Source organism: Ostrea edulis, chromosome 1, assembly GCF_947568905.1.
Source record: "Ostrea edulis chromosome 1, xbOstEdul1.1, whole genome shotgun sequence".
In the NCBI taxonomy this organism is placed as follows: Eukaryota; Metazoa; Mollusca; class Bivalvia; order Ostreida; family Ostreidae; genus Ostrea; species Ostrea edulis.
Window position 1 is genome coordinate 7957495 of NC_079164.1, and position 72089 is coordinate 8029583.

General features: G+C 35.7%; 2 protein-coding genes across 4 annotated transcripts; both read left to right on the plus strand.

Moving 5' to 3' along the window:
* The first annotated feature begins 18763 nt into the window (after positions 1 to 18763).
* Positions 18764 to 27706, plus strand: LOC130046602 (uncharacterized). Of its 3 annotated transcripts, none has more exons than XM_056152566.1 (6): positions 18764 to 18873; positions 25078 to 25124; positions 25288 to 25434; positions 25694 to 25799; positions 25949 to 26007; positions 26138 to 27706. In XM_056152566.1, exons 1-6 carry the CDS (start codon positions 18788 to 18790, stop codon positions 27181 to 27183), a joined length of 1491 nt encoding a protein of 496 aa, XP_056008541.1. In that variant the 5' UTR covers positions 18764 to 18787; the 3' UTR covers positions 27184 to 27706. The 3 variants fall into 3 exon arrangements, with proteins under 3 accessions (XP_056008541.1, XP_056008540.1, XP_056008542.1); XM_056152565.1 differs by lacking the exon at positions 18764 to 18873 and adding an exon at positions 24760 to 24866; XM_056152567.1 differs by lacking the exon at positions 18764 to 18873 and having other exon boundaries at positions 24874 to 25124; positions 25290 to 25434.
* A 7944-nt stretch (positions 27707 to 35650) lies between these two features.
* Positions 35651 to 37971, plus strand: LOC130051185 (uncharacterized). Its single transcript, XM_056152571.1, has 5 exons — positions 35651 to 35889; positions 35993 to 36133; positions 36410 to 36512; positions 36616 to 36674; positions 36887 to 37971. The coding sequence occupies exons 3-5, from the start codon at positions 36493 to 36495 to the stop codon at positions 37552 to 37554; spliced, it is 747 nt and encodes a 248-aa protein (XP_056008546.1). The 5' UTR covers positions 35651 to 35889; positions 35993 to 36133; positions 36410 to 36492; the 3' UTR covers positions 37555 to 37971.
* Positions 37972 to 72089: the final 34118 nt, after the last annotated feature.

Genomic DNA, 72089 nt, shown 5'->3' on the forward strand with positions numbered 1-72089 from the left:
TCAGTTTGTACTTTGGGTATTGTCGTTTTCCTGCTTGTCTTGATGTCTTGGTAAGAAGTTATATGATTATCTTCGTTTTCCTTCCTTAATGTAGGACGAGGAAAGATATATTTACACCAAATTGTGAAATAAACAAGTATCATATTTTATGAAGGTTGTCAAAGAGGAGTACTTCAAGTCAAAATTATCAGCAGAACAACATCCGTTCAGGTATGATATATCAAAACATCAATACATTGAAATATTTTTACTTCCAATAAGATTTTAGTGGGAACGCGGTGAAGACGTCGAGAAAATCGTCTGAATTAAATTATGTCAATACACTTGTTATATAGAGTATTATTCTTCACAGAAAACGAAGAGGAACATACTTATGTGATTCATAGAAACTCACCATCCAGTGAAAATAACGACGTAAGACCACACCAACCTACCAATTCAAACTACTATACTGATATACGATTCTCCAGGATGGAACCAGATTATTGTAATACGAGGTTCACTAAGAATGGCATCGAACCTGAAACCCTCTCTGTCAGTACCATTCCGTCACACGGTGTTGAAAACGGTCGTCATGAAAACAATGAGGACGACATTGACGAAAGTGGATTTGAATATTGATCCAGATTTGCTGCACGAACTGTATGGTCCCTGAGGAATTATACATTTTAATAAGTCATAACATTTGAGAACAGTTTATTCGTCAACAATGACAGAGCAATATTCCGATAAAAACGAAACACAGAGTTACAACAGTCTCGTTTAAAGCCAGCATTTTCGTAAATGTTATGGTCATTAAAACGATCTAATCCAACAACAGAACCTGGCATTGTACCAAATGCTGTCTGGCAGGTTCATACCAATATGTAATTTTCGAGTTGTCACATAGTTATTTCCCTTTGTTTGAATCTTCCGCACGGAGAGACGCAAAATGTATTTTCACTATATATTGCTGAAAGATTGATTACCAGAGTCTATTTAAACACCCGAACTGAAAGGAAACTCAAATTGAGTAAATTCAAGAGTATTTGAGAATAGAATAGTGCAAAAGAAAATCGAAATCAATCATCTGGTTTTTTTTTTTTTTATGAAGAAAGGAATGATAATGACATATTTAAATCAACGGCCTAACTCAAACAATTTCTTCTTCATATGGTCAGTTTATGTAAATCATCGGCTAATATCAACAAAATACAGTGTTATAATTTTTGTTGTAATTTACATAAACAGACTGTATGCATACACCCTGTGCCCACCACAGCGTTTAACAGAATACTGAATGTATATTGTACCTCCACCATAGAAGCGCTGATATATCAGAAATTGTATATTGTTAGGGGTCACGGTAGGTGTAACCAGTCGAAAGGGGATTCTTACTTCTCTTAGGCACCTGATCCCACCTCTGGTGTCAAGGGTTGCGTGTTTGCCCAACTCTCTATTTTGTATTCTGTAAAGGAGAAATTATATTGATCGCTGTTCGTTATCTTCACTTTTTCAAATAACAACTGCAATGACTAATGAATAGAAACACCCACAAGAAGAACATTCAGATGAAAGTCTTATTAGACAAAGTTTTATTGATGAAACAATAGATGAGTACATGTAGATATATTAACTAAACACGAACCATGGACATTGCAAAAACGACACATTTCAAAATAATTATCATATGAAACCAAACTAAACAAGTCTTCAACATGGAAAAGGTAATTGTAGGTAATTGTATTTGTATAATACTTCTGTTTCTACATCTATATATGGTTTGAGGTTTGAACTGGTTTGAACTCCTTCGAAACATATTTTGTTATTCTTTACAAATAAAGGACATTATCATTATTTTCACTATAGTCAACAAAATATTTTGGCTACACAATCTTATAATGTGGTGAGAAGCAAAAGGTATACAGGTAAATCTAAATTAAACAGCCTAAATCAAGGGGAGGACTACCATCGGTTTAATAAGAAACTGATGGTAGATTTCCGTTGAAGCCAGAATAGAATACAATCAAGATAAACAAAAGAGTTCGTTGAACAAATTGATCCTTGTGTCGGATGCATGAAAGGTGAAGATAACGAACAGTGATCAATCTCATAACTCCTATATGCAATACAAAATAGATAGTTGGGCAAACACTGACCCCTGGACAAACCAGAGGTGAGATCAGGTGCCTAGGAGGAGTAAGCATCCCCTGTCGACGGTCACACCCGCCGTGAGTCCCACATCCCGATAAGACCACATAATTTGCGAAATGTTGACTTTAATTGAGACTGTTGAAACTCCTGTACCATCAACTTGTTTGTCAGTAGCTTGCCTCGTTTTTAAAACTGGCTATACACAGAACAAGCTCTTGCATATCGAATCAGTTGAGATATAAACACCATATACAGGTGATAATGGAGTATTGCTACATAGATATGGGAAGTTGACGATGGAGAAACTGAAATCATCCCGTTTGCCTTACAGTTGAGTTGTCAGGTTGCTGTTAATGTCTATTTTCATTAAAATATCTAAGTATGAGGCAGAAGTGGGCGAATCTGTGGTGTTTTTTATTTCGAGCTCACGGGAACAACTGTCCATTCTGTGAGGAAAGAATTGATCGAGACCCGTAGTTCTTTCTCTTACAGAATGGACAGTTTGAGGCTTATATCCTATTTAAAACATTGCGTCTTTTGTTTTAAGAATGGAGAGTCTCAGGTAAACCCATTGAGAATGATAATTATGAATAAAGCTATTTTTGAATAGTTTGAAAATATAACCAGTCCTCCGTATGTCTTTTTCTTCTGTTCACTTATTGGACAGTGTCAGGTAAGTAGTCTTGTACTGCAGGTTATATATTCATTCACTATGTAGTACTGAGCCATATCAACATGCCCTCTGATGGGAAACGCACTTTAATTGTCCAATCAAAATTTAAGGATGTTGATGAAAGTACTGCAAATATTATCATAATGAGTGTTATATTCTGGATATGGAGGGTGAGATAGTTATCGAGCCAAAGTTTGATCTGAAAAGCATTGTGGGTTTTATTTCTCGAATATTTGGATGAGGACATAATTAACGCCAGCGAAAAGAACACAATACACTCATCCAGTGATATGAAATTATTCATGAAAGCAAAAATAATAATTCAGAATTACGATATGCTAATAAAGAAAACATAAAAAGGCGTTGTGAAGAAGTTTCGGAATGTACCTCTGAATCCAGCGAACTTCAAATACAGTATGGCTTTTAAAAGAGACAAAAATTTGAAAGACATTCTGGTACATCCGAAACACAATAGCCTATGTTTTAGAAAACAAAATTTATGCAAGCCGTGTGGTGCTAAAACGTGTACTTTATGTCAATATGTCATTAAAACCAATCAATTTGAGGACTGCAACGGTAACAAATACCATATCAAAAATAATATCAATTGTAAATCCAGCAATGTAGTTTATGGAGTGTTTTGCCAAAAATGCAACAACATCGTATATGTGGGAGAAACTGGAGTAACTTTATACTAAAGGCATGTTTTTAATTTGCCATTTATTAGACAAGAAACTGATGACCCTGTTGCCATTCATTTCTATTCGGATTCTCATAGTATTGATGATTATTCTATAATTGGAATTGACAAACTTTACAAACATGACATTTATCGTCGCTTTAGAGAAAAATTATGGAAGAAAAAGTTGAATACTTATGTACCACACGGAATAAACAAAGGGGAACATTTTGTCTTAATAATTAATGTTTTGTATGCAAAGAACGATTTATAACAGTATTGATGTATTTACGATTAACTACCTACTATAATATTTCATGCTTGTGTTCACTTACGCCAGAAGTTGACTACTTTGTGAACAAACTTTTCTAAAATTCTGTTACTTACCAAATATTTGATTGTACGCATAGTCATATTTTAGGTCGGGTGAGTATTGTTCATTTTATTATTAGACTCTTACTTACCTTTCTCAAATGTTTTTCGCGCAATATCAACTTTGACGTTGCTTTTCAATTTTGTAATACTTACTGTGACGTCATTGTACTTTCGTGTATGTAGTCTTGCGTTACGATGATATGAGAGATAAACACGACTGAAGATATATACATGTGTGTGTGTGTGTGTGTGTGTGTGTGTGTGTGTGTGTGTGTGAAGCACTAAAATCCAACAACACTCAACATCCAAAGTGTCGGATGTAAGGCGAAGATAACGAACAGTGATCAATCTCATGACTCTTAAAAGCAATACAAAATAGATAGTTGGGCATTTAATAGTAGAAATGATGTCAAATTAAAAGGAAATAAAAAGCACTAAAATTACCCAATGACAAGAACAACAGTGACTTGTAAAATTTTCGGGATTACCTGTCCCTTCTTCAGGACTATATAATATTTACATAGAAAAGTAAGGAAACTAACACTACAACTAAACTACAAAACCTTATAACAAGCAAAACGTCTACATATCAATGTTTTCGAGTGCAATGTGTGGCGATAGAAAAGTATGTTCCCATCGAGCGTCAATACTAAACTTAACTAATCAGTCCTACGCTGGATCAAGTCAAAAACAAAACAAATGGTTCTTTGGGGCTAGCACTCTTCCACTGTCTTTCATGTTTCATCTAATCCGTTGATATATCACATTTGAAGTCCCCATAAAACAATTTCATGCTTTGATAACGTTGTATTCTTTATACATGTAGTATTAGTCATATTATTATCAGAATAACATATATTGTATAGTTTGATATTGATCATTCTGTTGTTTCTATGGATATTAATTCAGCTTTCACTGGGCTATTATAGCCACGAAGTTCAATTCAAATTCACATGGAATCTGGACAAATTTGAATGACTACATATAGAGAAGTATGTCCGTCATCGATCTTTGCGCGGAAGCGGACGTGCTCGCAATTTCGGTCTGTTTACCGCGTACAGACATTGGACATATTTCCCGACATGTATTCATTAATCAATACAGTAATTGAGGCTGTTTTCTCTGTTGTATGATGAATTACATCCGCTTGCTAATATTAGTACTAGAGTGAGATCTTGTGAAAGGAGGAAATTTCCCAGTATTTGTAAAATTAATTCTTAATTTGGTTTTAGTTAATTTAGGAAATTTCCCAGTATTTGTAAAATTAATTCTTAATTTGCTTTTAGTGTAATTTAGTTAATTTAGAAATTCATTTCAAAATTAAGGATTATCTCCCTCATGCATAGCTCTTATCCTTGGACGAATTTGGCTCCACTTGTTTGGCACGCTGTTTTTGGCTATACATGTATTTAGATCTAAAACTTCATAGTTATTTCGGATTTCAAACATTTCGGTTGAGCATCACTGAAGAGACATTATTTGTCGAAATGCGCATCTGGTGCATCAAAATTGGTACCGTATAAGTTTTACATTAATACATGTGGGTGTGTCAATCATATTGCATAATACATTGTTATGTTCTTATCCACCGCCGATTATCTATTAAATGATATTTAAACACTTGCATCTAGGGATGACTAGCATGCGTTTGTACATCAAACCTTGACTAATACTCTTCACCCACGAACTGATCAATTTTCTAAAATTAAAAAGGGTATTTTCATGTTCATTCATGAACAAACACACAGACTCATATTAGATACAGGGAAGGGGACTGTTGCACGTTAAAGCAGTGAAACTTCAGATGGGCTCCAAATTAACACAGTTAAACTACCTGTTCTAAACGAGTTCATCATAACCCTTAGAAATCCTTTAGCCTCATAAAGCAGGCTTTCCATATCCAACACATTTGACACCCCCCACAAAAAATAATTCACGTGATTATACACACCAGGAACATAATTTGGCAGACAAGTAGCAATCAACATTATAGTCTGCCTGTGTTTATATTAGTTCTACTATTCTTGGCCGGTTATACCACTGAATTGATATTCACTATATGACCATAATTTGGATCAAATTGGTGTGTCTTAATTCTGAACCCTTTGTAACCCTTGGTCCACGGTTCATTAGTAAAAGAAAACGGTGGAAATTTAATATGGTTGTATCATTTTATTTATGTAGAGGCGTAACGAATCATGGAAGAGAGAAAATAATTCCTGGTACTTTCTTTTTATTTTGGGACTTTCCGTAAGAGGTAGGCACTCCAATATTTGTGAGGTGTAAATTCAGGTATTGTGTTTGAAATTTTTACGAATAAAAAACATCAAAAAAGGCTCTAAATATTGTTTTGAGTTTTTGTTGTGGGTGATTTGGCTTTTGACCAACTGATTTTACACGCGTTTGACTTCAATGTAAACAAACTCTCACGCCTTGCTGGATGAGTAGGCATTTTTTGGTATGACTATGCTCATTACAAACAGTACTATATGTACATGACGTGAAAATAAAACTTCTGAGAAGTTTACTTTAAGGAAGCAAGGTCAGGTCAAATGTGAGTAATTTTGTTAAGAACAGAATGTGATGGGACTCTTTCCCGTTGCTCAAAGACGGCTACGCAGTCATTGACATCGTTGATATAGAAGACCAAGTACAAATGATGTCATGTTTGACTCACTTTTGCCTTACACCAACAATTAGGTCCACATCATATTCACACAAAACTCTGTTCTGTTCCTTTGATAATTTTACATACATTATTTTAAGAAGCCACATCTAGTCTATACTTGGATTTTTCAACACCTGAATATGGACTTAACCCTATGATTATGGATATCGCCAATCACAGGCTCTTTAAACCACCACGGGTCACGGATGATATTCCTTCCAAATCATGTCGCCAGTTCCATAAGCTCAATTTTACAAACAAAGGACTAGATGCCGTAAACATAACCAACATTCTTCGTCATAAAAGAGTTCAGTCGTGTATTGAAACTTATTTCAAGTTCAAGTCTCCACATAGTATTTTCTACAAATATATTTTTACTATTGCATTCAAACTTTTTAATAATAAACAAACTTTGCAGTGCCTAGATTTAGACCATCTTATACTCAATCCACCTACGTGTTCATGTGCTTCATCTACGTTCAACTATAGTCCAGCTAGACATATCATTACTGGTGATGTTGATATAGTTGAAAATGAGAACCTCCAATCACTTATTCTAAATGGTCCTAAATACAGAGAACCACGGTCTTTCAATTGGCGAGAAACCGTCATTACTATTATGAATTCTGTCGAGAAATATGCCAGACGATGGACTGAATATGAAAAGGAACATGATACATTGTCAGAATGGGTTAAAAGCATCAGAGGAATATCAAAATCCCGCATTAGACATATTAAAACAAAATACGTACCATCTATCCTTTTGTGTTTACTAAACCGGAAGTGATAAAAGAATTAGGTAGGTTACATGAGGAATATGTTTTGGTTCTAGCTGACAAAGCTTGTAACAACATTGTTTTTGTTTGTAAGGCTCATTATTACAATTGTATTTTAAACGAACTTGGCATTAATTTCACATTTGATAATCGTACTTTTACTCCAACTGCCCTTTCAAAAGATGAAATTCTTCAAAACCATGCTTCAATTTTAGACACATTTAATATCCCAGTCAATGGGTCGAATGAATATGACTTACCGTACCTATACTGGATTCCTAAACTACATAAAAACCCTTACAAACAAAGATACATTGCTGGATCCAGTAAGTGCTCTACCAAGCCCCTATCTTTGCTCCTCACGAAAATATTAATAGCTGTGAAGGAGAAACTTCAAACGTACTGTACGACTATATATGCCAGAAATGGTGTTTATCAATTGTAAAGAATTTTTAGTAACGTTGAAATCGCAGAATTTTTCCCAAATCAATAACATTAAAACCTATGATTTTCAACACTATACACAACCATTCCTCACGATAAATTAAAGACTAGGCTTTTTGACATCATAGACAGTTGCTTCTTCAACAAAAACGGGAAACGAAAATATTCATATCTAGTGATCAGTCATTCAAAAACTTACTTTGTTAAACATCACTCTGATTCTACGCACGAGTACTTTAAAGTTGAAATAAAAAATATGCTAGAGTTCCTCATTGACAATATCTTCGTGGCCTTTGGTGATCAGGTCTTCCAACAGTCTGTTGGAATTCCCATGGGCACGAATTGTGCTCCTTTGTTAGCTGACCTGTTTCTATATTCATATGAAACTGAATTTATTCAAAAACTTCTAGCAAAAAAAAAATTCTCGCTGTAGCCTTCAATTCGACATTTAGATATATCGATGACGTTTTGTTTATTAACAATAATAGCTTTCATTCATATGTCGATTTGATATATCCCTGTGAGCTCGAAATAAAGGACACCACAGAGTCGTCCACTTCTGCTTCATACTTAGATATTTTATTGAAAGTAGACATTAACGGCAAAATGACAACTCAACTGTATGACAAACAGGATGATTTCAGTTTCTCCATCGTCAACTTCCCACATTTATGTAGCAAAATTCCATTATCACCTGCATATGGTGTTTATATATCTCAACTGATTCGATATGCAAGAGCTTGTTCTGCGTATAGTCAGTTTTTAAATCGCGGTAAGCTACTGACAAACAAATTGATGGTAGAGGGATTTCAACAGTCTCGATTGAAGTCAGCATTTCGCAAATTCTATGGTCGTTATTACGATCTAGTTCGTCAATACAACCTCGCATTGGGTCAAATGCTGTCTGACGTGTTTCATACCGAATGTTAAGCCGTTCTTGGTACACTGATTTTGACTGCGGATAACTCTGTTTACCTGATCAGGATATTGAGCTCACGGCGGGTGTGACCGGTCAACAGGGGATGCTTACTTCTCCTAGGCACCTGATCCCACTTCTGGTGTGTCCAGGGGTCCGTGTTTGCCCAACTATCTATTTTGTATTGCTTATAGGAGTTATGCAATTGATCACTGTTCGTTATCTTCACCTTGCATCATTAACATTATGGACAGTAGCTTCGTCAACATAAATGAAACAGGGAAATATTTGTATCCAGTGATCAGCCATCAAAAACTTACATTGTTGAAAATCCACTCTGATTCCACCTATAAGTACTCTGAAGTTGAAATAAAAAATGAGCTGGAATTCCTCGTTGACAATATAATTGTAGTCTTTGGTGATCAAATCTTCCAACAATCTGTTGGAATTCCCATAAGCACGAATTGTGTTCCTTTCTTAGCTAACCTGTTTTTATATTCTTATGAAGCAGGCTTTTTTTCCAAAATCTTGTACATGGGAAGAAAAATATCTTGATGGGGCCTTCAATTTGACATTAAGATCTGTAGACGACGTTTTATCTATTAACAATAATATTGCAAATAAATATTAAAGTTTGGCTAAGAACTCAACTTTGTGGAAGACGGGATGATTTCAGATTCTCTATCGTCAACATCCCATATTTATATAGCAATATTCAATTACATGTATCACCTGCAGATGGTGTTTATATCTCTCAAACGATTAGATACGCAAAAGATTGTTCTGCGTATGACCAGTTTTTGGTAAATTGAAGCAGGATGCTGACAAATAAGTTGATGTATGAGGAATTTCAACAGTCAATTATAAAGTCAGCATTTCGAAAATTTGGTTGTGGGTTGCTCTGTTTACCTTATCAAGATATAGGACACAAGGCGATTGTGACAGGTCGATACGGGATGCTTACTCTTTCTAAGCACATCATCCCCCTCTTATATATCCAGGGGTCCCTATTTGTCCTACTCTCTATTTTGTATTCTTTAAAGGATTAATGAGATTGATCATGTTTCGTTATCTTTTCCATCCTATTGTTCTTATTAACATTTTAATATATAATCATTATAAGATCATACTTTGCATAAAATTAGTTATTTTTATTATCATACCATATTTCTTCTTTTGAATTCCTTTAGTTTGATGCTTAAGTAGCTCAGATATTGCAGATCTGATTACATGATTTGAAAATAAAATTAAAATGTATAATCATGGTTCTTTAAGATAATTCAAGAGTAACGCTTAGAATTTCTAGCTTTGAATATCACTTATTTTATTCAGAAAATTAAGAACTCGGACTTAAGATATAGTTTTGTCTGTTCGATTACATATATTACGCACTCAAGGACTAGTTCCTGTTAACCGGTCACACCCCTGCCGTGGGTATTCTATCTCGATCAGGTAGATGGTTGTTTGTTTGACGTCTTCTCGAGAATATTTCACTCACATTGAAACTTCGCCAGCTGTTAGTGAAATTCATGTACCACAAAGATAAACATATGCTTATCGCTCAGGACCGTAGTATTGAGGGTTATTTAACGTGACAACGCCTTTTGCGACAGGTGGCGTCCGTTTTTAAGCAATATCCAAAAGACCCATGATTCTCTTTTCTATATGCCGAACTTTTCGTGAAGGAGCAATCACTACCTATGTTTACGTCTTTCATGCAGCCATGGCATGAGCTGTATTCGAAAGGTAGGTCAATTTCTAAGGTGAAATTGAGAAGGTCAAAACGTTTAGTACTAATAGAAAGGGGAAATATGTGTGAAATATGAAATCGTTATCACTAACCAACCACACGTTATGGCCCAAGTGATAGATATTTCAAAAGTATGTTAAACTGCTAGGTCAAGGTAATGAAATTAAGAATTCGATACTTTCAAGAAATGTCTTTTCAAATGGAATACAATTTGTGATGTATGGAAGCTATACCAATAATATTTCAAAAGATATAACCTAGGTTAAAGTCTTTTCAAAGTAAGTCAAACTCCAAGGTGGAGGTTGAAAAGTCAAATATTGAACAAAAAAGAAAGCTGAAATATTTTGAAAACACCGTGGAAACCGGTGTATATGCAGAAACGTGCAGAGTAAGCAAAATCAGTGGCGGATCCTGCAGTTTATTGTGTATGAGTATAACCCCTCACAACACAATCTAACACGTATATCAAATTAGTGGCGGACCCCCACCCTGACGTTTTTTCTGCATGAATATAACCCTCACAACACAATCTAACTCGTATATCAGATCCTCACCCTGAGGTTTATTGTACATGGATATAGCCCCTCACAACACAATCTAACTCGTATATCAGATCCTCACCCTGAGGTTTATTGTACATGGATATAGCCCCTCACAACACAATCTAACTCGTATATCAGATCCTCACCCTGAGGTTTATTGTACATGGATATAGCCCTCACAACACAATCTAACTCGTATATCACATCCTCACCCTGAGGTTTATTGTACATGGATATAGCCCCTCACAACACAATCTAACTCGTATATCAGATCCTCACCCTGAGGTTTATTGTACATGGATATAGCCCTCACAACACAATCTAACTCGTATATCAGATCCTCACCCTGAGGTTTATTGTACATGGATATAGCCCCTCACAACACAATCTAACTCGTATATCAGATCCTCACCCTGAGGTTTATTGTACATGGATATAGCCCCTCACAACACAATCTAACTCGTATATCAGATCCTCATCCTGAGGTTTATTGTACATGGATATAGCCCCTCACAACACAATCTAACTCGTATATCAGATCCTCACCCTGAGGTTTACTGTACATGTATATAGCCCCTCACAACACAATCTAACTCGTATATCATATATTTTAGTCCCATTGGTTGAAACCAGTCAAACAAAAAAACCAAGTAACACTCCTCTTCCTAAATATTGTTAGGACAATTACTTTTAGTTTTCGCTGTACTACGTATCGTGAGGAACTTTTATCATTCATAGCTGGAAAGAGACAGCCTTACGCCAAATATTATGCTGAAGGACTTTGTGAGTCTGAAACTTTGTTAATTCAATTTCACGGATTTATTTTTCGCGGTAATTCTTTTATATCACTTTCCAGAGACTATAAAGTATATTTTTGTTTTCATAACTGTATCCATAAGATGTACATTGAACGCAAATCACATTTATTTCGGTAGATCAGTTAAAAGTGTATATTTTCAGTATAGTAGCTATAATATACAGGTGTATCTTGAAAAAGTGAAAAGTAGAAACTTTATAGATATCTATGTCCAGTTCCACACAATATAGTTAAGTTTAACTGGCAGTCAATGTCTAGTTAACGTTATATACAATATGAGTTTATGGCAAGTTAACTGTCAGTTAAGGGGGTATGATTGTGACGTTTTTGAAGTCACTGCGCAACTCGAACTAACGTACCTAGGTTGTGACATATAATGATTATGATTTTGACTAAAGTCATATTTTGGAAATACAAAAGCATAAATCATAACAGTTGGGGCCTTATTTTGATTAGATAGTTTTGTATGAATGCCGTTATGACGTGTTTTTAGCAAATATGAGGTAACGACATGCGTGATTTTCGACGCCATGTTTACGTTGACAACAGAGTTTGACAGATGTCGTGTTACCGCATGTTATATATTTCTAAACCTGTGCATTCTGTTCAAAATAGATTCAAAATAGAAATAAAAGACGGAGTCGCAACACGTCGAACAGAATATCTGCACAATTTCAAAATTACATATAGCCAAATTGAACGACAATAAACTTTGGGCTAAAAACTTCTGCAAAATTTGTATCATGCCAGAGTAATAATAAATATTTTGTATTATATTCCGCGATTTCGTAAATAATGAAAATAATTGAAAAATATATTTACCCGATGACTAAACATTTTGTCGGCACATAGGTACATGTACATGTGGTACCGCTTACATATATACCTGTACATGTATATCCTGTCTGCGTCTTGTGAATTAGTTAATACAATTCAGTGGTTCATCTATGTCACATGTAACCTCATGTACTATAATAACTAGAGATATACAAAGTAGGCTACGAATTATTTAGGACTGATTTCTATTATGAGATTGATCACTGTCCGTTATCTTCACCTTACATTGGTTCATCTATGTTACATGTAACCTCATGTACCATAATAAGTAGAGATATACAAAGTAGGTTACGAATTATTTAGCACTGATTTCTGCATATGCATTGCGGAATTTAATTACCGATTGATTTACTCATCAGGGGAAATGAAGTGCAATTGAGGTGTGCATGCATACATTTTTTTGCAAAAATGATTGAAATGTATGTAAGTTTAATTGTTCATTTGAATCAAAATTATATTTGTTAGAAGTTTGGATTTGAAATTAGATCGGCCGACACGTGTCGAAACACCTATGTCATAAAACGGAGGAAATGCGGAATAGGCAAAATCAAAACTTAAATTATTATACTGTAGATGCTCTCATCGAATACTGAGTGTATGCTTTAAATCTAAAATAGAACATGTATTTTACCCCATCTAATTTTCGTTTGCAGATCCGGAGGGGGGGGGGGGGTGGCTTGACTTGAACGAGTGTTCTAGACTGCCTCTCCTCTACTTTGAAACGGGCATATTTGTTACCCAAATTCCATATTCAAATAGACTCATACCCACCCCCTCCCCAACCTACGTCGAAAGAAAACCAAACCAAGCATTTAATTATAATTCTTGTATAAATTTTTAAAATGATGAAGTAGGGGATCTACAGAAGAAGCACTACCCCCCACTCCCACCCCACCCCTATCCCCTCCTAGGCACCTGATCCCACCTCTGGTAAGTCCAGGGATCTGTGTTTGTCCAACTCTTTATTTTGTATTCCTTATCGGAGTTATGAGATTGTTCACTATTCGTTTTCTTCAACTTTCATTAATAGTCTTATGAAAATGTTTAGTGCGCCCATATTTTTACGCCCCCTCCCTTTTCAAAACATTAATAGGTTTCCCCAGAGTATCAGTTGAAACTTTAGAATAGTTAGAATCAATAGCAATCAAATAATTTACACATACATCTAAAACAATATTTGCAGTTTAGAGGGGAACATACATGTAATGTACATCTGCGCTGCGTAATTTCTTTACGTGAGTATCTAGTTGAATCATTAATGATCTAATTAGTATGTGTCCATCATCCGTTGATTCATGTCAATTCTATTAGTATTTTTCGGAGTTTACACTTTTACTATAATGAATTACACTGATTCAATTACAACCAATGGCACAAGGCTATCTTGCATTATTAAGTACTAAGGCGCAAAATACGGTATCAATATCGGATGTCAGATTGTTACTTGCATGAATTATTTTTTCAAAGCAAAATAAGGCTGTGTTCAAAACAATTCGAGCCAAACATTTGATTATCGTGGTTAAAGATTCTCTAAAGTATGAAAGTTTTAATGAGATCAGAACATTTAGGTTGGTCAGTGATATGATTTTATATGGGGTTTGTTTTTTGTTTTGGTTTGGTTTGGCTTTATACCTTTATGCATTCTTTATATGAAATTTCAAAATGCAAAACAAAACAAAAACAAAAGACAGAGGAAATACAGACTGTTTTCTTTCCAAATTGAAGTCGTTTTCATACCAACTAAAATACTTTCCGAAATTAACCACTTTTAAGAGCATAATATCTAACCATTGTGTTGATGTTTTTAAAAAATGTGTTTTAGAGAAAGAAAAAAAAAATCAGTCCAATTTATTTGTAGCAATTTTCAATTATCTCAGATGACCTTCAGTTCATCATATCTTTTTATCCAATTCATTGACATGCCAATATATTTGGTTAATCCAGTAGGTATGGATGCCATCTTTAAATCATAATAAAATATTTAAAATCTAATTACATTCCGTAAATGTTTTTTAACAATTTCCTAGAAAACTCGATCCTCAAAAATATATTTTTTAGAGGTGCTGGGGAAATTCGGACTGTATTTTGGGTAATTTGTTTTTCAGTTACGTGGAAAATGTTTTTTACATCGTAGTGTCTGCACATAGACTGTTTGTATGATGGTCATTAAATATAATCATATTGCAACCTGTTTGTTTGCTGTACATATTTTTGGATCTACAACTGCTGAATTTTGGTCTTTTGTGTTTTTTCAACATTGTTAGATTCAGGGGTTGTTTCAATGGAAACGAACTCATTTACATATATAAAAATTGTCATTTTTCAAACAGGAGAGACATCCTTTCTATGATAAAATGATTTTCAGAAGAATCTAATTACTTGCATCTCAGCATCATATCCCCTTAAAGTTAAATAACCTCTGTGCAACTAGGTCCTGCTGGTTACATGTAGGCTGATTAATTTCAGAAAACAAATTTAAGATACTAGTTAAACGACGTCTTTTCCTTTGTGTCGTGAGAAATTTCAGAGACAGTTGTTAATTACTGTTGCAACATTTACTAACTACGTTGATTGCAAAATTATCACTTTATTAAGTTAAGCCCAATTCACCCACATCAAACTAAATTATATTCTCATCTAACATCAATCTCGAGTACCTTGCAGCATTCAACAATACCAAATCAATTAAATATATGTTTGAACTAAAATAGAAATTAAAGAACATTTTCGAATTAAAGTATGTGAGAAGAGTTTGATAGAATAATATCAAACAATCCTGACTTCAGAGGAACTGGGAGATATTTACATGTGTGATAAAACGCAAATGCAAGGTGAAGATAACGAACAGTGATCAATTTCATAACTCCTTCAAGCAATACAAAATAGATAGATGGGCAAACACGGACCCCTGGACACACCAGAGGTGGGATCAGGTGCCGAGGAGGAGTAAGCATCCCCTGTTGACCGGTCACACCCGCCGTAAGCCCCATATCCTGATTAGGTATACGGAGTTATCCGCAGTCAAAATCAGTGTGCCAAGAACGGCTTAACAATCGGTATGAAACACGTCAGACAGCATTTGACCCAATCCGAGGTTGTATTGACGAACTAGATCGTTATAATGACCATAGAATTTGCGAAATGCTGACTTCAATCGAGACTGTTGAAATCCCTGTACCATCAACTTGTTTGTCAGTAGCTTACTGCGATTTAAAAACTGACTATACCCAGCACAAGCTCTTGCATATCGAATCAGTTGAGATATATAAACACCATATGCAGGTGATAATGGAATATTGCTACATAAATGTGGGAAGTTGACGATGGAGAAGCTGAAATCATCCCGTTTGTCATACAGTTGAGTTGTCAGTTCGCCGTTAATGTCTACTTTCAATAAAATATCTAAGTATGAAGCAGAAGTGGACGACTCTGTGGTGTCCTTTTTTTCGACCTCACAGGGATATATCAAATCGACATATGAATGAAAGCTATCATTGTTTATAGACAAAACGTCATCGATATATCTAAAAGTCGAATTGAGGGTCACCGCGAGAGATTTTTTCTTCTCACGTAGAAGTTTTTGAATAAATTCTGCTTCATATGAATATAAAAACAGGTCAGCTAACAAAGGAGCACAATTCGTGCCCATGGGAATTCCAACAGACTGTTGGAAGACCTTATCACCAAAGACCACGAAGATATTGTCAATGAGGAACTCTAGCATATTTTTTATTTCAACTTCAGAGTACTTGTGCGTGGAATCATAGCGGTGTTTAACAAAGTAAGTTTTTGAATGACTGATCACTAGATATGAATATTTCCGTTTTCCGTTTTTGTTGAAGAAGCAACTGTCTATGATGTCAAAAAGTCTAGTCTTTAATTTATCGTGAGGAATGGTGTGTATAGTGTTGAAAAGTCATAGGTTTTAATGTTATTGATTTGGGAAAAATTCTGTGATTTCAAGTTTACTAAAAGTTCTTTACTTTTTTAGAATCCACATTTGATTAACACCACTTTTGGCATATGTAGTTGCACAGTAAGTTTGAAGTTTCTCCTTCACAGCTGTTAACATTTTCGTGAGGAGCAAAGATAGGGGCTTGGTAGAGCACTTACTGGATCCAGCAATGTATCTTTGTTTGTAAGGGTTTTTATGTAGTTTAGGAATCCAGTATAGGTACGGTAAGTCATATTCATTCGACCCATTGACTGGAATATTAAATGTGTCTAAAACTGAAGCATGGTTTTGAAGAGTTTTGTCTTTTGAAAGGGCAGTTGGAGTATAAGTAGGATTACCAAAAGTGGAATTAATGCCAAGTTCGTTTAAAATACAGTTGTAATAATGAGCCTTACAAACAAAGACAATGTTGTTACTAGCTTTGTCAGCTGGAACCAAAACATATTTTTCTCATGTAACCTATCTAATTCTTTTATCACTTCTGGTTTACTAAACACAGAAGGATAGATGGTACGTACTTTTGTTTTTATGTGTCTAATGTGGGATTTTAATATCCCTCTTATGCTTTTAACCCATTCTGAAAATGTATCAAGTTCTTCTTTTTCTTATTTAGCCCATCGTCTGGCATAATCTTCGACAGAACTCATAATAGAGATGAAGTTCTGTCGCCAATTAAAAGACCGAGGTTCTCTGTATCTAGGACCTTTAAGAATAAGTGATTTGAGGTCCTCATTTTCAACTATATCAACATCACCAATAATGACATGTCCAGCTGGACTGTAGTTAAAAGAAGATGAAGAACAAGAACATGTTGGTGGATTACGTATAAGATGGTCTATATCTAAGCACTGCAAAGTTTGTTTATAATTAAAAAGTTTGGATGCAATAGTAGAAGTATAGCTGTAGGAAATACAGGGTGTAGACTTGAACTTGAAATAAGTTGGAATACACGACTGAACCATTTTATGACGTAGAATGTTGCTTATGTTGACGGCATCTATTCCTTTGTTTGTAAATTTGAGCTAAAGGAACTGACGGCATGATTTGGAAGGAATATCATCCATGGTCCGTGCTGGTTTATAGAGCCTGTGGTAGGCAACATCCATAATCATAGAGTTCAGTCTATATTCAGGTGTTGAAAAATCCAAGTATAGACTAGCCATAACTTCTTCAAATAACGTATGTAAAACCCTCAATGGAATAGAGTAAAGTTTTGTACGAATATGATGTGGACCCAATTGTCTGTTGACGTGAGGCAAAAGTGAATAAAATGTGACATCATTTATACTTGATCTTTTATATGAACGATGTCCGTGACTGCGTTTTCGTCTTTGGGTATTGGGAAAGAGTCCCATCACATTAACGTTATTTCTTTGTGGACTAGTCAAATTTCCCACATCATATACATTATCATTGCATCCATATGAAAATGCAGTGCCTAGGGTCCTGATCCAGTGATCTTCTCGTTGTCTACGAAAAGGGCTGCTTAATGTAGGATTGTTTGTGTGATGGTAATTTTTTTTCTAAAATCCTTACCCTCATGGACAAGATGGAGTGGTCCGGTGCATTAAAATGTTTGTAAAGAAGTTGGTTACCACCATTATCAATTTGAAATCTGTGCCCCGATATTCTTTTATTACGTGAACCCTTGGTTTCTCCCACATAAGTTAAGCCACACAGGTTACACTCAATGGCGTAGACAACGTTAGAAGATTTACAAGTCAGATTATCAAACGTTTTTGTACAGAAACTACGTCCAGTTTGATTACTACTAAATTAATTTTTATTGATCAGTATATTACAAGTTTTTCAATGTTTTGCAGAACATTTTGATTTTGAACACATGAGGTCTTAAAAGGAATTATTAAATATATCTCCTAAAGGAACATAACAGTCTTTAATTTGGGTATAAGAATTTTGGTTTCTGTACCAAAGCTGACAATCTGACGATTGTACATACGACAAATCTTTGATATCTCGAAGGATAATACAAACAATTTATTTCCGTAAAACAACAAATGTAGATTTCATTTCTGGAATTCCCATAACTATTTCCCTAATCTATGAGTAAAGGAAATATTTTGGATGGAACCAATTCAGCCTACATGTAAGTACATTGTAGAAATCTACTTTTGTAACTTCAAACACGGACGTCCCTAATGAAAGTTTTTTGTCAATATATATATATATATATCACCACTCAATATACATAACACGTGACAATGGTGCACGCAGAGAGACAGATCTTATTTCATCTGATTCCCTTTGTACTCTCTACAAACGTAAACAACAAGGAATGTGATGATGGGTATGTTTAATGTTTATTTCCATAGCTGTGCTTCAGACTTTTTGTTTTTGCCTGGTGTGAGAGAAGAAAGAGAAACATTTCAGTTAATATGACGTCACAATATAGCTGTTTACTTTCACAGCTTTACATTTCCTGAATAAAAGTCGTGTTGCAAGATGTTAATGGGCTTCCCTCGTCTCAACGGCTACACCGTACACCATATCTTATTACTCGGCTAACTGAGATCAGTGAAATGTGAACATAATGAACAATAATCAGTCTCATAACGGCGATAAAGAATACAAAACAGAAAGGTGGGCAAACCCGGACCCCTGGGCACATTAGAGGTGGGAGCATGTGTCTAAATTGGCATATTCTTCGTCAGTTTCATTAGTTTTCAGTTCTGGCAAATTTTTATTGGCCATGAGTGACTTATTTCTGAAATAGTATTATTTTTTTATCTCGAATTTCATAGGACCTGTTTAATTTCAATCAAACGGGAATATAATACAATGAATCTGGTTATAAAGTTTTAAACATTGTGAATTCTTGAAAAAATGATCAAATGTTAATACAATACTTCTTCGTGATACGTAGAATTGATAAGGTACAAAAATATAATGACGGTGTAAAGCTGGATGGCTTGATTAATATGCCTAACTCGTCGTACGTATGATTTAATGAAGTATATGTATCCAAAAGAACACTGATATAGTTTATGGTAAATCATACAGATTTAAGAGAAATTGAACAAGACGATCACAAATACAGTCAAGAAATTTATCAATTATATAATTATATTACTACATAAAAACCGTTACAAACAAAGATACATTCCTGGATCCTGTAAGTCCTCTACCAAGCCACCAGATGTGCTCCTCACAAAAATATTAACAGCTGTGAAGGAGAAACTTCAAACTTACTGTGCGCCTACATCTGCCAAAAGTGGTGTTAATTAAATGTGGATTGTGAAAAATTCCAAAGAACTTGTGGTAAACCTGAAATCGCAAAACTTTTTCGAAATCAATAACATCAAAACCTATGACTTTTCATCACTATACACGATCATTCCTCACGATAAATTGACGACTAGTCTTTTTGACATCACAGATAGTTTCTTCTTCAACAAAAATGGAGAAAGGAAACATTCATATTTAGTGATTGGTCATTTAAAAACTTTCTTTGTTAAACACCACTCTGATCCACGCACAAATACTCTGAAATTGAAGTACAAAAATATGCTAGACTTCCTCATTGACGATATCTTCGTGGTGTTGGGTGATCAGGTCTTCCAACAGTCTGTTGGAATTCCCATGGGCATCAATTGTGCTCCTTTGTTAGCTGACCTGTTACATTCCTATGAATGCCCATCTGGTGCGTCAAAATTGGTACTGTATGTTTTACATTATGACCCCTGGGTCGAGGCCTCTGCTGGTGGACTGATAGTTCTCGAGGGTCTCTATACCCCAGTAGCTAAGTACTTCGTTAATAGCCTGAAAATACGGATGTTTTCTTAATTGCTGGAATAAAATTTAGAAATTCATTTGAAAAGTAAGGATTATCTCCCTCATGCATAGCTCTTGTCCTTGGACGAATATGGCTCAAGTTTTTTTTTTCTTGTTGTTGTTGTTGTTTTTTTGGTGGGTTTTTTTTTTTTGCCACCCTAGTGTTCCTTTTAGCTCTTACATGTTTATTTTTATTTCGAATTTCCAAACATTCGGATTGAGCATCACTGAGGAGACATTATGTGTCGAAATGCGCATCTGGTGCATTAAAATTGGTACGGTGTACGTTCTACATTACAACCACTGAGTGGAGGGCTCTGCTGGTGGAGTGTTAGTTTCTAAGGGTATCTACAGCCCAGTAGCTAAGTACTTCGCCACTAACTTAAAAATACAGATGCTTATTTAAGTGCGGGGATAAAATTTAGAAATTCATTTCAAAATTAAGGATTATCTTCCTCATGCATAGCTTTTATCCTTGGACGAATTTGACCTCAGTTTTGTTTTTTTTTGGGGGGGGGGGGACTCTAGTGTTTCTTTTAGTTCTTACAAGTTTATTGTTACTTCGAATTTCCAAACTTTTGCATCACCGAAAAGACATTATTTGTTGCAATGCGCATCTCGTGCATCAAAATTGGTACCGTATAAGTTTTTCATTACGACCCCTAGCTCGAGGCCTCTGCTGGTGGACTGTTAGTCCCCGATGGTCTCTACAGCCCAGTAGCTTAGTACTTCGTTACTAACTTGAAAATACAGATGTTTATTAATTGCTGGGATAAAATTTAGAAATTCATTTGAAAATTAAGGATGATCTCCCTCATGTATAGCTTTTATCCTTGAACGAATTTGGCTCCATTTGGGAGGGGGGGGGGGCACTCTAGTTTTCCGTTTAGCTCTTACAAGTTAATCGTTATTTCGAATTTCCAAACTCTCGGCTTGAGCATCACTGAAGAGAAATGCGCATTTGGTGCATCAAAATTGGTACCGTATAAGTTTTACATTACGACCCCTGGGTCGCAACCTCTGCTGGTGGACTGTTAGTTCCTGATTGTCTATACAGCCAGTAGCTAAGTACATAATGTATTTCGTTACTAGCTTGAAAATATCGATGTTTATTTAATTGCTGGGATAAAATTTAGAAATTCATTTCAAAATAAGGATTATCTCCCTCATGTATAGCTCTTATCCTTGAACGAATGTGGCTCCAGTTTATTTTTTAATGACACTCTAGTTTTTTTTTTTTTTTTTTTTTTTTTTTTTTTTTTAGCTCTTACAAGTTTATCGTTATTTCGAATTTCCAAACTCTCGGCTTGAGCATCACTGAAGAGAAATGCGCATCTGATGAATCAAAATTGGTACCATGTAAGCAGAATTTATTATTAAAAAAACTCCTACATAAGAATAAAAAATCCCTTGCTTTGTCCTTCTATTCGAACTTTAGAGATATCGACGACGCTTTGTCTATTAACAGTAATAATTTTCATTCATATCTCATTTTGATATATCCTTGTGAGCTCAAAATAAAATACACCAAAGAGTCGTCCACTTCTGCTTCAACTCAACTTGATGACAAACATCCCGTGATGAGTTCACCTTTTCCATCATCAGCTTCCCATATTTATGTAGCAATATATCATTATCACTTGCATATGGTGTTTATATCTCTCAACTAATTCGATACCCACGACCTTGTTCTGCGTATAGACAGTTTTTAAATCAAAGCAAGTTACTGACAAACAAGTTGATGGTACAGGGGTTTCAACAGACTCGATTGAAGTCAGCATTTCGCAAATTCTATGGTCGTTATAACGATCTAGTTCGTCAATACAACCTCGCATTGGGTCAAATGCTCTCTGACGTGTTTCACACCGATTGTAGGCCGTTCTTGGCGCACTGATTTTGACTACGGATAGCTCCGATTACCTAATCAGGATATAAGACTCACGGCGATTGTCACCGGTGGACAGGGAATGCTTTCTACTCCTAGACACCTGATCTCACCTCTAGTGTGTCCAGGGGTCCGTGTTAGCCCTACTATCTATTCTGTAGTGCTTATAGGAGTTCTGAGATTGATCACTGATTGTTTTCACCTTTCTTATAAAGATCACATTGGAATTAAGTTATTTCAGGCTTTTATGGGTTATCCTTAGATTATTATATCCGCATATGTCATGTCATTCATACAGTCACTTATTCTTTAACTGTGATAAATGCATAGTGTTCTAGATCATGCAAGGTTTCAATTTGTTATCTTAATTTTATAATCATGTCATTCTGTGATGATTTATAACTGAAGAAAATGAAATTAAAAAAGAAATAGGATGCACAATATCTAAATTAAGATATTTAACCCACAAAAATGAAACCCCAAAAATTATATACAAGTACTTACATGAAAAGGCGAAGATAATGAACAGTGATGACTCTCATATTTCCTATATAGAATATGAAATTTGGACCGAAGCAAGCACGGACCCCTAGATATACAAAAGGTTGTATCGGGTATCTAGGAGGAGGCAGCATCCACTATCGACCGGTCACACCTTCCGTGAACACTATATATTTATAAGGTAAACGAAGTAATCCACACAGAAGCAAGCTAAATGTCATTAATTTATTGCATTGCGCCACATTTAGTCACCTTTTACAAGTAAGGGATATTGATAACCTATTCTAACCCGGATTCTCATGAGGTCTCCCCACGAGGAATATACATGTAAGGTATGAAATACCTATTGCAAACAATATAATCTGGGTTAAAGTTTGTGAAAAGTAGGTCAGTTTCGAAAGTGAAATTCAAAAGTTCAAAACGTTTGGTACTAATAGAAAGGGGAAATAAGTGTGAAATACGAAATCCTTATCACTAACCAATCACACGTTATGGCGCAAATTAAAGGTTTTTTCTCAAAAGTATGTCAAACTACAAGGTCAAGATAATGAGATTAAGAATTCAATAACTAAAGAAATGTCTTTCCAAAATAGAATACAATTTGTGATATAGGAAAGCTATACCAATAATCTTTTAAAAGATATGACCTAGATTAAAGTTTTTCAAAAGTAGGTCAAACTACAAGGTGAAGGTATCAAAGTTAAATATTGAATAAAAAAAGGAAGCTGCATTATTCTGAAAATACCATGGAAACCGGGTAATATGCAGAAACGTGCAGAGTAAGCAAAATTAGTGGTGGATCCCCACCCTGAATATAACCCTTCAAAACACAATCTAACACGGAAATCAAATTAGCGGCGGGTCCTGACGTTTATTGAGTATGAATATAACCCATCGCAACACAATCTTACACGTGGATTAAGTACTTTAATCTCATCAGTTGAAAACAATCAAACAACGGTAACCAAGTAGCACGTCACTTTCAAATATTGGTTACATATTGTTAGGAGAATTATTTTTATTTTTTGTTGTACTTCGTCTCCATTCTTCATTGCTGGAAAGAAACGGTTTTACGCCAAATATTATGCTGAAGGGGGATGTGAGTGTGAAACTTTATTGATTCAATTTCATGGGTTTCTTTTTCGAGGCAATTCTTTCATATCACTTTCAAGAGACTCTAAAGCGCAAATCATATTTATTTTGGTGGCCCAGGTAAAAGTGTTTATTTTCAGTATACATGTAGTAGATATAATATGCATGCAAATGTAGCAGAAAAATGAAAAGTAAAAACCTCATAGATATCTGGGTCCAGTTGCACAAAATATAGTTAAATTTAACTGACAGTTAATGCCTAGTTAACGTTATGTACATATATGAGTTTATGGCAAGTTAAAGTTAAATAACCTCTGTGCAACTGGGTCCTGGTGGTTACATGTAGGCTTATTAATTTCAGGAAACAAATTTGATATACTAGTTAAACGACGCCTTTTCCTTTGTGTCGTGAGAAATTTCAGAGACAGTTGTTACTTACTGTTGCCACCTTTACTAACTACATGTACTTTGGTTGCAAAATTAACACTTTATTAAGTTAAGCCCAATTCACCCACATCAAACTAAATTCTATTCTCATCTAACGTCAATCGTAAGTACCTTGCAACATTCGACAAATCCAAAATCAATGAAGTATATGTTTGAACTCAAATAGAAATTAAAGAACATTTTCGAATTCAAGTATGTGAGAGGAGTTTGATAGAAAAATATCAGACAATCCTGACTTCAGTGGAATTGGAAGATATTTACATGTGTGATAAAATGCAAATACAAACAATCTATTTCTGTAAAACAACAAATGGTAGATTTCATTTCTGGAAATCCCACTACTATTTCCCTAATTTATGAGTAAAGGATATATTTTGGATTGTACTAATTCGACCTACATGTAAGTGGCATTATAGAAATGTACTTTTGCAACTTCAAACACGGACGTCTTTTTTTGTCAATATATATATCACCACTCAAAATACATAACACGTGACAATGTTGGCCGCAGAAAGACATATCTTATTTCATCTGATTATCTTTGTACTCTCTACAACCGTAGACAGCGAGGAATGTAATGATGGGTATGTTTAATGTTTATTTCCATAGTTGTGTTTTATTGTAAAAGTTAATTCTAAGCATAGGTAGTGAAATTATAAGTATTGTTGTGATACTGCATATGTTGTTTTAATCTATAATCAAAATTATATCTTAGATTCACTAGCATACACAACACGATAAAATTGCTCTAACATTCTATTCTAATTAGATTTATGTTGGTTTTGAATATTTCAGCAGATGCTGTCTGAACTTCTACAAACATCAAGATGGATCCTGCTTTGGTAAACTTATTTTCTCATTGTCTGTCTGATTGTATATCATTTGTGGATTTTCCTCTTTGTATATCATCATTATCATCAAAGGTCGACTGAATAAAATGTGATTAAATATTGTCATATCTTACATCCCTCCTTACTTAATCATTTACAATATCTATCTCTATAGAGTGCCCGCTTGGTACACACGGAGTTAACTGTAGCGGAACATGTGTCCGTGGGTTCTATGGTAGATTTTGTCAATCAAAATGTGAATGTCCCAGTGATGAATGCGACAACAAATATGGCTGTCTAAAGGAAGAAGACACAGGGAATGGTATGCTTACTTAAAGTATAACATTTGTCCATGAATGTGTTTGCAGACCTGATCTTTTTTTTAATTTGAAGTATTAAAATCAACCATAGGAAAACATACTGTAGAAGTATTGACATTGTAACGGTACTTCCGGTAAATACAAAAAATTGCAAAACCTAAAAATAATCAAATAAACTCTGAAGTGCTTAATGTAAAACATTGCATAGCAAATTAATAATAATGTCTGATTTTTGTGTACGAGATACTTTTTCACCTCCAGCCGGACCCCAAAACACCAACAGTCAGTGGTCAAATGTGGCATACATTTTAATAGGATCCATCACGACAATGAGTGTTGTCGGTCTGCTGCTTTACTGGAAAGCGTGGTAATGTTAGAAGAAAGGACGAGAAGAAACAAAATTTTATATAAAATACGACACTTTCATTTATAAACTCCATCCTCCCTTTTATATATCTTTCAGCAAAAAGATATAAATTTGAAACTCGGTCATAATGTATGTTTTGTGTCATTAAGGTTTTCTAAAAGAAGCTCTTCAAACCTAGAGATTGACCAGTTGAACTCCAGACCTTCAGGTATGATAAACGAACAATTACTAACATCAATTTATAGAAATAAGAACAAACTGCAAATAAGATAAGGATTACTCGAGATGTGATTACACCTCATTTAATCTGATTTAATATATTTTTTTTCTCTTCAAAGCAAATCAACAGGAAAATATGTATGATAGACGTAGAGACGCATCAGCCAGTGAGACGGACGGTGAAATATCAATGTTACAAGTACAACACAACTATACTAGTCTGCAAGGTTCCAGGATCCAACCGGAAATGACAAGAGGGAATGATACCGATACTATGCCATCTTCTACCGATGCCATCTCACCTCACGGTACAGAAATCAGTTGTTACAATGTCGACGAAGTGGAATATGAACATTTCGATAGAAGCACAGCATATCATGTGTTGTCTCTTCGTAGACATTTTCATGGATCGCTGTTGAAATCAGTTGAATTGTCTTCAATGAGAGGTCACAGATCTAATAACATAGAAAATCAAAATGATTGTGTTAGTGTGAGTCATGATAAGGATGTATTGCTGGAGAAAGAGAGACCACTTTCAGAGGAAGAAATTATTCGCCAAAGTCTGATAGATGAAAGAATAAATGAGTATATAGATAGATCTCAACTAATGAAAGAAATGAGCATGAAAGACGACGCTGATAAACATCAATTGAAGACGACATCAAGTGATCTAAATCTACCTGTAAGAATAGGTCATAATACAGAAGTTTTATATCCGCGTGCATATAGTATGGCAGACGGCATATGGAGTATCGGAGATGCACCGGAATATGAAGATATTTTGCCAAATCTGACAAAGGAAGGTGTTGATGCAGTCTGTTGCTCTAAACATGGCAACGATAAGGATAACAAACGTTCTAATGAAACAAAGAATGAAACAGCTGATGACAGTGTAAATTCGGATGCCAGTATCGATGGTGAAGATGATGATCCTGTAGTTCAAAACTTTAAAACATGGGAAGCTATGAGTCCTCAGAGGGTAGACACTGGTGAAATACTTCCTCCCGGGCAATCAGACGAGTACACTCAAATGATGAGAAGAAATACTGAGAAGAAAAGTGATACTTGTGTTGAATCCAGTACATTATCAGTAGAAATGTCCATTACAAATGAGGAATCGGGTGACGTGCCGCTTACATTTTCTATAATGCCACTGTCGATATGAAACTGGACATTGTTGCAGACAATCTATCGCTTTCAATGTCTGGAGAAAACAATGAAAACTCCGACATTCACATTGAATGTAACTAAATGGACGACTATTTCTCGTACTCTGTGTTAGAGGAAGGTCAAGATACATAATTTATAAATCCAGCTGATTTTGTGCAAACGAAAGGACAATAAAATCACAATGACGGTGATGAACTTCTACATTTAAAATCTTATTACTCAGCTAATTGAGATCAGTGAAAGGTGAACATAATGAAAAATAATCAATCTCATAACTCCGATAAAGAATACAAAACAGAGAGGTGGGCAAACACGGAACCTTGGGCACACCAGAGGTGGAATCATGTGCCCTTTTATTCCACAAATTTGCATATTTTTCGTCAGTTTCATTAGTTTTGAGTTCCGGCAATTTTTATTGACCATGAGTGACTTATTTCTGAAATAGTTTTATTTTTCTCTCGAATTTCAGAGGACCTGTTAAACTTCAATTAATTGGGAATAAAATACAATGAAGCTGGTTCTAAAGTTTATGACAATGTGGATTATTAAAAATAAATTGATCAAAATGTCAATATTATACTTCTTGGTGATACTTAGAATTGATAAGGTACAAAAATGTGCGGACAGTGTTCTAATGTAAAGTTGGATATCATGCTTAATATGTCTGACTCGTCGGACATATTTTTTACTGAAGTACATTTATCCAAAAGTACAATGATAAAGTTTATAGTAAATCATACAGATTTAAGAGAAATTAAGCAAGACGATCACAAATACAGTCAAGACATTTATCAATTATAATAATTATATTACTACGTAAAAAGCCTTACAAATAAAGATACATTGCTGAATCCTGAAACCTACGCTCCTCACGAAAATATTAACAGCTGTGAAGGAGAAACGTCAAACTTACTGTGCGATTACATAATCAAATGTGGATTCTAAAAAAATCCATAGAACTTGCAGTAAACTTGAAATCGCAAAACTTTTCCCAAATTAATCACATCAAAACCTATGACTTTTCAACACTATACACGATCATTCCTCACGATGAATTAAAGACTAGAATTTTTGACATCATAGACAGTTGGTTCGTCAAAAGAAATGGACAAAGGAAATATTCATATTAAGTGATTGGTCATCCAAAAACTTACTTTCTTAAACACCAATCTGATTCCACGCACAAGTACCCTGAACTTGAAATAAAAAATATGGTAGAGTTCCTCATTGACGATAACTTCGTGGTCTTTGGTGATCAGGTCTTCCAATGGTCGGTTGGAATTCCTATGGGCAGGAATTGGGCTCCTTTGTTAGTTGACCGGTTTTCATATACATATGAATGCGCATCTGGTGCATCAAAATTGGTACCATATAAGTTTTACATTACGACCCCTGGGTCAAGGCCTCTGGTACAAGACTGTTAGTTCCCGAGGGAATCCACAGCCCAGTAGCTAAGTACTTTGTTGCTAGCTTGAAGATATGGATGTTTATTTAATTGCTGGGATAAAGTTAGAAATTCATTTCAAAATTAAGGATTTTCTCTCTTTTGCATAGCTCTTATCCTTGGAAGAATTTGGCTCCAGTTTTGTTGGCATACTAGTTTTCCCTTTAGCTCTTACAAGTTTATTGTTATTTTGAATTTCCAAACTTTCGGCTTGAGTATCACTCAAGAGACATTATTTGTCGCAATACAAATCTGGTGCATTGAAACTGATACCGTAAAAGTTTTACATGAAACAGACTTTATTCAAAAACTTCTCCAAGAGAAGAAAAAATCTCTTGCTGTGGCTTTCAATTAGAAATTTAGAGATATCGACGACGTTTTGTCTATTAACAATAATAACTTTCATTCATATCTCGATTTCATATATCCCTGTGAGCTCGAAATAAAAGACACCAAAAATACAAAAAGTACACTTCTTCTTCATACTTAGATATTTTATTGAAAGTCGACATTAACGGCAAACTGACAACTCAACTGTATGACAAACGGGATGATTTCAGTTTCTCCATCGTCAACTTCTAAACTTCTACGTGAGAAGAAAAAATCTCTCGCTGTGACCTTCAATTCGACTTTTAGATAAATCGATGACGTTTTGTCTATTAACAATGATAGCTTTCATTCATATGTCCATTTGATATATCCCTGTGAGCTCGAAATAAAGGACACCACAGAGTCATCCACTTCTGCTTCATACTTAGATATTTTATTGAAAGTAGACATTAACAGCAAACTGACAACTCAACTGTATGACAAACGGGATGATTTCAGCTTCTCCATCGTCAACTTCCCATATTTGTGTAGCAATATCCAGTATCACCTGGATATGGTGTTTATATATCTCAACTGATTCGATATGCAAGAGCTTGCTTTGGGTATAGTCAGTTTTTAAATCGAGGTAAGCTACTGACAAACAAGTTGATGATATAGGGATTTCAACAGTCTCGATTGAAGTCAGCATTTCGCAAATTCTATGGTCGTTATAACGATCTCGTTCGTCAATACAACCTCGCATTGGCTCAAATGCTGTCTGACGTGTTTCATACCGATTGCTAAGCCGTTCTTGGCACACTGATTTTGACTGCGGATAACTCCGTTTACCTGATCAGGATATAGGGCTCGCGGCGGGTGTGACCGGTCAACATGGAATGCTTATTCCTCCTAGGCACCTGATCCCACCTCTGGTGTGTCCAGGGGTCCGTGTTTGCCCAACTATCTATTTTGTATTGCTTATTGGAGTTATGAGATTGATCACTGTTCGTTATCTTCACCTTGCATATTTATGTAGCAATATTCCAATATCACCTGCATATGGTAATTATATATATCTCAACTGATTCGATACGCAAGAGGTTGTTCTGCATATAGTCAGTTTTTGAGTCGAGGTCAGTTACTGACAAACAAGTTGATGGTAGAGACGTTTCAACAGTCTCGATTGGAGTCAGCATTTCGCAAAATCTATGCTCGTTATAACGATTTAGTTCGTCAATACAATCTACTATTGGGTCAAATGCTGTCTGACGTGTTTCATACGGATTGTTAGGCTGTTCTTGGTACACTGATTTTGACTACCGATAACTTCGTTTACCTGATCAGGATCACTGGTATTAGACTGATGAGAGTAACGATCGTTACTATCATCCCAAGATGGCGGAAGGAAATTCCGGAAAGACCACGTTTACTTATTATATCTATTTGTATTGTTTATTTGCGAATGATATGTAGGTAAGACATATCATACAATAGCAACACTTACGATCAGGTGTTATTTTATCTTTTATACGGCTCATATGAACAGATAATTCGTCGTTGAAAAAACAACGAGGCTGATAGTAATGGAAATGAATTATAATAGTAACGTAAGAACTTTCGTTACTATCCTGGTTTTAAACATATCCTTATCGTCTGCACTATCCCATGCATGTTGTCAACAAAAATAATGGAAATGTTGAACCCTATCTCTAATGTAACGTGAAGAAAACTCTTAGAATGTTTAAGCAATTGATAGGATATTTTTATTGACTTCCATGTAACTTGAGATTGGGTGAAAATGATAATAGATATAACATAAAAGATCTACATTTTAGAATTTTAAATGTCATGTATCGATCTGCTCTAGTGAATCAAATTTCCATCAATAAGTAAACTATATTCAAAGGATTGAAAAAGATATATATATATATATATATATATATATATATATATATATATATATATATATATATATATATATACATATAAGGAAATGAGATGATGTTGATAAAAAAAAATCAATATAAAATTGCACACATGATTAGAGAATTTTCAAACCATGGATATATATATATATATATATATATATATATATATATATATATATATATATATATGTGTGTGTGTGTGTGTGTGTGTGTGTGTGTGTGTGTGTGTGTGTGTGTGTGTGTGTTTTATTTTCCCCATGCGTTTGTATAATTTTTGTATTTTTTTCCGTTTGGGCATTTAAGCATATACTTCCGTATTTACAGGATGATGTATAATCTACATGTAGATCATTAATTAAAAATCATTAATGATATTGCACTGTATAACAAAGGATCGGAACTCCAAGGGTCCGATAATGACCCATCCATTTTCTGTGTATAGATATATGCCTAGTTTGTATGTTTGATTTCTAACAACCTTCATAAAACTACAAAAACGTTCCACTTGCAAAATTGGGATTTTGACGCCATTTACAAATCGCGGACGCACGAATGCACGGAAATAGAACAAATGGTACAAATTACGGATTCATTTTGCACGGATGATAAAATTGGTTTTTATGGGATTTTGACCCCTCTTTGTTTATCGTTCGAATGTGCATGTATTATGCAGTTAGCCAGCTGTATTGATCCGACGGACAAAATAGCCAAGTACGTCGAATCGCAACGTCTCGGATTTGAATCAACTGTTATTAAAGAAACTTGATTTCTGAACATGTCTATGAGAATTACTTAAATGCTGTCTAATGTTAAATATACATGTACAATAACTATGATGTAAGCATATGTAGCAACATCCTCCTCCCCCTATTACTTTTCTAACAACTGTTTTCGTTATTATTACATGCAAAGTTTGACATATTGACTATCTCACCCCTCCTCACTTTTTAAATTATGAATTCATTGCCTTTACATTTATTTCGGCAGACTGGTCACAGGGATTAAGCCTGTTTTGGGCCCGAATTCTGTGATACAATAAATATTGATTTACTATATATATGGTATCACAGAGTCCGGGCCCGAAACGGGCTTAGCCCCTGTGAGACTAACATTTCTGTGAATGTACATAACAAAGAACGATAACTCTAATTGGTTTAAGATTCAGGCTCAGACTGTACAATATTTTTGTGTAAAAGCAGACTGCAAGTCATTGTGATTGTTTTCTTCCTACAAAGTATAAACAAACTCAATCAGGTAAATACTACCACAAAATGATCTCAGGCTGCCAGCATGGCGGTCATATTGCTTATTTACTTGCATGTATGAGCACTTACGATAGCCCTAGACCACTTGTGGAGTTAAGATCAGTATTTATCGTAAATCGCAAGTCGTAACATTTAGAGAAATGGTCTTACATTCTACGATGGTTTAGTGAAACGGCCGCCTGATCCCATATCTGGTCGTTGTTTGCACTTCTTCTAAGGTATCCGATCCACAAAACACCCAATTTTGTTTTCCAAGAATTGTTACGTAATGCAAAACTTGATATCAAATAAAAATAATTCGCAATCACATTTATTCACAAAAATAATATTCATACTTGAGAAGACATATCAGAAATATCTGTTATAAAGAATAACATTAATCCCTAGAAGAAAAATACATTTGCGACATATAAAGTCAATCAGAATATAATTTCGAAAGAAAGCTCATGGTGAAAATTTTAATTACCACGATATTTCAAAATATGCAAGTAAATGTAAAGGTCACCATACAAATGCTGAGAGTATTCAATATTTTTATAATTCTACATGGAGGAAAACTCTAATTCACTATAATGAATGGATCAAAGTATAATTTACTCTCTCCGTCATTTTTATCTCATAAAACTTATAGACATATTGTTTTCACAAAAGATTTCGTGCTACAGATATTGACTTTTTCTAAAAATAAATGTTTTGATGAATCTGATATTTATTTTATTTATAGGATTTATGGCATTGATCACTGTTTACTGTCTTCACTTTTTCATGAAAACAAAAATGTGTGCCATTTATCTTTCTGTTTCTACTAAACCAGAAGTGATGAAAAATTCGATACGTTTCGTGAGGAATGTGGTTTGGTTCCAGCTGACAACATGTAACTTGTAACAACATTGTCGTTGTTTGTAAAATTCATTATTACAGCTGTATTTAAAACAAACTTGTCTTTGGTTTCACGTTTGGTAATCAACTTATACTCAAGTTCCTTTTTCAAAGAGGAAATAATGTTTCCGTTTTAAAAGCATTCGACATCTGAAGCAATGGCACAAATGGATAGGAGTTACCATACTTATACTGGATTCCAAAACTTCATAAAAACCCTTACAAACAAAGATACATTGCAGGATCCAGTAAACATTCTACCAAGCCTTATCTTTACTTCGCACGAACATATCAATTGCTGCGAAGGATACACCTTACACCTAGGCACCTGATTCCATGTCAATTTTTAAGTAAACGTTTGTGAATAATACAAAACTAAAGGTAGCTTCATGGGGATACATTTATATGGTTTTTAGCAATATTAAAACATTTACAATTACTTTTACAGAATTCAACAAAATGTTTTGGGATTCGTATGTTCTTAACGAGAACAGTTTGTACATGTTAAGGAAAAAGCAAAGATAACGAACATTGCTAGCAAAAGAATACAAAATAGAGAGTTGGAAAACGGATCCCTGGGCATAGCAGAAGTGGGATAAGGTACCTAGAAGGAGTTTAAGCACCCTCTGTCTACAGGTCACACCCACCGTGAGCCCTTTATCTCGATTAGGCAAATGGAGGAATCCGTAGTCAGTGGAATGACCGTTAAATTTCGAGTTTCCTTTGAAATTCTTAAGTAGTTAGGTGTTTGTATTATAATTGTTTAATTCAGACAATTTTACATCTGGATATTGCATCATTCATCAGATATCACAATTACGGAAACCAGCTAAACACTGAAGGATATCATGTCTAGTGATACCAGCTGTTTATAAATTTTGATGAAAAAAAACCCTGAAATAGTTTTCAGTTTCAAGTAGTTGGCTACGAAGACAGCGTTTATATTCTCAAGTAACGAGTTACTAGTCAGTGGGTATCAATAGCTACCTAGACCTATGAACCCATAACCACATTTTTCTTTAATCATCAACTACATTCGTATATAAAATATGTAAGGTTTATGTTGAAAACTTTGCAACTCATTCTTTCACAGTGTAGAGAATATTCAAGAGATCATGTTATAATGAAAGTGATGAAGTACAGATTTATTTAACCGAAGATGTTCTACTATGAAAAAAAAATTAAAATGACCGACGACAAACCTTTCTATTTTGGGGACGACCTGTCTCTACCTCAGGACAAGACGTTTTACACAAGGCACTGATTTCGGGACGACCTGTCTCTACCTCAAGACAAGACGTTTTACACAAGGCACTGATTTCGGGACGACCTGTCTCTACCTCAGGACAAGACGTTTTACACAAGGCACTGATTGCGGGACGACCTGTCTCTACTTCAGGACAAGACGTTTTACACAAGGCACTGAAAACACCAACGTCCCCCAAATGTAGAATATATCAAAGCACAAGTATCATCTTTTTTACGGTGTACCGTCATTGACCTCTTTCATTACAAGACTATCATTTAATAACTTTTAAAGTGTTGACTTAACAACGATGCTGATTGGATGAAAAATTGGTGTGATTTCTTAATTTAAAAAAAATATGGTTTGGAATGGAATGTCACCTGCATTAAGCACTTGGGACTGCTTTTCTCTAGAATGCATCTCCCCTGTTCTAATTTTGTCTCCAAATTGAATACCAACCGAGTACCGCACTCGCTACAGTTGCCCATCCTTCCTTTTCTGTGTCGACACATCAACCATCATCGTCCATGAATGAGTCCCCTTGCACCACATTAACACATGTCGAGTCGTATTTTACCATTCCCACGACACAACCAGTGTTCAATATCTCCTCCAAAACAATACAGCATGCATTAAGTCACCGCTTGTCCTCCTCCTTCATATCTATATCATCTCTTAACCATTTCACTTTTAATTTGGCATTCAATCAATTGAATTCTTCACAGTAAATTTACCTAACCCAAACTCACAGTTATTTTGAATTAAATGTTGCTGTTTTCATTGCTATGTACATGTATTCCAATGCACCATATAAAAAACTCTAATTATGGGATTTTGATGAAAGGTGAAGATACCGAACCGTGATCAATCTTATAACTCCTATAAAGAATACAAAATGAATATAAGAGAAATTATTTGTTTAATTATTTTAAAACACAATTAGATGGTGGTATATGATTCTTTCAATTATTTTCTTAATGGTGGAATTATAGGGAAAATAGGACGGAAAACCTTTTCATCAATACATTTAAAGTAATTCATATCACAGAGCAGTTCTTACATGAAATCCATACTAAAGTGTATTGTATTGTTATAAATGAACGATATGTATGTACTAGAAGTCCAGAAAATACTATTCTTATTGATGGTAAAGGAAGGTTGGTGTTTACATCAATGATACTTCCGTTTATACAATGTAGACAACTTCCGTGAATAAATATAACATTATATAAAACGTGCAACTTCCGTCTAAAACATTAACAGCATATGGGAAAGGGACATAATTCTGGAAAGTGGTCACATATTAAGCGGTGAATGACGTTACACAACTATATCTACTTGACACAGAGCTTGATATACACGCATAGTCCGAATGAAACCACTTTCAAAAACGCAAAAATGGAACTACAACAGGGAATATTTCATTTAATGATTTTATACCTTTTCCTTACACAAGGATGCAGCAAAATATGCGATGAAAGGTATCTGGCGAATGAATTTTAATTTTATCACCATGTAATTGTGTAACTGTCATATGGGAAACTCATTATCATATCAGAATAATTTACATATTCTATACTGTGTAGATGCTGTCTCAACTATTACAAACATCGAAATGGATCCTGTGTCGGTAAGATTTTTTCTCGTACTGTCTTCATCATGCCAAACATTACGATCAAAGAGATTGAATATATTGTATGTGTCCAGTATTTAGTTTAGTCTTTCTTTTGTAGAGTGTCCGCTTGGTACATATGGAGTTAACTGTAGCGAAACCTGTGTCCGTGGATACTATGGTAGATTGTGTCTGTCAGAGTGTGGATGTCCCGTTAATAAATGCGACAAAAAGTATGGCTGTTTGGTGGACAGAGTCAACGGTAATGCGATGCAATACAATTGTAGTTTCCAAAGCAATCTTTCTGATATGACAATTCTTACTAATGTATTTTTTTTTTGTTTCGTTCTGTAATGTTCTTTTAATTTGATTTTGTAAATCCAGTACTAATACTTACTGAAATATGAAAAGAGTCAAAGACATTTACATACAAACTGATCATCTGTGGACGCAAAGTTTCAAAGACATTCTTCCTAGAAACGTTGCAATTCTTTGATATAAACATAAGGCATTATCTTGGTTTGTTTTCATGCTGTAGAACCTAAGGGCGACAAACGTGTCTGGACAGATGTAGGGTACACTTTGGTAGGGTCCTTTACGACTTTCGGCATTTTCGGCCTCATGATTTACCTTAAGTCATGGTAAGAGTTTTTTCTATAATATACTCTCTAAAAACAATATACAATGAGGGATCTGCTAAAATGATTTGACACCCGATTATCAAATATAATCTATTTCATGAAGGTGTTCAAAAAGAAGTGTTTCAAATCAGGAGACTGACCAGAATGATATTACTCATCCAGGTATGATATCTTCAGTTAATAATTCGAAAACAGATCATTTAAAGTATGAATGAAAATGTACATGGTAAATATACTCTTGTGTGAATGAAATACATTGCAGAGGAATATACTTTCAGAACTGTCCAATATGTCGAACTTTGTAAATGGGTAAATAATAACCCCAATCAAACATACCTATCTTTAATGGTGAAAAAGTTTCATTTTCTACACAGAGAATCACGAAGAAAATCCTTATGAGATTCATAGAAACTCGTCATCCAGTGAAAGTGACGATGTGGTTCCAGGACAAGCTACTAATTCAGATGACTATACTGACTTACGATTTTCCAGGATGGAACCAGAACAGTGCACTACAAGCAGCAAGGAAGATGACACAAAGCCTCAGCTTCCGTCTATTGAAACCATTCCTGAAAACAGTCACCATGATGAAGATAAAAGCGATGCAGGCGAAAACAACGGTGGGAAATACAGCCATTTATCTCAACAGTCTGCATATAATCTATTGTCTTTTCGCCGTTATCATCCTGAAAACATGTTATGTTTAGGGCTAGCAGATTTGTCCTCCATGATTGTGCAATATTCAGATGAAGTTGTAGGTGAGTATGACTCCATTGAAATGAATGATAACAAGGAAAGTCCACGGGAGATAGAGAGAATACAATCCGAGGAAGAAACCGTCCGCCAAAGTCTGATAGACGAAACAGTGAACCAGTACATACTGCTATCTCAAACAAGGAAAGAGAGAGATATGCCCATGAAAGATGACATTGATATAGAAATATTTCAGTTTAAAGTAAAAAGTAAGAGTCTCCCGCCAGGAAAAGTTGGTCACAAAGAGGTTTTACCTACACGCCCATGGAGTGTGACGAAAGGCCGTTGACATATGGGTAAACTATGACTTTTCAAATCACTTAACAAGAAAGGAGATGACAATGCTGTTGCTCTCAACAAAAGATTTGGTTTGTTTCTTTGAAACATCACTAGCTACTAATAGTGAGAATTCTTTATCGTGTCAATGCCTGTCATAATACACTGCATTCCCGTTCAAAATGTATCATCCTGAAGACCAACGAATCTCTCTTCCAAACACCGGGCGTTTGGAGATGGAGCGATGACCACCTATTTTACCCTTTAGGTTTGACACGGCTAAATAAGAGCAACACTAGAGCCCACGGTGAAGAAGCGAACGCCTTGACCTCTGAGCTACCATGACCGTCATCTCGGCTGAGATTCCTCTCGGCTGGATATTTGGACTGACGCCTTCACCGAATCTCAGAGCAGTCCTTCACAATTCATGTCGGGAAATTCACATTCATCTTCAGCCGGTCGAAATAATTAATGTGCACGTATTCCTGTTTACGATGATTGAATTAAAATACAATAGAACAATATTTTTAGTCATCATATTTTTCTTAATTATTTCTGGAAAAAGATTTTTTTAAACATCAAACTTCAATTTCTTGAAAACTGGTGGTTAAATCTGTACCAACTCTGTAAATAGAAAATACACATGTATAATAATGATATGAAAAGGTAAAATTGAAACATTTTTTATACAGCCATATATAAAAAAAAGCTTTATAAGAAATGTTGGTTTTGAAATTACGGATGGAAGAGTTATATTTCCTCAAATAGCAAGATCCAAACGTTTTGGTAAAACAAATTATACAATTGGCATACATTTTCGTCCAAAAGCAATAAAATCCTTTTTCAGATAAGTTAAAAAAAATTCAGGAAGAATAAAGATCCAATGCTAATGAAAGGTGAAGAATAGTGATCAATCTCATAACTCCCACAAGCAATACAAGGTAGATAATTGAGCACACACGTACCCTGGACACACCAGAGGTAAGATCAGGTGTCTAGGAGGAGTAAGCATCCCCTGTCGACCGGTCACACCCAGCCGTGGTGAGCCCTATATTTTGATCAGGTAAACGGAGTTATCCGTAGTCAACCTCAGTGTGCCAAGAACAGCCCAACAATCGGTAGGAAACGCGCCACACAGCAGCTGACCCAATGATAGGCTGTATTAGCAAACTAGATCGTTATAACGACCACAGAATATGTGAAATGCTGACTTTAAACGAGACCGTTGAAACCCCTGCACCATCAACTTGTTTGTCAGTAGCCTGCCTCAATTTAAAAACTGACTATACGTAGAACAAGCCCTTGCGTATCGAATTAGTCGAGAGATATAAACACCATATGCAGGTGATAATGTAATATATCTACATAAAATGTAGATTTGGGAAGTTGACAATGGCGAAGCTGAAATCATTCCGTTTATTATAAAGTTGAGTTGTTAGTTTGCCGTTAATGTCTTTCTTCAATAAAACATCCAAGTATGAAGCTGAACTGGACAAATATATGGTCTCCTTTATTTCGAGTTCATGGGAATATATAGAATGAACATTATTATTGTTAATAGATGAAACGTCGTCGATATATCTAAATATCGAATTGAAGGCCAAAGCAAGAGAATTTTTCTTCTGAAGTAGAAATTTTTTGATACATTTTGCATCATAAGAATATAAAAACTGGCCAGCAAACAAAGGAGCACAATACATGCCCATGAAGATTCCAACAGACTGTTACAAGACCTGATCACCAAAGACTACTAAGATATTGTCAATGAGGAACTCTAGTTTATTTTTTATTTCAACTTCAGAGTACTTGTGCGTGGAATCAAAGTGGTGTTTAACAAAGTGATTTTTGGAACGACTGCTTCCTAGATTTGAATCTGTCCGTTTTCCATTTTTGTTGAAGTAGCAACTGCTTATGATGTCAGGAAGTCTAGTCTATACTTCATCGTGAAGAATGATCGTGTAAAGTGTTGAAAAGTCATACTTATCCAGAAATATATGGCAACAAAATACTGAAGATCACAAGATTGAAAGTCGTTTTTCGTTTCAAGTGCCCTGCACAACGTCACAAATGCTGTCCATTCGAAGATACGAACAACAGTATATTCATATGTTGAGCATTGTAGATGTCAAAATGTTATCATATACCGTGTAAAGTATAGTGTATAAATGAATGAATTAGATTCCATAACATTAATCGGTTTTTTTAATACGAACACTAAAACTGGTTTTCAACAACCATCAAAACATATGTTTTTTAATTCTCTTGACGATGGGACGCATTTTTCATAGTGCAGTGCCGGTTATTTCCCCCTGAATAAAGTACAGAGCACAACACGTTGATTGTGTCATTATAAGGAATAGATAGATAGAGGATTTTGTATTCCATTATTCCTGAGTGTAATATGCTGGTTAAGGAATTCTGTAAAAACTGAGATTGATTGCATTTTGTGTAATGTCCCTCTCGAGAATATTTCATCCATATGGAGACGTCATCACTGCCGGTGAAGGGCTGCAAAATTTAGGCATATGGTCAGCACTTATGACCATTGAGCAGGGAGGGGTCTTTATCGTGCCACAACTGCTGTGACCCGGAACCTCGGTTTTACCGTCTCATCCGAAGGACCACCCCATTTAATCGCCTCTTACGACAAATATAGGGATACTGAGTTCCTATTCTAACCCGATCGAGTAATTACTGACCAATGATATGCATGTGTAATAATTCTAGTCATAGATTATGCACTGTATCTGTGTGTCCCCTTTGTATATTTCTACGTTCCTCGGCATCTTTAGATCAGGTTATGGTCTTTAGGAGATCAGCAATTTTTTTATCAATATTTTGGATGACCAAAACAAAATAAATATCCCAGAGTTTACAAGTGCAACCAACGCTTATGATTATTATCTTTTCACGCTGTGGACTAAATACGTACATCAGGTGTCAATGAACCGGACACATTAATTATATGGAATCCGTATCGCTAATGTAATCTTTCTGTTGAAATTTGTTTACTCACTCATGCGTGGTTCAGTCTTTTGAAAGTTGATGTTTGTGGAAATCAATTGATTCAAACATAAAAAAAATAAACACACACAAAGAGAGAGAGAGAGAGAGAGAGAGAGAGAGAGAGAGAGAGAGAGAGAGAGAGAGAGCGGAGAGAGAGAGAGAGAGAGAGATAGAGAGAGAGAGAGAGAGAGAGAGAGAGAGAGAGAACTGCTGCTTGCCCCTTTCCTTCCTACAACATACATTTTCTGTCATAATTTAATTTCATTTTTTACGAGCAATGTTTGATCTAAAGGTCGCACCTTTTTTGAATAGTGTTTAATTATATTGGAAAGGTAAATTTTAAGAAACCAATGAATTGAATTGATGGACCAACCTTCCTTCTACCACCACTACCATGATTTAGAACTTTGGGACTTGTTGTATGATTTGTTTGTTTTTGCCTGTCAATCATTTTCAAACCATCCCCCAAACACACACTTTTGAAACAGGATGTTATACCCCTGGTTATATTTATATTATCACATGCTTTCGTTATGATTTTATGTACAGATGTCTGTTATGTTTATACTGATTATTCCTGAATTTTTGATATCAATTTTACTATAACTTGGGCAGAATAAATATCAGTCACGACCTATTTCCCCTTCACTTTGACAAAAAGTACATTCTAAAAAGTGTTCTCCATAAAATCGGGGGGAAAAACCAAGCATGTTGTTATCAAATATATATGATACAATCCGTTTTTAAAAAATAACTCAGTGTAAGGGCAGTAACTGCAACAATGGAGACCATTGTTTATGAAACATTGCCGATGGCAATAAACATGTAATTGCGCATGTGCAAGCCTACTTTTTTTCCCATGTGACGAGTTCAATGTTGGGTTCCACTGTATAGATAAAGATCGCGTCAATCTTAAGTTTTCTTCATGGGAAAAGAGTACCAATTATTTTCCCATATAACTCAATACAAACCACAGGTGTTCTCATTGTTTCACTATGGCGATTCCAGACAAGCACTGACTAAAACCCACAAGAAATATTAAGGATTCCGTTGCCTTTATAGCTGAAATTTTAGCCCCTTTATAAACAAATGCAGTTACGCACGTCTTTCAACATTAACTTGCAATAGTTTTGACTAGTCACATATTTATCATTTTGTGAAGATTTATGATTATATTATTTATATGCATCTTATTCAACGAAAGACACCCCCTCCCTAAACTAACGATCTGACAAATCAATAGAGTTTTAAATACCAAATTCACCTGATATTCTCGATGCTCTTAATTGTTTCCTTGATTATAGAAGAAATCACTATTTCGACTTTTTGCGATAAATTATTAACAGTAAATGATATGTACAAACACATGGATAAACACAAAACAGTTTTTATTTTGGTTGAACATGTTTTGTGATTACACAGATCTTGAAAGTAAGTAACAAGTCGAAAAATGAACAGTCCAATATGACAGATACCGAATGGTCCGGGACTGTTCTGGGGTGTGTGCGCCTTATAACTTATAGGTAGCAGGGGACAGTTTCGCACTATAGGCCCGGTCAACGTTTTACACAAATGAAAATACCCCATATTTGAAGTGATTTTACATGTGTAAAAACGTATACAATAATTTTAGGATACATGTCAAATGTAGCTGAATACTTAATAAAATGTTGATATACAACATGTAGGTGTCACCATTATTTCTAGCATATAAATGGTTGCAAATTCAAAACTAAGACAGGTGGTCAGTTACTGAAGAAATTCGGGGGAAAACATGCATGGTCTAGTAAAAGGTCTATAGCAGAGAAGGAAGGTGGATACCCCATATGAAAGGTAGATTTTCGAGGAGGACAGACAGGGTTCTTGATTGTGCATAGTGTCAAAATCTCTTGGTACTGTGATGTGATTGGGCACCTGCTTAGAGCATGTTTTGTGCACCAGCACCAGTATGTATAAAATACATGTAATTTAGGGTCATAATTGACATTAAACGGAAATATGATTTTTCATTCGTCTGTCATAATCTGACTTTGATGTATACTCCCTACCCACATGTTTCAGAACCAAAGGAACTCTCCTCTGTCACGTTAAAATATAATATTGAAATTAGGTTGTACGAGGGTTCTTCGATATGTAATATGTATCGTACCACAACACGATAACACTTTGCACGACTTCGTGGATGATACTCTTGGATAGCTCTATTCAATACCTTTCCAACGGTATAAACGGAAGCCTTCAGCCTCAAATAGTTTTAAACTTATAGTCATTTCAATAGAGCCAGTCGTATACCACTGTTGTAATAATAGTTGGGAAACGGGTTGATAATATTGAAGAAATTTTAGCGAATATAAAGGTTCGCACACAACTCGGTCATTCGGTAATGCCGATTTTTACAAGATAATGTCTCAAAAGTCAGGGAAATGATTGAACGTGATGGCAGATACACGATTCATGATATTGCAAAAGTTGTTGGCATATCGCTATTGCGGGTGCATTTTATTTTGATGCGTATTTTGAAAGTACGAAAGATTTCAGCCAGATTGACACCGCATATATTGACAGATGACCAAAAAACGTGTACGAGTACAAACCGCTAACCAATACGCCGGTTTCGAGATACGTCCGAGTTTTTTTTTTCCCTTTGGAGAACTCTCGTACATAGTAAGGAGCGAAATAATTTGTTTACACGCGGGAGTGGGACAGATATTCATCACAGCGTAAGTGAATGTACTCAGTAAGTTTCTCATACGCTGTTTGGTCACCCGAATTCGACTGATACACGAACTAAGTAAGTAATAAGTATTTATGGAGTAATTAAATACAGAGAATTCTTATCCTATCACTTTATTTCGCTGGTCATAAGTACCATATCCAAGATATTTCTTGCAAATATGACATTGTTTATATGTTTCCACTTCGGTAAAACATTTCGTTCGATAGTATTTAGTATTTCCCACATTTACATATTTAAAGAGAAGCCGCTTTTAATACATTTCATCGTCTTCCTCGTTGGCTGTATATCCACTCTGTCCCACTTAGGCATTCAAAGTTCCACTAAATGCACCTCCTATACAGAAGAGTTCGTATCTCGAAACTGGCGTATTGCTCAAAATGTTCCCCCCAATACAAAAAAAAGATAATTGGCAAACATTGTTACTGGTGACGAAACATGGGTTCACTATTTCGAACCAGTAAGGAAAATTGGAAACAAAATATGGCTAACTAAACACGGTAGAAGACCTGTATTTGCCAAAAGAACCATAAACACAAAGAAGGTTCTTTATTGCGTATTCTTCTCATGTGATGGTATAGCCATACAAATTCCAGTGCCGAAGGGCAAAGGTGTTACAGGTCGGTATTACCGAGATGTTACACCAAAAAAGCCCAGGGAATATTATCATAAACGACGCACTGTGTCATAATTTAGGCATGTTCGTCTACTTCACGTTAATACTCCATTACATGCATCTGAGCTTGTAAAGCAATTTTGGAAGTCGGAAAAGGTTACCATCTTCCCACACCCACCATGCTCTCCAGATCTAGCTCCATGCAACTTTTTCCTTATTCCAACACTTCAAAAGTTCTTATCTGGTCGTCGTTACAAGTCCCGACTAGCCCTTGCCTCAGTCATCAGTCAGTGCCTCAGAGGTCTACCTAAATCAGCGTACCGTGACGCATTTCAGAAATGGATTCAGAGATTGAAAATTGTGTATTTCACGCCGCGGAGGATACCTTGAAGGGATGTAATGTTCATTTCGCTATTTGAGTCGAATGTTTTTGAGATACCGTACAATTCACATTACATATCGAACAGCCCTCGTACACTACCTGGCAATGTCCAAGAAATCAGGCCACAGTTTACAATATAGCAGTTTTTTTTCTGTTTGTCACTCATATAATACCTAATATTTTCGATTTTTGCGTTTTACGAGAAGAAACAAATTATATTCATAATTTTAGCCTTAGATTGTCGCACTGGATAAAAAATTATCATAATAAACACATTCGCAATACTGGGTATCAAATTTTGCAATAATGATAAAGCCTTTGTTTTGTCTTTGGTCAGCTATTCTGTATGACGGATTGCTGTATAATTGCATTAGTAAAATCAGTATGATTTTCAATACGAACAGAGATCATTTATTTTAGGTAAGGAACATTTAATTTGGAGCTCCAAGTGACTTCCTAATTATCCCGTTTTATTTCCTGTATATGCTATCAAGAAATATAACATAATTAATGCATGCAATTATTCAAAACTTGTTCTCAAATTCAATTCGTGTGCTCAACAATTCAAAGATGCACTTTAAAAGTCCTTCCTCTGGGAAATATTAATTGTGATTTCCCCCTCTTCCGAGGGGTTTCATCTAGTTTTACAATGGACATAATCTAGAGTGTTATTAATTTTACAAAAACATAAATTGGAAATGACGACTGATTACTATTGCAAATGCTAACGTTTCGCAAGTTCTAATATTCATCAATAATTATAAGCAGAAAAAAAGTATTTCTACTCAGTTAATGTTTCTGTTTTCAAGCAAAACCATGCAATGTGCCAAAATTGCATTGGTATTATTGGTATTATTTCCATACATTGGCCGAAATACATTATCATTAGATATTTGTGACATAAACCGTTCCCGTCCAAAAGCAAACTATTTGCATTAATTTTAGAACAGGGATTGGAAAGGATTCTAATTAATGATGGAAGAACATTCTGATGACAGATCCAAAAATCTGCACTAGTTTATCATTGTATCCATTTCATGAAAACAAAATCAAGATAAACATACGATAATGAATCTCGTGAAACCTATAGAAAAATCAAACTGAGAGCAGGGTAAATACGGACCCCTGGACACATCAGAGATAGGATCGGGTGCCTAGGAGTAAATATACCCTGTTGAACGGTCACAGACGCCCTGAGCCCAATATATTGAAAAGAGAATTCGAGTAATCTTTTGTCAAAATCGGTATTTAAAGAAAGGCCTAACTATTGGTAAGAAATACCTTACACAGCATTCTAACTACTGACAAATGAGATCATTAAAACGACCATAGAATTTGCGAATGCTGTAAAAGAAAGCGTTCCTTGACGCAATTCTACACTGTGTGGGTGTGGAACGGAATGGCATATGATAATCAGGAAATGGAAAGGGGAAATATTTGTGAAAACTGTACTGTGTATACGGTGAATGACATTTTAGAAACATGTAAATTGTTTTAGATGTGAACACAGACAAAGCTTGATATACACGTGTATTTCCATTCAAATCACCTTTATTAAGACAATGATGGAAAGACAGCCACGAATGATATTTCAACTTATAGTCGTGTCTCTTGTCTCTAAAGCTGGATGCAGCAAAACATGTGGTGAAAGGTATTTTGGGAATGAATTCGATTGTGTCACATAGGAATTATGCAAGTTTGAAAGAAGGACTTTTTATCTTATTGAAAGTGTATTTGATTATATGTAGATGCTGTCTCAACTATTACAGACATGAAAACAGGTCCTGTGTCGGTAAATACAATAACATTATTCTACTATAATTTCAAATGGGATAAATATTACGATCAAACATGTACAATAAAAGGCGAAGATAGCGAACATTGATCAATCTCATAACTCCTATAAACATTACAAAACAGAGAGTTGGGCAAACACTGAACCATTGATATACATGTACGAGAGTTGGGATTAGGTGTCTAGGAGGAGTAAGCATCCCCTGTCGACCGGTCACACAAACGTAATTTGTCTCGAAGAAATGGAATTAAGAAATTGATCCTGTTCGTTATCTTCACCTTTTATATTGCTCATACTTACTTCCTTCATAAATCATAACATATTTCTAGAGTGTCCGCTTGGTACACACGGAGTTAACTGTAGCGGAACCTGTGCCCGTGGATACTATGGTAGATTTTGTCAATCAAAATGTGAATGTCCCAGTGATGAATGTGACAACAAGTATGGCTGTTTGATAGACAAATTCGATGGTTAGTAAAGTAATATTCCCAATCTAATCATTTCGATGTATGTTTTCTTTCGTTTTCGGAAAGTTTCTTTCCAATTTTGCAAATTTATCACCATTCTTGTTGAAAATATAATGCTAGATATGAATCTCTCCGACAATCACAAGAAATACGATAATGTATCCTAATAAACTTCGATGCCCCTTTCTTTTCTGAACCGATGTATTATGATATACATCAACAATAGAAAGGGCACAAATGATTTTGTCATTTATATTTCATTTTAAGAGGGCACGAGTGATTGGAGAAATATGTCATATGCTTTGATAGGATCAGTTACTACTTTCGGCATCGTAGGTTTCCTGCTTGCCTTGAAGTCTTGGTAAGTATATTTATGACTATATTCGTTTACCTTCTCAAAAAGAACTTATATAACGAGGAGAGATATTTTTACACCGAATTGTGAAAGATATTATAATTTTTTGTAGGTTTTCAAAGAGAAACACTGCAAGTCAAGATTTTCAACAATATAACAATCGTCCAGGTATGATCAATTAAATCCAAAATAAAATGAAATATTTTAGGTTTAATTAAGATATCAATGGAAATACGGAGAAGACTTCGAAAGAACTGTCACTTATAAATAGTCTGCATCAAATTATATTATTACATCTGTTATATAGAATATGTATTCTTCACAGAAAACCAAGAGGAATATAATAATGAGATTCATAGAAACTCAACGTCCAATGAAAGTGACGATGTAAGACCATATCAACCTACCAATTCAAACACTTATACTGATCTACGATTCTCCAGAATGGAACCAGAGTATTGTAATAAGAGGTATTTTGAGAATGACATCGAACTTGAACCCCCGTCTGTCAATACTATTCCTTCACATCGTCATGAGAGCAATGAAGACGACAATAGCGAAACAGAATATGAACACTGATCGAAAAATGTTGCATGTAATGTATTGTCTCTTTGAGGAAAATACATTTTAAAAAATCATAAAATTTGAGGACATTTGATTCTCCGACATTTATAAATCAGTATAAAACCGTATTCTGGTGAAAACAGAACAGATAGGAATTGTAATGAAGAATGAAAAGGAACACCAGCAGGGAGTACACAGCAAAGTTTCCGAGGAAAGATGTATTTGACCAAGTTTTATCAATGAAATGTTGAAACCTAGTACATATAGATAAGCGGAAAGGTGAGAATGACGAATTGTGATCTCCTATAAGGAATTCAAAATCAAAAGTTTGTCAAACACGGCCCCTGGATATATCAAAAATGGGGGCAGGTACCTTGGAGAAGTAAACATTTCCTATCGACAGGTCTCATCCGCTGTTAGCCCTATATCTTGATCATGTAAACGGAGTAATCCGTAGTAAAATCAGTGTGTAAGGAACGGCCTGAAAATTGCTTTAAAAAAACAACGTCAGGCGGCATTTAGTACAATGACAGATTGTATTGACAAACTATATTGTTAAAGGTCCAATAGAATTTGCGAAACACTGTCTTTAAACGAAACTGTTGAAACCCCTGTGACATCAACTTATGTGATAGTAGACTGCCCCGATTTCAAAACTGATCATTCGCAGAACAATCTCTTGTATATCGGATCAGTTAAGAGACATAAACAGAATACACAGGTGATAATGGAATATTGCTACATGAACATCTGAAAAAAAAATATATTAGACATGAAATATGAACTGCTATTGCAAAAACGACATAGTTCAAAATACTTTTGATATAGGAAAGATAGTCACCAACATAATTTGCCTACATACCCGTACAATGTGGTGATAGGCAGCTGTTCAAGCCGTTTAACAATAAACGAGATCAACAAGTAAAGGTTAGAAACAGTGATCCATCTCATAAATCCTATAAAAACGCAAAATTGAAAACATGGCAAACACAAATCCATGGACATACATGCATCAGAGGTGGAATCAGATGATCCCAGTCGCTATACAGTGAATATAAAATGGAGAAAGTTCTACATAGACGGAAAACAAGGCATGTGAAATCTATCAGTAAAAGCAGCCGAAATCAAGAGGTCAAATACCATCATTTTTATAGGAAGGAAACTGATGATAGAGTTCCGTTGAAGCCAAGATACGAATACAAACAAGATAGAAAGACGAATCTGTTGAACAGATTGATCCTTATGTTGGATCCAGTACATTGTCAATCAATCTATTCAATAGAGACGAGGAATGGAGTGATACATTGCTTACTTTTTCTGTTGTTTGTAATACAGACGCTAAACACGGAAGATAACTGAATTGTATTTTCTGATCGCGCAGTTGACCGAGATGTATCCCCGTATTTGCATTAACCAATGCACCCTCATTTTAGCCTTCCTTTACTGAAGTTATTTTATTTTCAATATTCCAATTGTCATATTTTGAGGAACTAAATAGATAATTTGTTTATTTATCAATAAAGCAACCTGATACGACAAAGGTTTTCCTTCGAATTTATTCATCAGAAATATTCATTTCCATTCAACTGTCCATTCAATATATCTCTGTGTATTTGACATAAAGATAACCACAGAGTCTTCCATATCTGTTCACATATTTGAATGCTTTACTGAAAATGTACGATAATGATAAACTCGCAATGCATGGTTGGTGTATGATCGATTTTAAAACTGAGACAGACCACTACCTAGACTAATAATATACTAATCAAAATATGATAAGTATCATAGATATTTTTCTGTTTAAAAAATTAATAACTGCATAACTGGCAATATTGTGTCCAAGTGAAAATAAAAACGTTTTCAACAAACTTTCACATGCATTTCATACCATGGGAAATGCGTTTCTCATAACAGTTTATGCTTTTGCTACCATTGCACAATTTTCACTTAGGCATCGGTGTCTGATTCTTTCTAAACATTTCAAACTCACTTGAGTGTTTACACTACGTTTATCAACACAATGCCCCCTCAACGTGTAAGTCGTCGCCTGACGATAGAACAACTGGGCAGATGTATTGGAATGTTTGACGCTGGCTATTGACAGCGTGACGTTGCAAATGCACTAAACGTCAACCAGAGCGTTGTAAACAGGGCCTGAAACCGACAGCAAACTTTTGGTACAGCAGCACACCGACATGGGGGTGGTCGGCAGAGATCGACAACCCAACACCAAGACCATTTTATGGCTCTTCAGGCACGACACCATCCCTTCTGGACAGCAATCAGCCTACGTAACGACGTCCTGAACGCCTCTGGGGCGAATGTGTCCACTCAGACGATGCGGAATCGGCTTCACAATGCAGGTCTCAACTCGTGAAGGGCATGTGTTCAAGTCCCTCTGACTGTTCGACACCGGCGGGAGCGATTGGACTGGGCTGAAGATCATGACTCTTGGACACAGAACGATTGGATTCAAGTTCTGTTCACCGATTAGTCCAGGTATTGTTTCGACTTTACAGACAGGAGCCACCGAGTGTGGCGACGACATGAACGTTTCCATGATGCCAACATCAGTGAACATGACCGTTATGGTGGTGGTTCCATCATGGTCTGGGGTGCAATCAGCAGGGATTGAAGAACAGATCTTCATGTCCTGGAGAGAGGAACAATGACCGGGGTGCGGTACGGGGATGGAATCCTCGATCTTTACGTCAGACCCTACGCTGGTGCTGTTGGCCCTGAGTTCATCCTGATGGGTCATAACACCCGTCCTCATTGCGCCAGGATGGTGGAGCAGTACCTTCAGTAGGAGACAATTGTCCGTATGGACTGAACCCGATCAAGCATGTATGGAACATGCTACAGGTTGCCCTTTCACGCCGTAGAGCATAACCCACGACTTTTGCAGAGCTCGGAAATGCCCTCGTGGAAGAGTGGAACAACCTTCCCATTGGAAAAATCCGAGTGCTTATTGACAGCATGGCTTGACGTTGTCATTGATGCAAGGAGAGGCCATACCCAGTATTGACACTTCATCGACTAAGTGAACATCGTTCTCAAAATCACACGGCCTCTCACATCTGTCGGCGTTGGTTCGAATCCCGCTCGCTCCGGTAAATGAGAAAGTTTCCTAGTATACTTTCGGAAGGTAAACTGGAATAACAGAGTGATCATCGGGTCCAAGCTAATTTCAAGAAAAATAAGGAACAAGCATTAGTCCTGATTCCTATAAAACTACAAATAATGTGCCTTTATTTACATATCTGTTTTAATCACAGAATATGGGTTCTCTGTAATAGGAGTTACAAGTTTTTGCTAATTTACGTTTCATTTAACGTAAGTATTCTGAACATTTTATGGTTGTTATAAAGATCTCAATCACAATATAATCTGGAATTATGTTAATTACTGTAAAACTTAAACGGTACCAATTTTGATGCACCGGATGCGCATTTCGACAAATAATGTCTCTTCAGTGATGCTCACCGAAATTTTTTAAATCTGAAATAATAGTAAACTTGTAGGCCCTAAGAGTTATTTTAGGGAAAACCAGAGTGCCAAAAAAGTGGAGTCAAATCCGTCTATTCGTCTAAGGATAAGAGGTATGCATGAGGGAGATAATTCTTAATTTTGAAAAGAATTTCTAAATTTTATCACAGCTATTAAATATACATCCGTATTTTCAAGCTAGTAACGAAGTACTCAGCTACTGGGCTGCAGAGACGGTCTGGCGTTTTAATACCATTTGAGGGGTCAATTTTTTTCCATGCTGATTTTCACAATGGATTACTTCGTTTTCCGATTCCAGGTAGATACTTCCTCCTCAGAAACACCCAAACCTGACCCTACCTCGTGTTTGTATTCTTTGATTTGTGAAATTGATCGATGTTCGTTGTCTTTAATTGTCACCAAGGTTACCTAGACGTATGGGTGCCCTAAACTTTAACACAAATCTCACCATTGTGTTCGGTGTATGTCTTCTGCATTCAGTCAGTTATTTCTAAAGAGCTAGTCTCTCAAAGTTATCTTTCCTGCACCAACAAAAATAAGATGCTTTGACCAAGTACAACTTTCAACGACTCCTAGCTGAGGTTATGTCCTTGGACACCTACACTATTTTCTGATCCTTTCGTACATTTCCTCACCCTTAGTTTCTCTATAACATGTACTAAAATTGTACATGTTTGTCCTTATAGGATTTGTTTCCTACATCTTTCAACAAAAACAAGAATTCATCGAAGGACTCAACGCTAATAGTTGGAAAGAGACAGTTTGTATGCCAAAGTGGTATATGCGTTTGCAACTGCATTAACGTAGTTTTTGTCGACAGCAATTCCTTTATTTCACTCGCCCGAGATTAAAGATATTTCTTCTTTGTAGCCATATCCATAAAAAGTACATTTAACCTAAGGCAATTTTAATTTGATATTCTAATCAAACTAGTTTATGTTCAGTATAAGCTAAAAAAAAAACATAACAAGGGATGCTTATTCCTCTCAGACTCTGAAGTGTCCAGTGGTCCGTGTTTGTCCTTTTCTTATTGTTGTATTCTTTTTGGGATTGGTGAGATTGATCACTGCTTGTTATCTTCACTTGTTCGCCTAGATAAAGTGTAGTGTTGCCGCGAAAGTAGAAAATCTATAAATATACTATGGATATTCTTGTTAATTTTAAAAGTAAATACATGTAGAGTTGCCTTTGGATAGTGGGAAATGTTAGATAGTCACCACCTAATTTTACCACCTTAAACAGCTGCTTTGACAGAAAAATTAACACTTTATCAATTAAATCCTTTTCCACAGACATACCAGAAAGTTTCATTCACATCTGATGTTTATCTGAATCCACGTCAATTACAAGTAAATAACACAATTCATCAACTCTAAACTCACTGCATTATACATGTGAACGTAAATAGCAATTAAAATAATTTCTAAATCAAAGTACACGTGATGAGGATGTAACAGGGAAATAGCACGGAATAAATCTATCAAAAACGGAAGTACAAACGATGTATTTCCGTAAAACTGCAAATGGTAGAGAGTCCAAGTAAACCCAACTACTATTCTCATTACACTATGAGGAAAGGAAATCTTTTGTATGGAATTAGTGTGTCATATATATTAGTGACATCGCATGCATGTATTTCTGTAACTTCAAATACGAAAGTCTTTAATCAAAGCTTTATATAAACGCCTATTTCTATTCAAAATACATTAAACGTGACAATGGTGGACAGATGTTGGCGGATTTTATTTCAGCTGATTATCTGTCTATTCTCTACAACTGTATATAGCAAGAAGTGTGATAATAGGTATATGTTAGTAACATATTTTCATTACTATTATCTACCACTGTAGATAGGGAGAAGCGTGATAATGATAATGTTAGTTACATATTTTCATTACTATTCTCTATTTTATGAGGTACATTCCAGTATTGATATGTAGTAAATGTAGACTTCTATAGTCACATTGCATGTTTTTCCCCCAAATATTTCTGCAGATGCTGTCTGAACTACTACAAACGTGAAAATGAATCCTGTGTCGGTAAACATCTTTTATTATTTTTTGTCTGATTTTCTGTTACCTGTAGACTGTTGTTCTCTTTGGATGTCATCATTATCATCAAAGATTGACTGCATAAAGTGTGGTCAAATACTGACATATCACACATCCTTTCTTTATTAATCATTAACAATATATATATTTCTAAAGTGTCCGCTTGGTACACACGGAGTTAACTGTAGCGGAACATGTGTCCGTGGATACTATGGTAGATTCTGTCAATCAGAGTGTGAATGTCCCAGTGATGAATGCGACATAAAGTATGGCTGTCCGACGGATGTAGACACTAATGATGGTTAGCTTCTTTTTTCAATAGAAGAGTAATTCATACCACTATTCCTCGCCATAATTTAAAGACCAAGCTTTTTGGGATTTTAGACACCTGATTCTCTAACATATGTTAACCATGCTATCGTTGGGGCGAATATAGCCACTAGATAGATAGATAGATAGATAAAACACGAAAACCCGACAACATTTTACTTTCTTAAAGTGTCGGATCTAAAAGGGTACAAGGCCAGAAAAGAAATTTATAAAAGCACAGAAAAGATCACAAGACTCTTGGTCATTTGAGCCTCAAATTTTCGACGCAACCGGAATCTTTATCAAGAGACATATATTACATAAATAAATATCTCTCGCCCATTCAGTGCATCATTCTTATTAACAATGTAGATTATCAATATTTCCCGTTTTTTCATGGTGTGTAATATTTGTTTATGTAATATGAAAGGCGAAGATAACGAACAGTGATCAATCTCATAACTCCTATAAGCGATACAAAGTAGACAGTTGGTCAAACACGGACCCCTATACACACCAGAGGTGGAATCAGCTGCAGAGGAAGAGTAAGCATCCCCTGTCGACTGGTTACACGAGCCGTGAGCTCTATATCCTGATCAGGTAAACGGAGTTCTCCATAGTCAAAATCAGTGTGCCAAGAACGGCCTAACAATCGGTATGAAACATGTCAGACATCATTTCACCCAATGATAGGTTGTATTGACGAACTAGATCGTTATAACGACCATATAATTTGCAAAATGCTGACCTCAATCAGGTGCCTAGGAGGAGTAAGCATCCCCTGTCGACTGATTACACGCGCCGGGAGCCCTATATCCTGATCAGGTAAACGGAGTTATCCGTAGTCAAAATCAGTGTGCCAAGAACGGCCTAACAATCGGTATGAAACATGTCAGACAGCATTTGACCCATTGGTAGGTTGTATTGACGAACTAGATCGTTATAACGACCATAGAATTTGCAAAATGCTAACTTCAATCGAGACTGTTGACTCGTGTTGACTGTGTTTCTTGATAAAGACGAGGGTAGCGCTGAAAAATTCAGGTTCGAATAACCGACAGTGTCATGGCCTTTCCGATGCCTTTTAAGGTGTCCGGGTAGCACAGAGGTTGCGCTCTGGCTTCTCACCGCTGCGACCCGAGTTCGATCCCCGTGATAGGCAGTGGTTATATGTGATAGGTTATGCGGTCGCCCGCTCGGGCTTGTGGGTTTCCACCGGGTACTCCGGTTTCCTCTCACATAAATGACCCTCTAGCACAAACATCAGTGCACTAAAGGACCCCATTAGAAATAAGCTTTCGAGCTTTCATGGGTTTTCCTTGGTATTTATGTATGTATGTTTGTATGTATACCGAATAAACATCCATTTATTTATTTATTTACATATGCATATAATTGGCATGTTGAATCAGAAAATATAGCAAGCAATGTAGTCCTTTTTTTGAACTTATGATTTCTTTAACACGTGTAACCATTAAAGTTCGGTATTTTGAGGCGGAATTAATTCAAGTGTCTCTACATGAAAAGAGAAAGATATATTGCTGCTGCCTTCAAATCGATATTTATATATATAGACGACGCTTTATCTCTTAACAATAGTCATTTTCATTCCTATTTCGATTCGATATATTCCAGGGAACTCGAAATAAAAGACACCACAAGTCTTCCATATCTGCTTCATGTTTCGATATTTATTGAACATGTCAACGGCTAACTAAAAGTAGCACTATATGACAAAGGAGATGATTTCAGCTTCTCAAATGTCAACTTTCCATTTTTATATAGCAATATTCCATTAACACCTGCTTATGATGTTATACGTATGATCAGTTTTCAAATCGAGGCATGGTACTGACAAATAAGTTGATGTTATACCGGTTTCAGCAGTCCAGTGTAAAGTCAGCATTTCGAAAACTCTATGGTCGTTATCACCATTGATTTTCAAATACCTGTCATTAAAAGTCAAATGTTGTCTGACGTGTTTCAATTACTAGGCTGTTCTTTACATCTTAAGTTTAGCTTACCTGATGAAGATATAGGGCTCACGACTGGTGTTACCGGTTAACACGGGATGCTTATCCCTTTTATGCATCTGATCTTATTTCTGGTATGTCTAAGTATATGTTTTTGCCCAGTGCTTAATTTGGACTTCTTATAGGAATTCGGAGATAAATCACTGTTAGATATCTTATCGTTTTCATTACTAACTGTTTTTCACTTATCAAATAAAATTGATAAAAATATCGAAATTGCAACGGTTCTTCCCTTCATTAGAAAAAACAATCATCTGCTTAAAATATAATTCTACAAAATTACGCTAAATGTAAAACGCTATGACAGAAAAACAATCCCTACCTCTATTAAATCATGTATGTATATAATATATGTTTTTACCCAAAGGCGGACAAAGAGATACCAACGATCAATGGACACATGTGGCGTACATTTTCATAGGATCCATCACGACCCTGAGTGTTGTCAGTCTCCTGTTTTACTGGAAAACGTGGTAATTCTTGATGAAAGGACGAGAAGCAAGCTATACACTAAAATAATTTGTATTCTTCATCTCTCATGTAAATATGTTTCACCAAACTGAAATAGGTTTGAAAATCCACTATAATGCATATTTTTGTCATTAGGGTTTTCTAAAAGAACCTCTCCAATTCAAAGGATTGACCAGCTCAACTCCAGACCTTTAGGTATGTATGATGAACGTACGATAACGTTCTTTATATCGAAATAAGCACAATATGACAAAGGAGACTAATTCAGATATAATGACGCCACATGAAATCCATTTTTATTTAAATATTCCTTATGAAGAAAATCAACAGGGGCATGCATGTATATATGGAAGACGTAGAAACTCCTCTGCCAATGAAACGGACGATGCAACACTACAATTACACGAACATTACAACTACAGTGATCTGCAATTTTCTGAAGCGCGACCACCAATCACAAGACGGGATGTTATCCACGGTACAGAAATCAGTTGTTACGATGTCAACGAAATGGAGTATGGACATTTCGATAGAAGCACAGGAAATCATGTGTTGTCTCTTCGTAGAAATTTTCATGGATCGTTGTTGAAATCAGTTGAATTATCTTCAATGAGAGGTCACAGTTCCAATAACATAGAAAATGAATATGATCTTGTTAGTGTGAGTCGTGATAAGGAGCTTTCGCCGGAGAACGAGAAGACACTTTTAGAGAAAGAAGCCATTCGCCAAGGTTTGATAGACGACACAATAAATGTGTACATAGATAAATCTAAACTAATGAAATAAATGACCATGAAAGACGACGCTGATAAACGTCACTTAAAGACGACATCAAATGATATGTATCTACTTCTAGGAAAAACAGAAGCTTTATCTCTGCGTGCATGCAGTTTGACGGAAGGTATATGGAGTATAACTGGACACTCATCAGAAGATGAAAGGATTTTGTCAAACGTGGTTATCAACGACAAAATGGATGAACTATGTTGTTATAACCATGACAAACACGACCAAAACAAAAAGCTTCTAATGAAGAAAATAAACAAACAGCAGACAGTGTAAAGCCCGATGAAGATGATGAACTCGTAGTTCAAAATAATAAAACATTTGAAGAAGTAAATCCACAGATATACATGTATACGACTTATGAGAGTCATGACGGGTGTGACCGGTCGGCAGGGCATGTTCACTTCTCCTAGGTACCTGATCCTACATCTTGTCTATCCAGAGGTTCGTGTTTGCCCAACTCTCTATTTCCATTCCTTAAAGGAGTTATGGGATTGATCACTATTCGTTATCTTCACCTTTTATAGGAGTTATGGGATTGATCACTATTCGTTATCTTCACCTTTATAGGAGTTATGAGATTGATCACTGCTCGTTATCTTCACCTTTATAGGAGTTATGGGATTGATCACTATTCGTTATATTCACCTTTATAGGAGTTATGGGATTGATCACTATTTTATATTAATCAAGTCACAAACCTCATATATTGTATTGCTTTGTGCCTCTTGAGTATTATATGGATGTTTTCCCCCCTAAAAACACTTTAGTACTTGTAAGAAAATGAATACAAGAAAAAGTGTATGGCATTTATTATTGGTTAAAATAAGCATCTTGCAAGTTATAAAAACGCAATTCCATGCCCTATTATTTATGACAGTTGTAATCAGTTAAAATGAAACTTTTGAATGTTGTAGAAACATTCATTTAATTTAAATTCTAACGTTTTGTATGGTATCAAGGCGGATGTCCACTTCTAGAATCACAAACTCTATTACAGCATATGAAAGATAATTGTGAGATGTGATTGTCAAATACCGTTGCCCTCGAATAGCAGATTACAAGATCCACTGGAACGAACTTTCCACAAGGATTTCGAGTATATGACAACCCTATCATTACCCTTTCAAACGTTATGGCCTGTGGAAGTTCATTTCCCATAGACAAACAGGCAGACTGACAGATTAAAACGATATGCCTCCGAATCATTAATTGCGGGGGAGGGGGTGCATATACAAATCATGTAGATGTATAACTATATTCCTACCTAATGTCACAGAAGCTGGTGCTTATGGATCTTTATGTTCCGACAGGTCGTCTGTTGCAGGAACACTGAATATTTAAAACATATTAAAACATTTATTATAGAAAAAACATACAACTGCTATTTCCTCAAATATTACAGGCAGGTTTTAATTTTGACAAATTGTCTGCATTTGGCAATTTTGGACCCCTTCCTTAAAACTGGAAAGTACATGCCGTCCCTGTCCATCTCTCTTTCCAGGCTGTGGATGTTGGGCCTTGTTTGGGAAAGGCGGAGGAAAGTGTCAATGGTGAAAGACCCCTCCAGTATTTGGCCTTTAAAAGCTGTCCAACTTTTTTTGCCTATTATTTTAAAAACGTTGATATAGTATATACCATAGTTTGTGGTTTGATATGATTTATATCAAACGAGTTGTGTGTTTTCTATCCCCCAGCCTTGGCTCGGGATAGAAAACATGCCAATCATGGGAGATTCTTTTTATCAAATTTTAATCACCTGTCCCGGTTTTCTACGAGGGCGAGTCAGTAAGTAACCAGCCTATCCCATTTCCGATTGACTCAGAAGGTCACGATTTTCATGCATTGTTTCTGTAAATGTTTTATACCTGGGCACAAAATTGCACGCATATCGATTCATTCTTTAATAAGATATAGAGTGCCAAGCATGGCTAATGATGCAAATACATGCTTTTCATCTAAAGTTGAGTACCGTGCTATAATTCGGTACTTGTATTTAAAAGGTAAAACAGGCAAAGAAAAATACACGGCGAGATAGCCGATGTTTTATGGTCTTCTGCACATTCTTATGCTCAGGTTAAATTCTGGGAAGGGGGGTTCAAACGCGGTAGAACGTCTTTATAAGATGAAGCCAGGTCTGGACGCCCACTGGACATCACCGACGAAGATTTTATTATGTTGGACGTTTTACCCCAGAGAGGTACAATAACTGAAGTGCACTTTGCAAACTTGCTACAACAGTTGAGAACCGCCATCCGTGAAAAACGCCGAAGTAAACTCTCTAAACGTGTTTTGCTGCAACAGCACAACGCGAGTCCACACTTGCAAAATTGCAATGGATGCTGTAGAGCGATATGGGTATGAATTAATACCACATACTGCCTATTCGCCTGACCTAGCTCTTAGCGACTTCTTCCTATTCCCAAACTTGAAAAATGATATCCATGGACGTCATTTCTGGTCTGACGAAGTTGAGGAGTGGGTAAATGGAAAGGACCCTCACTTTATCAGTTCTGGACTGATGGCACTTGAACACCCTTTGTCTAAGTGCAAGACACTGGGAGCAATTGCATCGAAAAAGAAGAGATGGATCTCAACCGTAAATAAGTTAAGCTGGTTACTTATTGACTTGCACCGTATTTACATTGTTACTGTTCGGCATTCACAGTAGCATAACACTGTGTAACTGTGTCATTTCAACATTGTTACACAGAAAGAAATACGTGCCTGCTACAAGACGCAAGCAAATCGTGTTTGAGAAGAGTGTTTGAATTGCTGAATGAAGTTTAAAAATTCATGGTATACATTATTACAATATTCAACATTTAATTCTTTAGTTGAACTATTTCATTACTGATTTGTATCAAGTCAGTCATCTGAGTCGGAGTTGTATAACACATATCGCCATTTTTAGGATGACGAATTTGATTCGTTTTGGATGATAACGATTATCATCCATACATGATGGTACCACTCACAAGGTCTTGGACGCCTCCTTTGTCATCTATTATTGTGTTTATTTTGAACTCACCCCCTTACACGTATTGTTGTGTTTGTTTTGGACTCCTCTCACATTTATTGCTATGGTGGGTTTTTTTTGGACTCCTCCTCTGACATCTATTGCTGTGTTTGTTTTGGACTCCCCCTCTGACATTTATTGCTGTGTTTGTTTTGGACTTCTCCTCTGACATGTATTGCTGTGTTTGTTTTGGACGCCTCCTCTGACATCTATTGCTGTGTTTGTTTTGGACGCCTCTTCTGACATCTGTTGCTGTGTTGGTTTTGGATTCCTCCTCTGACATTTATTGCTGTGTTTGTTTTGGACTTCTCCTCCGACATGTATTGTTGTGTTTGTTTTGGACTCCCTCTCTGACATCCATTGTTGTGGGGTTTTTGTTTTTGGACTCCCCTTCTGACATTTATTGCTCTGTTTGTTATGGACTCCCCCTCTGACATTTATTGCTGTGTTGGTGTTGGACTCCCCCTCTGACATCCATTGTTGTGTTTGTTTTGCACTCCTCCTCTGAAATATATTGTTGTGTTTGTTTTGGACTTCTCCTCTGACATGTATCGCTGTGTTTGTTTTGGACTTTTCCTCTGACATCCATTGTTGTGTTTGTTTTGGACTCCTCCTATGAAATGTATTGACGTGTTTGTTTTGGACTTCTCCGACATGTCTTGCTGTCTTAATTTTGGACGCCTCCACTGACATTTATTGCTGTGTTTGTTTTTGGATTCCTTCTCTGACATTTATTGCTGTGCTTGTTTTGGACTCCCCCTCTGACATATATTGCTGTGTTTGTTTTGGATTCCTCCTTTGACATTTATTGCTGTGCTTGTTTTGGACTCCCCCTCTGACATTCATTGCTGTGTTAGTTTTGGACTCCCTCTCTGACATCTATTGCTGTGTTTGTTTTGGACTTTTCCTCCGACATGTATTGCTATGTATGTTTTGGACTCCTCCTATGACATTTATTGCTGTGTTAGTTTTGGACTCCCTCTCTGACATCTATTGCTGTGTTTGGTTTGGACTCCCCCTCTGACATTTGTTATTGTGTTTGTTATGGACACCTCCTCTGACATTTATTATTGTGTGTTGTTTTTTTTTTTTACCTCAAATAATTTATTCTAAATGGTCCTAAACACAGAGAATATCGGTCTTTCAATTGACGAGATACCTTAATTTCTATTATGAATTATGTCGAGGATTATACCAGACGATGAACTAAATATGAAAAAGAACTTGATACATTGTCAGAATGGGTTAAAAGCATAAGAGGAATATCAAAATCCCGCATTAGACATATCAAAACAAAAGTACGTACCATCTATCCTTCTGTGTCTAGTAAACCAGAAGTGAAAAAAGAATTGGATAGGTTACATGAGGAATATATTTTGGTTTCAGCTGACAAAGCTCCTAACAGCATTGTCTTTGTTTGTAAGGTTCATTATTGCAATTGTATTTTAAACTAACTTGGCATTTATTCCACTTTTGGTAATTATACTGGATACCTCAATTTCATAAAACCCTTACAAACAAAGATACATTGCTGAATCAGTAAATATTCTACTAAGCCCTTATCTTTGCTCCTCACGAAACAACTGTGAAGGAGAAATATCAAACGAACTGTGCGACTGCATATGCCAGAAGTGATGTAAATGAAATGTGGATTCTAAGCAATTCTAAAAAACTTTTAGTAAACTTGAAATCGAAAAACAACATCAAAACGTATGAATTTTCAACACTTTATACGACCATTCTCCACGATAAATTAAAGACTAGACCTTTTGACATCATAGACAGTTGCTTCTTCAACAAAAATGGTAAATACAAATATTCCTACCTAGTGATCAGTCACCCAAAAACACTTTGTAAACCTCATTCTAATTCCACGCACAAGTACGCTGAAGTTGAAATAAAAAACATGCTGGAATTTCTCATTGACAACGTCTTCGTGGTCGTTGGGGATCATGTCTTCCAACAGTGTGTTGGAATTTCCATGGGCATGGATTGTGCTCCATTGTTAGCTAACCTGTTTTTATATTCACATGCTAATTGTAAGGCCTTTCTTGGCACACTGATTTTGACTACGGTTAAAAAAATGATTTACAAATTTAATGAATTTATAAAGAGAAGTAATACATGTATATTAATGAAAAGTAAATACAGTTATCAAAAATATGATTATTTTAGTCATTTCTATCAATTTTGATCGGGATTGGTACTATTTTCTCTTCTTTGAATACAGTGATATACCTGAAATAAGGTCATTTGGTTTCAATTTCTTTTTGAAATATATTTCTTTGATGAAAGGTGAAGATAACGAACAGGGATCAATCTCATACCTCCAACAGATAGTTGGGCAAACACGGACCCTTGGAAACAGCAGAAGTGGGATCAGGTGCCTAGGAGGAGTAAGCACCCCCTGTCGACCAGTTGCATTCGCGTGAGCCCTATGTCTTGATTAGGTAAACGGATTTATCCGTAATCAAAATCAGTGTGACAAGATTGGCTTGATAATCGGTATGAAACACGTCAGACAGCAATTGACCGAATGATATATTGTATTGACGAACTAAATCGTTATAATGACCATAGAATTTGCAAAATGCTTACTTCAATCAAGACTCTTGAAACCCCTGTACCATCAAGTGGTTTGGCAGTAGCTTGCCTCAATTTGATAACTGACTATACGCAGAACAAGCTCTTGCGTATCATATCAGTTGAAAGCTATAAACAACATATGCAGGTGATAATGGAACACCATGCTACATAAATATGAGAAGTTGACGATGAAAAAGCTGAAATCACCCCGTTTCTCATACAGTTGAGCCGCCAGTCCGCCGCACTAGTTAATATCAAATTTTAGATCCACTCACATGGATGTATGCATAGCTCTTTTCCTTGGACGAATTTGACTCCACTTGTTAGGCACGCTGTTTTTGGCTATATTTAGATCTAAAACTTCATAGATATTTCGGATTTCAAACATTTCGGTTGAGCATCACTGAAGAGACATTATTTGTCGAAATGCACATCTGGTGCATCACAATTGGTATCGTATACGTTTTACATTATGACCCCTGGGTCGAGGCCTCTGCTGGTGGACTGTTAGTCCCCGAGAGTCTCTACAGCCCAGTAGCTAAGTACTTCGTTACTAGCTTGAAAATACGGATGTATATTTAATTGCTGTTTTAAAATTTAGAAATTCATTTCAAAATTAAGGATTATCTGCCTCATGCATAGCTCTTATCCTTGGACGAATTTGGCTCCACTTGTTTGGCACGCTGTTTTTGGCTATATTTAGATCTAAAACTTCATAGTTATTTCGGATTTCAAACATTTCGGTTGAGCATCACTGAAGAGACATTATTTGTCGAAATGCGCATCTGGTGCATCAAAATTGGTACCGTATAAGTTTTACATACATAACACGTTAGAACTAGTCTAATATCGAATTCTAATTAGATTGATGTTGCTTTGCGAATATTTCTGCTACTACAAGAATCAAGATGGATCCTGCCTTAAAGATTAGAATCATTAACATCATGGACAGTAGCTTCGTCAACATAGATGGAACAGGGAAATATTTGTATCCAGTGATCAGTCATCAAAAACTTACATTGTTGAAAAACCACTCTGATTCCACGCATAAGTACTCTGAAGTTGAAATAAAAAATGAGCTGGAGTTCCTCGTTGACAATATATTCGTAGTCTTTGGTGATCAAATTTTCCAACAGTTTTTCGGAATTCCCACAAGCACGAGTTATGTTATTCTGTTAGTTAACCTGTTTTTATATTCTTATGAAGCAGGCTTTTTTCCAAAATATTGTACATGAGAAGAAGAATATCTTGATGGGGCCTTCAATTTGACATTTAGATCTACAGACGACGTTTTCTCTATTCACAATAATATTGCAAATAAATACTAAAGGCAGGCTAGCAATTCAGCTTTGTGGAAAACGGGATGATTTCGGCTTCTCTCTCGTCAAAACCCCATATTTGTGTAGCAATATTCAAGTACATCTATCACCTGCAGATGGTGTTTATACACTGTATCTCTCAAACGATTAGATAAACAAGAACTTGTTCTGTGTTTGTTTTTAAATTGAAGCAGGGTGCTGACAAATAAGTTGATGTTTGATGAATTTCAAAAGTCAATTTTAAAGTCAGCATTTCGGAAATCTTTGCATGTCGCTTTTTGTTGCGGGGTGCTCTATTTACCTTATCAAGATATAGGACACAGGGCGATTGTGACGGGTCGATAGGGGATGCTTACTCTTTCTAAGCACCTTATCCCCCTCTTGTATATCCAGGGACCCGTACAGTACACGACACGAGTTTTATACACCCCACCGTGGAAAGACCACGGTGGAAAATCCACGGAGATACACCGTGTCCTCCGTGTTCCACGGTGTGTGTTATTTGCGAATACACACAGCTGCTAAGAGCTTTGTTCTGGCCACAGGCGCTTTGCGGGAGATGTGAAAATGTGCCGCAGGCCAAATAATCAAGATAAGGTTGGAATTTTAAGAAAAGAAAAAATGTCAATAATTTCCCCCCTGATACGTATATTGTTTTTCAGCATATTGAGCCGATTCCAACGATACCAAACACTACATATTATGTTTTTAAGAAAACCTGGTTTTTAATTTTTTTCTTTTAATCTTCTTTCTTCATTAAAATATTCTTAAATTCTATGTTTAAATAATGCGTACTTGCAGGCAATTCCTGTTTTGAATGCGAATTAGTATATTCAGTAAATGAAAAACATACATGTACAACATGTGATAGGGATATTTAATAATTACCGATGTGCTCTCTCTCTCTCTCTCTCTCTCTCTCTCTCTCTCTCTCTCTCTTAGAAATTTGAGCATTGTCGATGATTAACAAATTGGAATTAATTTATTACGTAATTAATAGAAGCAAAAATACAAATCATCGAATGATTTATTTTTAAAATCCCGCGTTAATTACATTTGACTGAGACTTATGTTCGATGTACTTTGATAGAGGTTTTCATTAAAAAAAAAAGTTCATCGGGAGTGTCTGGATAATGCAATCATTTTTGTATAATAAGTATATACCATGCAAATTCCTAGGGTCTTGTCACAGTATAACTAAATTACGGTTTTGACTTCTCATGAAATATATTGGGTCGGCGCGATATCAGTTCAAGTCTAAGATCACGGGTATCTTGCGCCGACCCAATATATTTCACACTTTCCGCAAGAAGCTTCTGTTGATTTCAAATACACGGATTAGCTTTTTATTTGATTAGATTTCAAGGTGTGTGGACGTGTTTTTGGGGGCTCCTGATTTTGGGGGATTTATAAGTGTAAGGTCAAATTATCTTGCGACATACGTTTTGTGTATGTTAGCTCTTTATAATTGAAGCGATTATAGATACAAATGGGGAAATCTCGTCGTGAGAATCAGGATAAAAAACGCAAAAAAGAAAGTCAAAGTCTTAGCAGTTCGGACAATAGTGACAGTAGTACCTTGGCTGTGAGTAGTGTTCTCAGTGAAGTGAACGATGTGCTCTATGGAAGTTCAACGTTGGCAGCTACACCAATTATCGATACAAACAATCGAGAAAATATTACTTCTACACCGTTACCAACCGCAGCATCGCAGAATCAACAAAATGTCTCTCTGGTGCAATCGCAAACAAATGATACATGTCCACCATGGGCTAAGGAACTTGTCAACGCTTTCCGTACGTTGGAGTCCAAAGTAAACGGTGTGTACAAAAAACTCGAAAAACTTGAAAGTGTTGAAACTAAAGTAGCGAGCATCGGCACAACTATCTCAAATTTTGAATCGGAACTATCCAACATAAAATCCAGTATAAACTCAAGTCTTCAACAAACAAAGGACATGATTACAACTCTCGGTGAAAGGACAGATGGAGTAGAGTACCAATGCAACGAAATGGACGACCGAATAGCACACCTAGAGTCAGAAAATCAAGCACTGAAATGGGAAATCATTGACGTAAAAGCGCGCTCTATGAGGGACAATTTAATCTTCTCAAATATTCCTGAGAGAGTCGACGAAACCCCTAATGTGACTGAGAACATTTTACGAGAATTTCTAGAAAAAGAACTGAAAATGGATACGGCTGATGTGAGCAACATTAAGTTTGACAGAGTACATAGAATGACGGGACGTAACAAACCCCGAGCAATAGTGGCGAAGTTTAACAACTTTAAACAAAGGCAAGACGTCAAATTCAGATCCAGAGAACTGAAAGGTACAAACTTTTATATAAATGAACAATTTCCACCAGAAATCAACGAACAAAGACGACAACTAATTCACATTGCGAAGGAGAAACAACGACAAGGACACAGGACACGTTTAGTGTACAATAAACTGTACATTGATGGCGTTCCATACAAACCACCTACCAACCCACGGATCCAGGAACCGATGAGATAGGAAATTGCGGGGGTCGGACATTCATTGCGTATAGTCGCATGGAATGTAAACAGAAATTTAGAGCAAAAGATATGTGACAGTGATTTTTGCACAGTCATATCTGACTACGATGTAATATTTTTATCAGAATGCTGGATTCAACCTGGAACAGCTCTAAAGTGCGATTGGTTAAACGACGAATTTGAATACAAATGTTTTCCTAGACTGAAGGGTAAAGGCGGTGGCCTTGTGCTGTTATACAGAAAAACACTTCGTAAGTTTGTATCAATTGTTAAATGTGTTGAAGACACACTCATATGGTTAAGAGTAGAACAAAGAGATCATCCCGATATTTATATCTGTTTTGCGTATATACCTCATGATCATAACGTTTACTACACAAAGTATAATTGCGATTTATTTGATTGTATCTTAAATGATATGTCAATTTTTACACAGAACGGCACTGTTGTTGTTGCCGGTGACTTAAACAGTAGAGTTGGTAATTTACCTGATTATATTGTAGAAGACTCTCTTGCTATACCTATTCATGATATGCTGTCAAATGTTTTTGATTATAACACCGATTCGGTCATGCCACATCGAGTATCAGAAGATATGATGGTTAATAGGTTTGGCAGAAAGCTTTTAGAATTATGTAAATCTACTGGTTTAAGACTTTGTAATGGTAGAACACCAGGTGATGAAAATGGTCAGTTAACTTTTTACAATCACTTGGGTACAAGTGTTATAGATTACATTTTAGTAGAAGATGCGTACTTTAACAATGTCACTAAGCTTAACGTCTGTGAGTTTAACGAATGGTCAGATCACGCACCAGTAGAATTTACTTTGAAATGTATGAATGCTAGCTTTTCCAATAATAGTGATGTAATCACGAGTGGTCCAAATACGACACGGAAGTTCAGATGGGACGACGAGCACGTGGAACAAATGGAACGTGACCTCAATGACAAAGTCAGTGATCTGTATAATATTATCGACTTAATACAATCATCTACCCTAACACTGGATCGTGGTATTGAGCAGTTTAATTCTATATTAAATGATGTTTTTCAACCTTGTTCTAGAAATGTAAAATGTTGTAAAAAAAATTCACCAAATAAGAAAAGTTCTACCAACAAGGATAAACCTTGGTTTGACGAAAAATGTAAGCACTTGTACAACACTTATCGTCATTTTATGTACATCTTTAATTCTGAGCGTAGCCCGGAAAACAGATGTAATCTGGTTGAAGCTAAAGGTGAATATAAACGTTATGAACGACAGGTCAGACGTAAGTATTTAAGATCAGAGGGGAACCGACTTAGTCTGTTACGTAGGAATAATCCTAGGCAATTTTACAAAGCGTTTAAGAAGAATTCACGGTCTCCACCTACAGAGTTGTCTTTGAATAATTTTTTTGAGCATTTCAAGTCTGTCTGTAACAATGATGGAGATAACAATAATACAGATGTGGACCGAGCTCAAAGTTGCATTTTCGAGGAGCTAGATGTTCCAATATCATGTGATGAAGTTTGTAATGTATTAAAGAAAACGAAAGCTGCTAAATCACCGGGCATTGATAACTTGTTAAATGAATACTTTTGTAAATTTCGAGTTATTTTTACTCCATTGTTGTCACATCTATTCAATATTATCTTTAATCGTGGCACATTTCCAACATGTTGGTCTGAGGGAATTATTTTCCCATCTTTTAAGAAAGGAAATGCTAACGACACTAATAGCTATAGAGGCATAACTCTGGTGAGTTGTTTGGCAAAAATATTTACTTCTGTTTTAAATGATAGGTTGTTAAAATGGTGTTACGGGAATAATTCTGTGTCAGATGCTCAGTTTGGTTTCAAACCAGGTTTTGGCACTTCAGACGCTATATTTGCATTACAAAGTGTCATTAGTAGAACGTTATCACGCAAAAATAAGTTATTTTGCTGTTTTGTTGATTATGAAAAGGCTTTCGATAATGTCAACCGAAACAAGTTATTTTTTAAATTATCACGCTGTGGCATCACTGGTAAATTACTTACAATCATCAAATCACTATATAGTAACTTAAAATCCTGTGTTAGATTTCAATCCGAATTATCGAACTTCTTCTCATGTACAAACGGATTAATGCAAGGTGAGGGGTTGTCCCCCTTTTTGTTCTCTCTCTATGTGAATGATTTTGAGAATGCATTTATTAATAGCTTATGTGATGGAATTGACTTTAAAGATATATCACTGTTTTTGCTAATGTACGCTGATGATACTGTACTTTTTTCTGAATCAGCCACAGGATTACAAAACATGTTAAATACTTTATCAGTTTATTGTAACGAATGGGACCTAAAAGTTAACATTCAAAAAACAAAAGTTCTTGTCTTTCGTAACGGAGGGAAAATAAATTCCGCCAGCAAATGGTTTTACAATGGTAGCGAACTAGAAGTTGTTGACAGTTTTAATTATCTTGGTCTTACTTTAAATTTTAATGGTAAATTTTTAAAGTCTCAGTGTATTATCGCCGAGCAGGGTAGAAAATGTATGTACCATATTCTTCGAATTTGTGATAATCTGTCACTGAATATTGTAACAAAACTTCATGTATTTGATACTTATGTTTCAAGTGTTTTGAATTATGGTAGTGAAATTTGGGGTTTTAACCCAGGTAACGATGTTGAAAAGGTACATGTGGACTTTTGTAAGCGAATTTTACATGTAAAGAAGTGCACTCCAAATTATATGGTTTACGGGGAACTTGGTCGTGTGCCAATGTATAATTTACGTATGATAAAAATTATCAAATATTGGTTGAAAGTTATCAAAACCGACAATTGTATCCTTCAATCTATATATGATGACATGTTGATTTGCAATCACAAGAACTGTAATTGGCGCTGCCAAGTTAAGCATTTATTATTATCGAAAGGATTTGGTGATGTATGGTTTAACCACTATGTTAATAATGAAGTTTTATTTCTAGAATGTCTCAAACAGCGTTTAACTGACAACTTCATGCAGTCACGAGATGAATTTTTTGTTAATTCACCCAAATGTATTCTGTATAGACACCTTATTGATAATGTTACCATTCAATTTTACTTGACAAAATCTATTCCGGAAAATCTTATTAATCTTTTAGCAAAATTTAGATTGTCTGCTCACCAGCTTAGAATTGAACAAGGTAGATATAATGGCACAGCAAGACAAGATCGATTGTGTGAATTCTGTAATTTGAACGAAGTTGAGGACGAATATCATTTTATTTTAATATGTCCTTTGTACAAAAACCTCAGATCTGCATATATAAAAAAATATTATTGGTCGCATGCTTCTATGTTTAAACTGGTACAATTGATGTCAATTCATAATAGAAAACAAATCTGTAATCTGGGTAAATTTTTAAAAGGTGCTTTACTCTTACGATCTAGCCAAACTATCGTCTAATGTATATGCTGGTTTTTGTTGGTTTCTTTTTTATGTAAACTTGTCTTATAACTCTCTTCATGTATGTCCATCCTCTAATATTCACTCCACTTTTCATACTGTATACATCTTTTTTGTTTATACTTTGTAATTGAATATGTATTATGCTGATGAGCCGTAAGGCTTAAAGCCAATAAACAATACAATACAGCTGACCCCCATTGTTCTACTGAGGCGAAAACCCCTTCGAATTTGCAAGGAATGTACAAGTTATACACAGGTCATTGTTATAGTCATACATCATAGTACCGCTAACCCGACAAACATTTTTTTTATTTTGAATAAGTTATTGAATGACGAAGTATGACCAAACTGCAGTTGGACTTTATAGAGTCCCGTGCTAACATTACTTATTTTTTCAATGTATCAGAAGGGGTATGTTGCCGGTTAAGTTGTGTAAATTTCTTGATAAGCAATAAAATAACAACAAAAATGGTGCTTAAATTGTCCGATTACGAAAACCTTTCAAGTTTTCAAAGTACACCCTCTCCGATTCGATGTAAATCCTCGGTGTCAGATGCAACTAGTTCATGAAAAAAAAAAAACTAATATACATATAAACAGAAATGACTTAACGATTATTTGCTTTTATTCATATACGCTATCGATTATTAAAATCTTTAATTTAATCTTTAGATGCATTAGATAATGAGAGAGAGAGAGAGAGAGAGAGAGAGAGAGAGAGAGAGAGAGAGAGAGCATGAGCATTGGTAAGCATTGATTATAATATTCATGAATGTATGCAGATACGGGAAGTTTAATACGTTCAGTATAAATCTTGAAAGTACAATTTCTTTCTGATTACTTATCCATCCCCTTTCATTCTGATTTTTTTTAAATTCCCATTTTGTTTTCTTTACATGTTTTAAATTTTTCGGCTGGTCCGGGTTAGGACTAATGAATGACACCCCCCCCCCCTCCTTCTAAAACGATGTTACGTGCTTAGCTGTCTATCTCCCTCTCAGTCAAAAATTAAATAAATAAATGCTATATATACTGCAACATCATTGGATTTACTGGATAATTCTTCGATTGGACCTTCATAATACATGTTAATGCGAGCGGACTATCTAGGCTTTTTTTTCCATCTTCGCTAGCCGAGATTATTCGTGCACGAAGGCACAGTTGACTCAAAACCCATTGCTAGCGGAGATTAGATGAATTTTACCCCCTTATTATGTTATAACTGACCAAAACCTAGTACGTTTGTTTTACAACTTTCATTCAGAAGACGCGCAAGTTATTGAGTTACTGAATAAACGAGAAAACGTCTGCATTTTTATTTCAATCGTTGTCAACTCTTTACTTTGTGATATTTCAAGACTACATGTACTCAATTCAATTTATTGGATCTCATCACCATTATGAAATGGTATACAAAAATATAAAGACAAAAAGCTGTTATATATACATTTAGTAAATAATACATGCGTGTAATAAAGTATTTATCAAGTTAGAAAAAAAAACTAAAAAAGACGTGTTATTATTAATGTGAAGTATGGGTATTCTAGGTAGGGGAGCACATTTTATTTTATTATTTTATTAATGAAAGTACGGAGTTTTCTAAAGGTTTGTTTAAAAGTAAAGATATTTTTAATATTTATTTGTTTAGGTGATAAAAATTTGATTCTTTGCTCACATTGCTTCACAGTTGAGTACATAATGAAATTCATATCCAATGTAAAGATGTACTTGTATATAGCTGACCTTAATCACATATTCCTAATTACAATGAAAATTTTACGTAAAAATAAACTATTGCTTATGGTACACATTTCTTTGAACTGCTGTTTATCAAATTGAAATTACTGGCATGTGATTGTCGTTGTTCATGACCCTTCTTTTATTTGGTGAAATTGTGCTGCACGTGCCGTGAAACAATGTACCGACGAGTGGTAGGAATAACACAGGTGTTTATATACAGGATGTCGAGAATTTGGGCGTTTCATAAAAAGGTGTGAACGTCTGCAGGGAAGTATACATACGGATATGTACCGAAAACACCAACGTATCATTAAACTACAATTACAAGAATTGAATGATTTATAGCTAATTTCTAAATAAGTAATGGGGGGGAGGGCATGCATCTGGCCAAGCGAAAAAGTTTTTTGGGTGAATCATTTCGGAAATTATTTCTTTGTTTGATCACACGGAGGTACACGGTGACATCGACGGAGGTACAGGTGACATCCACGGAGATGCGCGGTGGCATCCACGGAGATCCTCCGTGGACTTCAATGTCTAGCTCGCGCGGAAAAATAGGACTTCAAAGGTGCCGACAATTTTAAAGGTCCACCGTGTTTGGGACAGATTTGTTCCACCGCGTTGCGTGGAACACGCATAAAACTCGTGTCGTGTACTGTATGTGCCCAACTCTATGTTTTGTATTCTTTAGAGGATTAATGATTTTGATCATGGTTCGTACTCTTCTCCTTCCTATTATTCTTATAACATTTCAATACATATTCATTATAAGATCATACTTTGCATAGAATTAGTCATCGTTATTATCATACCATATTTCTTCTTTTGAATTCCTTTAGTTTGATGCATAAT

Bases quoted from the DNA above. Each gene is read 5' to 3' on its own strand.
- LOC130046602 (XM_056152566.1), top strand. From the start codon at position 18,788: ATGGTGCACGCAGAGAGACAGATCTTATTTCATCTGATTCCCTTTGTA. The intron at 25,125-25,287 runs GTAAACTTATTT...CTATCTCTATAG, and splicing joins TCAAGATGGATCCTGCTTTG to AGTGCCCGCTTGGTACACAC. The intron at 26,008-26,137 runs GTATGATAAACG...TTCTCTTCAAAG, and splicing joins GTTGAACTCCAGACCTTCAG to CAAATCAACAGGAAAATATG.
- LOC130051185 (XM_056152571.1), top strand. From the start codon at position 36,493: ATGATTTACCTTAAGTCATG. The intron at 36,513-36,615 runs GTAAGAGTTTTT...TATTTCATGAAG, and splicing joins ATGATTTACCTTAAGTCATG to GTGTTCAAAAAGAAGTGTTT. The intron at 36,675-36,886 runs GTATGATATCTT...TTTTCTACACAG, and splicing joins GAATGATATTACTCATCCAG to AGAATCACGAAGAAAATCCT.